Source organism: Arachis stenosperma, chromosome 3, assembly GCF_014773155.1.
Source record: "Arachis stenosperma cultivar V10309 chromosome 3, arast.V10309.gnm1.PFL2, whole genome shotgun sequence".
In the NCBI taxonomy this organism is placed as follows: Eukaryota; Viridiplantae; Streptophyta; class Magnoliopsida; order Fabales; family Fabaceae; genus Arachis; species Arachis stenosperma.
Genome location: NC_080379.1, coordinates 54,201,106 through 54,273,194, shown reverse-complemented (window position 1 = coordinate 54,273,194; position 72,089 = coordinate 54,201,106). Strand labels below are relative to the sequence as shown.

The 72,089-nt window shown below is 38.6% G+C and overlaps 2 non-coding genes across 2 annotated transcripts; both read left to right on the top strand.

The window, feature by feature from the left end:
- The first annotated feature begins 20,141 nt into the window (after positions 1–20,141).
- On the top strand, positions 20,142–20,249 carry LOC130972502 (small nucleolar RNA R71). The gene has a single exon (XR_009083665.1). It is a non-coding gene; the product is annotated as a small nucleolar RNA R71 (small nucleolar RNA).
- Positions 20,250–34,400: 14,151 nt separating this feature from the next.
- Positions 34,401–34,508, top strand: LOC130971901 (small nucleolar RNA R71). The gene has a single exon (XR_009083103.1). It is a non-coding gene; the product is annotated as a small nucleolar RNA R71 (small nucleolar RNA).
- Positions 34,509–72,089: the final 37,581 nt, after the last annotated feature.

The following is a 72,089-nucleotide window of genomic DNA, read 5'->3' as shown; positions in this document are numbered from 1 at the left end:
AAACAGTTGGTGTGCATGAAAATAAAATAATATTAAATTTCATAAAAAATAAATTCTAACTACCAAATGCAAGAAAATCATAACAACAACTAAAGAAAGCAATAAATGAACATAAAACATAAATTGCATTAAATGTAAATTAAAATAACAAGAGTGTGCATTAACATAAAAAGTCACCAAAATGAGAAAATAACAAGATAAACTAAGGAAATTAAGACAATAGAACAAGGAAAGGTAGAAGAAACTAGATGAAAATAAGAATTAAAAGTAGAAATTACAAAGAAATTAAACTAAAAATCCTAGGTTCTAGAGAAAAGGGGGAGCTTCTCTCTCTAGAAAATGAACTATATGATGCTAAACTAATCCTAATTGCTCCCACCTTTCACATGGAAAGAGGGCCTCTTTGATATAGCACTCAATCAGCTTCAGAAAGTCCAAAACTAGGCTCTAGAGGCCCAGAAATCGCCCCTAGCAATTTGCAATAAATGAGTTATGCGCTGGGACCTGTGCATACGTACACATGCTGATTTTCCTCTTGTGCGTACGCACACATAGCTTTGTGGTTCTTGTGCGTACGCATAGTAGGCTGTGCATATGCACACGCCAATGTGTGCTTCTCTTTTGATTTTTTTCATGTTTTCTCCCAATTCCATGCTTTTATTCCACTCTTACCAATCCATTCCAACCATTTACACATGAAATCACTCATCAAAACCATCAAGGCATCGAATAGGATAAAAGTGGGATAAAATTAATAAAATTAAGCACAAAATAGAATGTTTTCATAATTATGCATAATTTTGGGAGAGAATACAAAAGTATGCTATTTGGATGAATAAATGTGAGTTTATATGATGAAATTCACTCAAATCATACCAAAATATATCGTCAAATATGAATTCATCAAGGCTCCTCACTGGTGTTCAGCGCCAGAATTCCTGTCTGTTTGGGCGTTGAGCGCCCAGCCAGTGCTCCCTAGCTGGAGTTCAACGCCAGCTCTGCTGCTAGGATGAGCGTTGAACGCCCAATGAGAGCTTCCTCACTGTCATTAAATGCCCAGTGAGTGCTTCCTCGCTGGCGTTCAATGCCTTGCCAGTCTCTCCAGATTCGGCCTCTGCCTCAATAGAAGATATCAAATTTAAACTTAAGCCAAGATCATCACAGAGCTTTGTCAAAAATGATCTTTCCAGTAGTCCATAGGATCTGAAATCTCCCTGGGTCTGGCATCTTCCTTGGCAGCTTATTCTGAATTAGGATACTGTACTTCTCAGTAAGTACCTCTATTTCATCTCCCCTTAGGTCATTCTTTTCAAATACCCCTGTAAAAGAGATATTGACTTGCATCCTCTTGAATGCTGCTTAGAGATGAGCCAGTTGCTCATCTTCTGGTTCTATTTGCACGTCTAGGAAGGGTAGCTCTTGAGGCTCTTTCACCTCTGCAAGGGCGTGCTCTGTGGGAGTCACATGCTCGTCTTGCACACCCAAAGAAGATTCAACTCAAGGTTCCTTCTCCTTTGTAGGGGCGTGCTTAATGGCATTCTCAGGATCATTCTGGTCCGTGATTACCTTAAGTCCCTCAGTAGCATGCTCTTGAGGCTCGGCTTCCTTGGTACTAATAAGTGCTACACACTCTTCTCTTGGATTCACTTCTGTGTCTTTGAGAAGAGTGTTAGGGTGTCTCTGCAGTTTTTGAGGAAGGTTCCTCTGAATGAATGCATTGCGCTCCTTAGTAAGAACTACTGTCTCTACTAACCTCTAATCCCTCTTGTTGTTCAGTATTTCCTTCATGAACTTATCATATGAAGGCTTATGTTCAAGAGCCTCTACAAAGGGGATTTTGATCTCCAACTTCTTAAGAGCTTCTAAGAATTTGGCAAATTGCCTATCCTTTTCTACTTTCTGGAGTCTTTGAGGGTATGGTAACTTGGCCTTGTACTCATCAATCTTGGTTGATAAAGGCCGAGTACCTTGTGTCTTGGAAGGGGGGTTACTAGCTTGCTTAGGAGGGTTGTTTTCAGTACGTGACTGGCCTCCCTTGCTTGGGCATTCAATGCCCATATTGCTGCCCCCTTCCTGGCGTTCAACGCCAGGGCTACTATTAGCTTCTGGGCGTTCAACGCCAAGGGTGTTGCCTCCATGGGTATTTGAACGTCCAGTCTCTGTCCTTTCCTAGCGTTCAATGCCAAGAGTGATACCTTCCTGGGCGTTTGAACGCCCAGAGTTATCTTGTACAGAGACCTGGTTATCCTCTGTCAGTTGTTCTTTTCCTAACCTCCTGTTATTCTGAGGTCGGGTATTCAAGGTTTTCCCACTCCTTAGTTGAATGGCCCCGCATTCATCTATTATCTGCTTAGATAACTGCTGCCTTGTTTGACTCAGCTGTGCTTCTACGTTTCTGTTTGAAGCCTAAGTCTCTCGCAAAGCCTCTTGCAATTCCAGTAGTTGCTGGGCAAGGGCGTGATGGTTCTTTGTCAATGGGCCATCCTGTTTTGGAGGGTTAGGTTCAGTAGATACTGCCTTAACCTCTCCTTTTATGGAAGTCTCAATAGATAAGTACATATATTGATTAATGGTAACTGTCTCAATAAGCTATTGAGCTTCTTCAATGGTCTTTCTCATGTGTATGGAAGTTCTAGCCATGTCTGAAAGTCCATAATAGAAGATGTCTAACTGTACCCATTCTGAAAATATTTTAGTGGGACATTTTCTTAGCATCCTTCTATACCTCTCACAGGCATCATAAAGAGATTCATTATCTCTTTATTTGGAGCCTTGGATGTCCAGTCTCAGCTGGGTCATCTTTTTTTGAGGAAAGTATTGATTTAAAAACTTGTCTACTAATTGTTTCCAAGTTTTCAAGCTAGCTTTAGGTTGGTTATCCAACCACCTCTTTGCTTGTCCTTTACAGCAAAAGGAAAGAGCAATAGTCTGTAGACATCTTGGTCTACTCTCTCATTGTGTACTGTTAAGCAATCTTTAAGAAATCTGTCAGGAACTCAGTAGGTTTTTCCTATGAAAGTCCAGAGTACTGGCAGTTCTGCTGCACTAAAGTTATGAGTCGAGGGTTTAGTTCAAAGCTTCTTGCTCTGATGTGAGGTATGCTAATACTTCTTCCATAGAAGTCAGTTGTGGGATTTGTATAAGATCCCAGAGTTCTTCTAAACTCTTCATTCCCATTTGGGTTCATGATGAAGAAAGGTAGAAGAAGAGAAAGAAGAATGAAGATAGAAGGAATAGAAGAAGAAATAGAAGTAGAAAAGATAAACAAGAATTAAAATATTTTTGTTTTTATTTTATTTATTTATTAATTTCGAAAATAAGGTTAATAAATTAAAAAGAATTGAAAATTTAATTATAAAATTTGAATAGAAGAGAGAAGAAAAATAAGAGAGAGAAGAATTACTTAGGAAGTTTTGAAAAAGAAGAGAGAGAAGATAAGCAATTAATTAAGAAAGATTTGAAAATAAGATAAGATAGAAGATTAGAAAAGATTTGAATTTAAGATCTGAAATTTCAAAATTAAATTTTGAATTTGAAATTTTGAATTTTGAAATTTTAATTTGAAACAAGATAAGATAAAGATTTGAAAAAGATATGAATTTTTGAAAAGGTTTAATTTTTAAAATTTGAAATTTGAAATTTGAATTTTGAAAATTAAATTTTGAAATTGAATTTTTAAATTTTGAGTTTGAAAAGATTTGATTTTTGAAATTTATAACTAAGATAAGATAAGATAAATATTTAAAATGAAAATCTGAATTTTTAATGTTAATTTTCGAAATTTAAGTTAATTTTGAGATAGAAAAGATATTTTTTATTTTTGAATTTAATAAGGAGAGAGAAAAACAAGTAAAAGACACAAAATTTAAAATTTTTTAGATCTAGCACCCCAAGTTTTCAAAAATTTTAAGGAAAAAACACCAAGGGACACCAACCTTAAAAATTTTAAGATCAAAATAAAAAGAAAACACAAGAACACTTTGAAGACTAACAAGAACACAAAGATCAAGACTCAAGAAATTCAAAGAACACAAGAACATGTAAAGAATACCAAACGTAAATTTTTTGAAAACAAAACATTAAATTTTCGAAAAATATAAAGAGAAACAAAAGAAGACGCCAAACTTAACGAATAAAAACAAGATTCAAACAAAAAGACACTAATTTTAAAAGAATTTTAGAAAAAAGGACTCAGAATTTTCGAAAATTACCAAGAACAAAAACAAAAAGACTCAAACCAAGAACAAAGATTAAACAAAGAAAATAAAATTAAAAGACTCAAATAAAGTAAAAATTACCTGATCTAGGGAGCAAGACAATCTGTCAGTTGTCCAAACTCAACAATCCTGGCAACGCCGCCAAAAACATGGTGCACGAATCCCTACACTTTCGTACAGCTGTACCAGCAAGTGCACTGGGTCGTCCAAGTAATACCTAAGCGAGTCAGGGTCGATCCGACGAGGATTGTGGTTTCAAGCAAGCTATGGTTATCTTGCAGGTCTTAGTAAGGCGAAATCAGAAGGTTGTTGGATTAGAGAAAACTATTCATAATTTGTATTTGTGAATTGGAATGAAATCAGTTGGATTGATTTAAGGGCAATCAGTAATAGGAATATAGTTAAGGATTGGAGTTGCTTTGTCTTTCTGAATTAACTCTGGTAGTACTGTTTCCTTTGCTTGTGAATGATTTCTTCAATGGCAGGCTATATGTGATTGATGCTGGTTTGAGCAGCCGCCAATACTTCTCCAAATCTGAACCCTAGGGTTAGTGTGGATCCATCCTGATTCAGAGTGAAGCTCTTGCAGTTTATTCTCATTGATGATCCTACTCAAAACGCCACAGACAAGGTTGAATCTTTCGGATCGGAAGATGCTGTGCCTTTGGTTCTAGCCTCAACCACAGAGACCCTAATCTCCCTGTAAATTGGTTGAACTGATGTCTCGAGAAGTCCCCAATGAAGTCGTGGATTAGCCGTCTGAGAGATGTATAATCAAGCTGGTGGTTCATCATTGTCCGATGAAAGACGCACTCTAACCCCTTGTAAAATGTGATAAGCTTTGCCAATTTAACGCAGTCATATTGGTGAAGAACGAATATACGTATTCGAATTAATCAAACACGGATCGAAGAGAAACAGTAATACTTTTATTAATTCATAGGACTCAGCAGGGCTTCTTGATAAACCACTATTTTATGGTTTATCTTGTGCTCAATTGAGTGGATTTTATCAACTCTTTACCCACTTATTCATACTATTTGCATGTTTTACATTTCCCTTTCTAATTATGTGCTTTGATTGAAAACATGCTTCTTTGGACTTATATTTGCTTATTATTAATCCTCTCTTATCATCATTAGATGCCTTGATATGTGTGTTAAGTGTTTTCAGAGATTACAGGGCAGGAATGACTCAGAGGATGAAAAGGAAGCATGCAAAAGTGGAAGAAATACAAGAAGTTGGAGAAACTGCTAAGCTGTCCAGTCTGAACTCTTCGCACTCAAACGGCTATAACTTTAGCTACAGAGGTCCAAACGACGCGGTTCTAGTTGTGTTGCAAAGCTAACGTCCGGGGCTTCGATTTGATATATAATTTGCTATAGCTGCCCCGATGCCAGATGACGCGAACGCGTGAGTCACGCGGACGCGTGACCTGGCAGGAACGCAACCCGCGCGGCCGCGTGAGCCATGCGGCCGCGTCACTTTTCCGTGACCTGTACGGACCAAAAAGCGCTGGAAGTGACTTCTGGGCTGCTTTTGACCCAGTTTTCAGCCCAGAATACACAGATTAGAGGCTATAAAGTGGGGAATGCATGTATTCATAATTATTCACTCATAATTCACTTTTCATGTTTTAGATGTAGTTTTTAGAGAGAGAGGTTCTCTCCTCTCTCTTAGGATTAGGATTTAGGACTTCTCTTAGTTTTTAAGAGTGACTCTCGATCCAGGTTCAATGTTCCTATTTATGTTTCTCTTTTACTTTTATTTACTCTAATACTTTTATTTGTATTTGATTTATGTTGCCCAATTGGCTTATGAACTTTTCATGTTAAGATTTGAATGTTCTATTTATTATAATTTGAGGTATTTCAGTTTAATATTACTTTCTTTTATTTACATGATTATTGCTTCCCATCTGAAGGCATTTTTATTCCAGCAGTTTCAATTTTCTTTCCTTTTGGCTTTGATTAAATAATTGGTGACTCTAGAGTTATCAAACTCATTGTTGACTGAAAATTGGAATTCATCCACTTAACTTACCTTCATAGTTAGAGGTTAACAAAGTGGGAGAAAAATCCAATTTTCATCACAATTGATAAGGATAACTAGGAAAGGACCTCCAGTTCTTTTACCTTGCCAAAGGTTTATTTTACAGCTATTATTATTTTATTTTACTTGTCATATAATATATTCCCACCTTACTTCCAAAACCCCAATTTTACCTTTTTTATAGCCAATAATAAGAACATACCTCCCTGCAATTCCTTGAGAAGACGACCCGAGGTTTAAATACTCGGTTATCAATTTTAAAGGGGTTTGTTACTTGTGACAACCAAAACGTTTGTTCGAAGGGATTTTTGTCGGTTTAGAGACTATATCTACAACGCGACTGTTTTTATGAAATTCTTTACTGGCAAAAATCTCGACGTCAAAATGGCGCCGTTGCCGGGGAATTACAAACATGTGCCTTATTATTGGTTATTGTAAATATTTTATTTTTGCTTGTTTATTTGTTTTTATTTTTATTTTTGCTTTTTCTTAAGTTAAGAGGTTATTGGTTTTTATTTTAAAATTTTTATCTTATCTTATCTTATTTTATTTCAAAAATTCAAATTTCAAAAATTTCAAATTTCAAAAATTTAAAAATTCAAATTTTAAAAATTTAATTTTCAAATTCAAAATTTAAATAACCTTTTAATTTAAATTTATTTTTTAATTTTTTAATTTTTTATTTTTTATTTCTATTTACTACTATGAACTCTCACCCCTTTGGCTATGAATCTGGTTACAATAATGTTGCAGGAAGAAGAAATTACAATGAGAACAGGCATCAAGGTTGGAAGAATCAAAGATGGGAGGAGCCACAAGGATTTGATCAACCCTCATGGCAACAACCACCTCCAATGGACTATCAACAACCACCACCATATGCCTATGAACCCTTTCCTCAACATAACTTTGGACCACCACACTCACAAGCCCCTTTCCGCCATTCACCTCCATATGACCCAACCCTCAACCACCATACCAACCACCTTATGAGCCATATGAACCATATATAGAACCACCCCAATTCCAACCCAATTACTCACAAGAACCACCACTTCAATATTCACCATCTCCATATCCATCAATCCAAGAGCATTATGATCCTACTTATGAAAACCGAGTGCATCAAGAGGCAAAAGATCGTCTCAAGGAAACAATGGATCGATTTCAGGCAACCACTCAACAACTGGGGCAAGTATTAATTCAATGGGCTTCTAGACACTTAAATACACAAGGATCAGCCACAGCCCCATGTGGATAGTCTAGTGAAGAGCATAGCATAAAGGAGATACCAGAAACTCTAGTGGACAAGACAGAGCATGAATTCATACTAGAACAAGTAGAAGAAGCTATCATTGTTCAAGAAGAAGAGTTGGTTGAAGACTTAGAAGACGCATAACCTCCATGGGAAAGACAAGACATAGAGCCTCCTTCCAAGACGGTTGAAATTGATGCTGAAGAGGGTGTACAACCTCCAAAGCATATCATAGTTGAAGACTTGGAAGAGGTTGATCAAGAGATGGAGATTCAAGAAGAAGAAGCACAACCTCCCATGGCCTTGGAAAGCAATGAAAAGGAGATTGAATTGAAAGAGAGCTACCAAGAGGAAGAGGTTGAAATTGAAGAAGTTTGCAAAGAGGTGGTAATTATCAGAGAAGAGCACAAGGGAGTGGAGCTTGCAATTTCATTAAAGATACCTCCCCCTAAGTTGCCATCATCCTTCACAATATTCAAGTGGGTAAAATTCATATCCCATAGCTTTCTAATCCCACTTGAATATGGGCTACTGGAGATGGATGGTCAACTTAGAGCTCTTTGTGGCATTAAGAGTAAAAGGAAGATGGTCAGTGGTAAGAATTGTCCTGCAAGGTTCATCATGGTTGGAAGCTTTAAGCTTAAACGTAAAGGTTGGTATAGAGCTCAACTGAATGAGTCTAGGAAGTTGTTTGGCCGCTTTAGTGAGAATTCAGATTGCTTGCTACCCGGATGGAATCATGATAATCAACATGAAGACGGGTGTAAAAGCAAGATTTGGGATCCTGGAATCTGTTCTGACATCCAACACCCCGGGAGCCTAAGAATCTGTTTGAAGCTTCTTAAGGGCTTTACATGCTTAGTTTGGGACCCCGGAGGTTACTGGAAGTACAAACACTGGTGGGGATTCCTGGATGAATACAAGCATAAGCCACCATAACAGGGAGCTCATCAAATGTCCAACTTAAGGACTTTAACTAAAAGTGCTAGGTGGGAGACAACCCACCATGGTATGATAGTTCATTTTTCATTTTTATTTAGTTTTATTTGCTTTTGAGTTTTATTTTATTTTACTATATTGAACCTGGAGTTTTGCATCACATTCATATTAACACTGCATTCTGCATTCTATTTCAAAAAAAAAAAAAAATTTGCTACGCGACGCGACCGCATCAACGACGCGTCCGCGTCGCAAGGGGAGAAGAGAAAAATAAAAAACGAACAGAGAGTCACGCTGGAGCGTGGCTGGAGGCATGCCAATGGCACAAATCAACCCACGCGACCGCGTCGCATAGGAATAATGGCCTCCCACGCGACCGCGTGACCCACGCGGCCGCGTGACCAAGATTTCGACGTCAAAGTGGTGCACACCCGAAAGTTGTGCGAGAGTGGTGCTGGATTGGTGCTGAACGCACAAACCTACCCACGCGGCCGCGTGACCCACGCGACCGCGTCATATTCCTTTAAAGCCCACTCACGCGATCGCATGTCCCATGCGATCGCAACACCCAATATTTGGCACTAATAAGATTTTGAACAGAGAGTTGTGCGAGCGCGAGGCTGCATTCGTGCCACTAGCACAAATCGAGTCACGCGATCGCAAGACCCACGCGTCTGCGTCGCTTGACCTTATTGCGCACCACGCGGCCGCGTCACCCACGCGACCGCGTCGCCAGCGTCGCACACCTTAACCTTATATGCCAAAATATTTTATCTTTTCTTCCCCAATCCTAATTTTTCCTCCCTCCTTTCTTATTTACTTCCTCTTCCCTTCTTTCCCTTCTCATTCTTCTTATTTTTCTTTTTATTTTATTTTAATTTGTTTGCATACTTTCATTTATTGCATTATTTTCATTGGTGTTGGAATTTTATTTGGGTCATTGTGAATTGTTGCAAAACTGTTTGGCAATTATATTTTTAAAGGGTTGCTTGCATGTTCACTTTAATACTTTCTATACCGTATTCACCATGCATGCTATGTGTTTGTGAAAAAGCCATATAGCATTATGCACTTCTCTATTTTACTTTATACTATTCAATGCTTGCTTTTCATAAACTCCTTTACTATTTTATTAGTTAAATATAATTGTTAATACAAATGTTATTGTTAGTTTCTCACGACTAACAATACATTAAAAGCTTTTGATGCTTGATCTATGCTACTCATGCCCTTGCCGGCATGCTAATAAACATCTTGCATCCAATACTCCCCATGCCTTGCTATATTTCCATTGATGAACTGATCACATGGAATCGTGACGATGTCTTTCATTCACTATTTCTTTTGCTTGGCATGATTATCACTCGTACGGCCCTCCTCTTTGCTCCACCCCTTTGACTTCATGTGCCTTTTTCTTCTCTCTTTTTCAGGCTGGCCACCAAAACGGGTAAAGAGAAAGCCTCTACAAGAGAGCACCAGCTGAGGAACCACAACCCCCATCCACCTGCACATCTCAGCATGCACCGAGGACGGTGCAATCTTTAAGTGTGGGGAGGTCGATACCGATCTCCATGGGTTAGTTACTTCCTCTTTCAACACCAATGTTTTAGTTTATTTGTTTGTTCATTGTTGCATTTGCATGTTTAATTGTTTTTGTGCATATTTTACTACTTGGTTAAAGTAATATTCTTCTTTTTCAAGAAATTTTTATAGTATTTCACTAATTTGAATAAAACTTTTTGAAAAACTTGTTTGAAGAAATATTATTTTGGAACATAGTTTAGAGCTCGAACACAAAACCAGTGAGATTTTGAGCCTATTTGATTGGTTGCATTTTACCAACCAATAATTTTATTTTTGGTGTGTGTTCTCTCTAAAACTGTGATCTTTGTCTTGCTTAATTCTATATTTCCATTTATTTGATGTATGCATGCACTTACATGATTGAGGTCTTTGTTTCACTGAGCTTACATACCCATATGGCCTTACCTTTCATTATCCCTTGCAAACCAATGTTGAGCCTATTTTACCCCTTTATTCTTTACTTTAGCACATCATTAACTCTAAGCAAAAAACAATAATGTCCTTAATTTGAATCCTTGGTTAGCTTAGACTAGTGAGAATGCTTATGAATTAAGTATGGGGAAAAGTGGGTTTGGAAACATTTGGTTTGAAAATTGAGTATGTTAGAATTTTCTAAAAAAATGTGAAAGAAATGTTTGGGACATAATTCATGCATCTAATAATTTAATCATATGCATTGAGAAAAATAAAAGAAAAAAAAATATATATATATATATATATATATATATATATATATATAAAGAGCAAAATAAGTGAAAAGGGACAAAATGCCCCAAAGTAAGCGGTGAAAGCAATGCATATGAGTTATACTTGAAATTAGAATGCATGAATATGTGGAAAACATGGTTAATGGATGGTTAGATGTTGTATTATGATTACATGGATTGTTTAAGTTAGGTGGGAAAGTTTAAGTTAATTAAGGATTCAGATTTTAGTCCACTTGGCCAAATACAATCCTACCTTGACCCTAACCCCATTACAACCCTTAAAAGACCTCTTGATATGTGTATTTATGCATTAAATTTATGTTGATTGTTAGATGAAGAGCAAGCCTTAGAAAGCAAGGTTAGTAGAGAATTGAGAGAATCGAACCTAAAACACTTGAGTGATTAGTGTGATATACACTACTAAGTGAGGGTTCGATGCTCGATTCTTTGTTCCCGGCTTTCATGAGCTATTTTCTTCTACAAGTCTATTTGTACTTCATTTTTATGATTTGAATTAGTGAAATCTAGTTCATATTTATTCTTGGGGATTTATTTGCTTTTAACCAAGTAAGTAGAAACATTTTTCATTTAGTTGCATTCATAGGTTGCATCTCATGCATTCTACCATTCCTCTTCATTCCTTTATAGTTTCTCTTGAGCTTAGCATGAGGACATGCTTTTGTTTAAGTGTGGGGAGGTTGATAAACCACTATTTTATGGTTTATCTTGTGCTCAATTGAGTGGATTTTATCAACTCTTTACCCACTTATTCATACTATTTGCATGTTTTACATTTTCCTTCCTAATTATGTGCTTTGATTGAAAACATGCTTCTTTGGACTTATATTTGCTTATTATTAATCCTCTCTTATCACCATTAGATGCCTTGGTATATGTGTTAAGTGTTTTCAGAGATTACAGGGCAGGAATGGCTCAGAGGATGAAAAGGAAGCATGCAAAAGTGGAAGGAATACAAGAAGTTGGAGAAACTGCTAAGCTGTCCAACCTGAACTCTTCGCACTCAAACGGCTATAACTTTAGCTACAGAGGTCCAAACGATACGGTTCTAGTTGCGTTAGAAAGCTAACGTCCAGGGCTTCGATTTGATATATCATTTGCTATAGCTGCCCCGACGCCAGGCGACGCGAATGCGTGAGTCACGCGGACGCGTGACCTGGCAGGAACGCAACACGCGCGGCCGCGTGAGCCATGCGGCCGCGTCACATTTCCGCGACCTGTACGGACCAGAAAGCGCTGGAAGTGACTTCTGGGCTGCTTTTGACCCAGTTTTCAGCCCAGAATACACAGATTAGAGGCTATAAAGGGGGGGGGGGAATGCATGTATTCATAATTATTCACTCATAATTCACTTTTCATGTTTTAGATGTAGTTTTTAGAGAGAGAGGTTCTCTCCTCTCTCTTAGGATTAGGATTTAGGACTTCTCTTAGTTTTTAAGAGTGACTCTCGATCCAGGTTCAATGTTCCTATTTATGTTTCTCTTTTACTTTTATTCACTCTAATACTTTTATTTGTATTTGATTTATGTTGCCCAATTGGCTTATGAACTTTTCATGTTAAGATTTGAATGTTCTATTTATTATAATTTGAGGTATTTCAGTTTAATATTACTTTCTTTTATTTACATGATTATTGCTTCCCATCTGAAGGCATTTTTATTCCAGCAGTTTCAATTTTCTTTCCTTTTGGCTTTGATTAAATAATTGATGACTCTAGAGTTATCAAACTCATTGTTGACTGAAAATTGGAATTCATCCACTTAACTTACCTTCATAGTTAGAGGTTAACAAAGTGGGAGAAAAATCCAATTCTCATCACAATTGATAAGGATAACTAGGAAAGGACCTCCAGTTCTTTTACCTTGCCAAAGGTTTATTTTACAGCTATTATTATTTTATTTTACTTGTCATATAATATATTCCCACCTTACTTCCAAAACCCCAATTTTACCTTTTTCATAGCCAATAATAAGAACATACCTCCGTGCAATTCCTTGAGAAGACGACCCGAGGTTTAAATACTCGGTTATCAATTTTAAAGCGGTTTGTTACTTGTGACAACCAAAACGTTTGTACGAAGGAATTTTTGTCGGTTTAGAGACTATATCTACAACGCGACTGTTTTTATGAAATTCTTTACTGGCAAAAATCCCGACGTCACTCCTCCCCTCAACCTAGGAGGTTTAGAAACTCATACTGATAGAAAGTACAATATGGTAAATGAAAATATGGTGTAAAGTGGCTAAATAAAAGTCAAAAGATCTTTTATAACATAAATCTAATCCTTTAAATACTAAACTAATTACTAGTAAGGGTAAAACAATCTTTTTAGTGCTAAAATCCACTTCTGGGGCCCACTTGGTGAGTGTTTGGGCTGAGTTTTGATGAGATCCACGTGTTATGAGGTCTCTAGAGCGTGAATTGCTGGCTAGGGAGTCCTCTCTGAGTGTTTGGACACTGGTTTCTACCTTGTAGGTGCTGAACGCCTGGAAGGGGGCAAAAAGCTGGCGTTGAACGTCCATTGCTGGAAAGCTATGGAAGTCAGCTTTCCATATCAATTAAGAACTCTCCATTTGGACTTCTTTAGCTCTAAAAAAGCTCTTTTGAGTGCAAGGAGGTCAGATCCGGACAACATCTGCAGTGCTTTCTCTGTCTCTGAATCAGAGTTTTGCTCCAGCTCATCAATTTAAGCCAAAAAATACCTGAAATTGTACAAAAACACACAAACTCATAGTAGAATCCAAAAATGTGATTTTAACATAAAAACCTACAAAAACTGAATAAGAACTAAACAAAACATACTAAAAGCTACATGAAAATGATGCCAAAAAACGTAAAAAATATCCTCTTATCACCTTGTCAAGATGAAAATAGAGAGTCTTCCCCCGCACCATGGTGTGAAAAGTATGGAATCCTTGTCCATCTTTCTTTAGCTTATCTGTCATCCACAGTTTTGCATAGAAGTCATGGATAATTATTATTCCAACATTGATCTCAAGATCAGCCAGGATCTCCCAGCCTCTCTTTCGAATTTGCTCTTGGATCTCTGGGTTCTCGTCTTCTTTTAATTCGATTTTGGCTTCCGGGATCACTTTCCTCTTGCACATTGGTCGGCGAAATTGTGAACTATACTTTTTCACAACTCTCATAATCCCTGGTAATGGCTCCAAAAACTTGGTGCGCTCAATACCATGGCATTACACAACTTCGCACAACTAACCAGCAAGTGCACTGGGTCGTCCAAGTAATAAAACCTTACGTGAGTAAGGGTCGATCCCACGGAGATTGTTAGTATTGAAGCAAGCTATGGTCATCTTGTAAATCTTAGTCAGGCAAACTCAGATGTATATGGTGATGAACGAAAATAACATAAAAGATAAAGATAGTGATACTTATGTAATTCATTGGTGTAAGAGCTTCAGACAAGTGTATGAAGATGCCTTCCCTTCCGTCTCTCTGCTTTCCTACAGCCTTCATCCAATCCTTCTTACTCCTTTCCATGGCAAACTCGTGTAGGGTCTCACTGTTGTCAGCAGCTACCTCCCATCCTCGCAGTGAAAGCTAATGCACACACTCTGTCACAGTGCTGCCAATCACCGGTGTGGTTCCCTCCCCTACCGGAATAGAATCCAGTGATTCTTTTGCGTCTGTCACTAACGCCCAGCAAGTTACAGGTTTGAAGCACGTCACAGTCATTCAATCATTGAATCCTACTCAGAACACCACAGACAAGGTTAGACCTTCCGGATTCTCTTGAATGCTGCCATCAGTTCTTGCCTATACCACGAAGACTCTGATCTCACGGAATGGCTGGCTCGTTTGTCAGGCGAGCACTCGGTTGTCAGGCGATCAACCATGCATCGTGCAATCAGGAATCCAAGAGATATTCACTAAAGCCTCGAATGCTTGTAGAACAAGAATGGTTGTCAGTCACCTTGTTCATAGGTTGAAGAACGAGTGATATCTTAGATAAAGAACAAGCGGAGTTGAATAGAAGAACAATAGTAATTGCATTAATACTCGAGGTACAGCAGAGCTTCACACCCTTAATCTATGGTGTGTAGAAACTCCACCGTTGAAAATACATAAGCATAAGGTCCAGGCATGGCCGAATGGCCAGCCTCCCAAAGATCTAAGATAGCATAAAAGTGAAGATAGCTACCCAAGTCTTCTAATACAATAGTAAAAGGTCCTATTAATAGTAAACTAGTAACCTAAGGTGTACAGAAATGAGTAAATGACATAAAAATCCACTTCCGGGCCCACTTGGTGTGTGCTTGGGCTGAGCAATCAAGGAAATTCGTGTAGAGACCTTTTCTGGAGTTAAACGCCAGCTCCCATGCCAGTTTGGGCGTTTAACTCCAACTTTTATTCCTGTTCCGGCGTTTAACGCTGGAATTCCTGAGGCCGGATTGCTTCGCGGGTTTGGGCCATCAAATCTTGGACAAAGTATGGACTATTATATATTGCTGGAAAGCCCTGGATGTCTACTTTCCAACGCCGTTGAGAGCGCGCCAATTGGGCTTCTGTAGCTCCAGAAAATCCACTTCGAGTGCAGGGAGGTCAGAATCCAACAGCATCTGCAGTCCTTTTTGGTCTCTGAATCAGATTTTTGCTCAGGTCCCTCAATTTCAGCCAGAAAATACCTGAAATCACAGAAAAACACACAAACTCATAGTAAAGTCCAGAAAAGTGAATTTTAAATAAAAACTAATAAAAATGTACTAAAATCTAACTAAAAGATATCAAAAACATACTAAAAACAATGCCAAAAAGTATACAAATTATCCGCTCATCACAACACCAAACTTAAATTGTTGCTTGTCCTCAAGCAACTGAAAATCAAATAAGATCAAAAGAAGAGAATATGCAATGAATTCCAAAACATCTGTGAAGATCAGTATTAATTAGATGAGCGGGGCTTTTAACCTTCTGTCTCTGAACAGTTTTGGCATCTCAATCTATCCCTTGAAATTCAGAATGGTTGGCTTCTTAGGAACTCAGAGTCCAGATAGTGTTAATGATTCTCCTAGTAAAGTATGATGATTCTTGAACATAGCTATTTATTGAGTCTTGGCTGTGGCCCAAAGCACTCTGTCTTCCAGTATTACCACCGGATACATACATGCCACAGACACATAATTGGGTGAACCTTTTCAGATTGTGACTCAGCTTTGCTAAAGTCCCCAATTAGAGGTGTCCAGGGTTCTTAAGCACACTCTTATTTGCCTTGGATCACAACTTTATTTCTTTTCTTTTTCTTTCTTTTCTTTCTTTTTTTTTGATTTTTTTTTTTCGGTTTTTTTCTCTTTTTTTTTTTTTTTTTTTTTTGAATAGCTTTTTCTTGCTTCAAGAATCATTTTATTGATTTTTCAGATCCTCAGTAACATGTCTCCTTTTTCATCATTCTTTCAAGAGCCAACATTCATGAACCACAAATTCAAGATACATATGCACTGTTTACACATACATTCAGAGAACAAAAATATTGCCACCACATCAAAATAATTAAACTATTATAAATTCAAAATTCATGCAATTCTTCCTTTTTCAATTAAGCACATTTTTATTCAAGAAAGGTGATGGATTCATAGGACATTCATAACTTTAAGGCATAGACACTAAGACACTAATGATCATAAGACACAAACATGGATAACATAAAGCATAAAATTCGAAAAACAAAGGAATAAAGAACAAGGAAATCAAGGAATGGGTCCACCTTAGTGATGGCGGCTCTTCCTTGCTTTTGAAGGTCCTATGGAGTGCTTGAGCTCCTCAATGTCTCTTCCTTGTCTTTGTTGCTCCTCCCTCATGATTCTTTGATCTTCTCTAATTTCATGGAGGAGAATGGAGTGTTCTTGATGCTCCACCCTTAGTTGTCCCATGTTGGAACTTAATTCTCCTAGGGAGGTGTTTAGTTGCTCCCAATAGTTTTGTGGAGGAAAGTTCATCCCTTGAGGAATCTCAGGGATTTCTTGATGAGAGGGGTCTCTTGTGTATTCCATCCTTTTCTTGGTGATGGGCTTGTCCTCATCAATGGGGATATCTCCTTCTATGTCAACTCCAACTGAATAACAGAGGTGACAAATGAGGTGAGGAAAGGCTAATCTTGCCAAAGTGGAGGTCTTGTCCGCCACCTTATAGAGTTCTTGGGCTATAACCTCATGAACTTCTATTTCTTCTCCAATCATGATGCTATGGATCATGATGGCCCGGTCTATGGTAACTTCGGACCGGTTGCTAGTGGGAATGATTGAGCGTTGTATGAACTCTAACCATCCTCTAGCCACGGGTTTGAGGTCATGCCTTCTCAATTGAACCGGCTTTCCTCTTGAGTCTTGCCTCCATTGTGCGCCCTCTTCACATATGACTGTGAGGATTTGGTCCAACCTTTGATCAAAGTTGACCCTTCTAGTGTAAGGATGCTCATCTCCTTGCATCATAGGCAAGTTGAACGCCACCCTCACACTTTCTGGACTAAAATCCAAGTATTTCCCCCGAACCATAGTAAGATAATTCTTTGGATTCGGGTTCACACTTTGGTCATGGTTCTTTGTGATCCATGCATTGGCATAGAACTCTTGAACCATCAAGATTCCAACTTGTTGAATGGGGTTGGTGAGAACTTCCCAACCTCTTCTTTGGATCTCATGGCGGATCTCCGGATATTCACCCTTTTTGAGTAAAAAGGGGACTTCGGGGATCACCTTCTTCAAGGCCACAACTTCATAGAAGTGGTCTTGATGCACCCTTGAGAGGAATCTATCCATCTCCCATGACTCGGAGGTGGAAGCTTTTGCCTTCCCTTTCCTCTTTCTAGAGGTTTCTCCGGCCTTGGATGCCATAAATGGTTATGAAAAAGCAACGCTTTTACCACACCAAACTTAAAATGTTTGCTCGTCCTCGAGCAAAAGAAGAAAGAAGAGAGTAGAAGAAGAAGAAATGAGGAAGAGGGGGAAGATGGTGTTTAGGTTGTGTGAAAATGAAGGGGTAAAGAGGGGTATATATAGGAAAGAGGGGGATGAGGGTTCGGCCATTTGAGGGTGGGTTTGGGAGGGAAAGTGGTTTGAATTTGAAGGGTGAGGTTGGTGGGGTTTTATGAAGGATGGATGTGAGTGGTGAAGAGAAAGATGGGATTTGATAGGTGAGGGGTTTTTGGGGAAGAGGTATTGAGGTGATTGGTGAATGGGGGAAGAAGAGAGAGAGTGATGGTAGGGTCCTGTGGGGTCCACAGATCCTGTAGTGTCAAGGAAAAGTCATCCCTGCACCAAAAGTTGCTCAAAATCACGTTTTGAGGCATTTCTGGCGTTAAACGCCGGGCTGGTGCCCATTCCTGGCGTTTAACGCCAGGTTCTTGCCCTTTACTGGCGTTTAACGCCAGTCTGGTGCCCTTTTCTGGCGTTAAACGCCCAGAAAGGTGCCAGACTGGGCGTTAAACGCCCAACTGCTAGGCTGACTGGCGTTTGAACGCCAGCAGCATCTTCCTCCAGGGTGTGCTGTTTTTCTTCCTGTTTTTCATTTTGTTTTTGCTTTTTTCATTGTTTTTGTGACTTCTTATGATCATCAACCTACAAAAAAGATAAAATAACAAAAGAAAATAATTAATTATAAAACATTGGGTTGCCTCCCAACAAGCGCTTCTTTAGTGTCATTAGCTTGACAGAGGACTCCCATGGAGCCTCAGAAACACTCAGAACCTTGTTGAAACCTCCCAACACCAAACTTAGAGTTTGAATGTGGGGTTTCAACACCAAACTTAGATTTTGGTTGTGGCCTCCCAACACCAAACTTAGAGTTTGACTGTGGGGGCTCTGCTTGGCTCTGTTTTGAGAGAAGCTCTTCATGCTTCTTCTCCATGATGATAGAGGGATATCCTTGGGCCTTAAACACCATGGATTCTTCATTCACTTGAATGATCAACTCTCCTCTATCAACATCAATCACAGCCTTTGCTGTGGCTAGGAATGGTCTGCCAAGGATGATGGATTCATCCATGCACTTCCCAGTCTCTAGGACTATGAAATCAGTAGGAATGTAATGGTTTTCAACCTTAACCAGAACATCCTCTACAAGTCCATGGGCTTGTTTTCTTGAGTTGTCTGCCATTTCTAGTGAGATTTTTGCAGCTTGCACCTCAAAGATCCCTAATTTCTCCATTACAGAGAGGGGCATGAGGTTTACACTTGACCCTAAGTCACACAAGGCCTTCTTGAAGGTCATGGTGCCTATGGTACAAGGTATAGAAAACTTCCCAGGATCCTGCCTCTTTTGAGGCAGTTTCTGCCTAGACAGGTCATCCAGTTCTTTGGTGAGCAAGGGAGGTTCATCTTCCCAAGTCTCATTTCCAAATAACTTGTCATTTAGCTTCATGATTGCTCCAAGGTATTTAGCAACTTGCTCTTCAGTGACATACTCATCCTCTTCAGAGGAAGAATACTCATCAGAGCTCATGAAAGGCAGTAGCAAGTCCAAGGGAATCTCTATGGTCTCAGTCTGAGCCTCAGATTCCCAAGGTTCCTCATTGGGGAACTCATTAGAGGCCAGTGGACGTCCAGTGAGGCCTTCCTCAGTGGCGTTCACTGCCTCTTCTTCCTCCCAGAATTCGGCCATGTTTATGGCTTTGCACTCTCCTTTTGGATTTTCTTCAGTGTTACTTGGGAGAGTGCTTGGAGGAAGTTCAGTAATTTTCTTGCTCAGCTGACCCACTTGTCCTTCCAAATTCCTAATGGAAGATCTAGTTTCAGTCATGAAACTTTGAGTGGTTTTGATCAGATCAGAGACCATGGTTGCTAAGTCAGAATTATTCTGCTTAGAGCTCTCTGTCTGTTGCTGAGAAGATGATGGAAAAGGCTTGCCATTGTTAAACCTGTTTCTTCCACCATTGTTATTGAAACCTTGTTGAGGTCTCTCGTGATTCTTCCATGAAGGATTTGGGTGATTTCTCCATGAAGAATTATAGGTGTTACCATAGGGTTCTCCTAGGTAATTTACCTCTTCCATGGAAGGGTTCTCAGGATCATAAGCTTCTTCCTCAGATGAAGCTTCCTTAGTACTGTTTGGTGCATTTTGCATTCCAGACAGACTTTGAGAAATCAAATTGACTTGTTGAGTCAATATTTTATTCTGGGCCAAAATGGCATTCAGAGTGTCAATATCAAGAACTCCTTTCTTCTGACTAGTCCCATTGTTCACAGGATTTCTTTCAGAAGTGTACATGAATTGGTTATTTGCAACCATTTCAATCAGTTCTTGAGCTTCAGTAGGCGTCTTCTTCAGATGAAGAGATCCTCCTGCAGAGCTATCCAAGGACATCTTAGATAGTTCAGAGAGACCATCATAGAAAATACCTATGATGCTCCATTCAGAAAGCATGTCAGAAGGACATTTTCTGATTAATTGTTTGTATCTTTCCCAAGCTTCATAGAGGGATTCTCCATCCTTTTGTCTAAAGGTTTGGACTTCCACTCTAAGCTTACTCCATCTTTGTGGTGGAAAGAATTTTGCCAAGAAGGCATTGACTAGCTTTTCCCATGAGTCCAGGCTTTCTTTAGGTTGAGAGTCCAACCATATTCTAGCTCTGTCTCTTACAGCAAAAGGGAATAGCATCAGTCTATAGACTTCAGGGTCAACCCCATTAGTCTTGACTGTGTCACAGATTTGCAAGAATTCAGCTAAAAACTGATGAGGATCTTCCATTGGAAGTCCATGGAACTTGCAATTCTGTTGCATTAGAGAAACTAATTGAGGCTTAAGCTCAAAGTTGTTTGCTCCAATGGCAGGGATAGAGATGCTTCTCCCATAAAAATCAGGAGTAGGTGCAGTAAAGTCACCCAGCACCTTCCTTGCATTGTTTGCATTGTTGTTGTTTTCTGCTGCCATGTTTTCTTTCTTGAAGAATTCGGTCAGGTCCTCTAAAGAGAGTTGTGCTTTGGCTTCTCTTAGCTTTCTCTTCAAAGTCCTTTCAGGTTCAGGATCAGCTTCAACAAGAATGCCTTTGTCCTTGCTCCTGCTCATATGAAAGAGAAGGGAACAAGAAAATGTGGAATCCTCTATGTCACAGTATAGAGATTCCTTTAAGTGTCAGAGGAAAAGAGAAATAGAAAGAAGAAGGAGAAGATAAATTCGAACTTTAGTTAGATAAGGTTCGAATTGTGCATTGAGAAGGAGTGGCACTCCATAAATAGAAGGATGTGGGAAGGAGGGAAGTTTATTTTCGAAAATCAAGTGAAAAATTTTGAAATTATTTTGAAAAACATTAATTAATTTTCGAAAATAAAGTGGAAAAGAAATTAAGTGATTTTTGAAAAAGAATTTGAAATTAGAAATTAAGAAGATTTGATTGAAAGTTATTTTGAAAAAGATGTGGTTAAGAAGATATGAAAAAAAAATGTGATTGAGAAGATATGATTTGAAAACTATTTGAAAAGATATGATTTTAAAAACAATTTGAAAAGATATGATTTTAAAAATTGATGACTTGCCTAACAAGAAAAGATATGATTCAAACATTAAAAACCTTTCTCAACAGAAAAGGTAACAAATTTGAGATGTTCAATCAAATCATTAATTGTTAGTAAGTATCTTTTAAAAAGGAAAGAAATTGATTTTGAAAACATTTGATTGAAAAGATTTGATTTGAAAAAGATTTGATTTTGAAAAATTTGAAAAAAATTGATTTGAAAACAAAATCTTCTCCCTAGCACCATCCTGGCGTTAAACGCCCAGAATGGTATACATTCTGGCGTTTAACGCCCAAAATGCTACCTCTTTGGGCGTTAAACGCCCAACCAGGTACCCTGGCTGGCGTTTAAACGCCAGTCTGCCTTCTTCACTGGGCATTTTTGAATGCTCAGCTTTTTCTGTATAATTCCTCTGCAGTATGTTCTAAATCTTCAATTCTTTGTATCATTGACTTGAAAAGACACAAATTAAAAATATTTTTGGATTTTTAATAATCAAAATGCAACAAGAATCAAATAACAATGCATGCAAGACACCAAACTTAGCAGTTTGTGTACTACTGACACTAACAATATGAGAATGCATATGAGACACAAAAAAAATACTTCAAGTCAATAGAATTCAAAGATTAGAACACAAAATATATGCATGGATTCGAAAAATATAACAAAGACATGCATTTGACACCAAACTTAAGATGAGACTCTAGACTCAAACAAGAAATATTTTGGATTTTTATGGTTTTGTAATTTTTTTTGTGATTTTCGAAAATTAAGTGGAAAAAGATATCAAAATTCTTAATGAGAATTCCAGGAATCAGTGCAATGCTAGTCTAAGACTCCGGTCCAGGAATTAGACATGGCTTCACAGCCAGCCAAGCTTTCAAGGAAAGCTTCGGTCCAAAACACTAGACATGGCCAAAGGCCAGCCAAGCCTTAGCAGATCACTGCTCCAAAAGCAAGATTGATAAAAATCATCAAGCTCTTGTGATGATGAGTTGAAACCTCGGTCCAATGGAATTAGACATGGCTTCTCAGCCAGCCAGATTTCAACAAATCATCATGAAACTCTAGGATTCACCTTCAAGAATTTCGAAAAAAATAACACCTAATCTAAGCAACAAGATGAACTGTCAGTTGTCCAGCCTAAACAATCCCGGGCAATAACACCAAAAACTTGATGTTGTTGCCGGATCTTGGCACTGATGTTACCAAAGCTTGCTCAAAACTTGAACAATCCCCGGCAACGGCGCCAAAAACTTGGTCGGCGAAATTGTGAACTATACTTTTTCACAACTCTCATAATCCCTGGTAATGGCTCCAAAAACTTGGTGCGCTCAATACCATGGCATTACACAACTTCGCACAACTAACCAGCAAGTGCACTGGGTCGTCCAAGTAATAAAACCTTACGTGAGTAAGGGTCGATCCCACGGAGATTGTTAGTATTGAAGCAAGCTATGGTCATCTTGTAAATCTTAGTCAGGCAAACTCAGATGTATATGGTGATGAACGAAAATAACATAAAAGATAAAGATAGTGATACTTATGTAATTCATTGGTGTAAGAGCTTCAGACAAGTGTATGAAGATGCCTTCCCTTCCGTCTCTCTGCTTTCCTACAGCCTTCATCCAATCCTTCTTACTCCTTTCCATGGCAAACTCGTGTAGGGTCTCACTGTTGTCAGCAGCTACCTCCCATCCTCGCAGTGAAAGCTAATGCACACACTCTGTCACAGTGCTGCCAATCACCGGTGTGGTTCCCTCCCTACCGGAATAGAATCCAGTGATTCTTTTGCGTCTGTCACTAACGCCCAGCAAGTTACAGGTTTGAAGCACGTCACAGTCATTCAATCATTGAATCCTACTCAGAACACCACAGACAAGGTTAGACCTTCCGGATTCTCTTGAATGCTGCCATCAGTTCTTGCCTATACCACGAAGACTCTGATCTCACGGAATGGCTGGCTCGTTTGTCAGGCGAGCACTCGGTTGTCAGGCGATCAACCATGCATCGTGCAATCAGGAATCCAAGAGATATTCACTAAAGCCTCGAATGCTTGTAGAACAAGAATGGTTGTCAGTCACCTTGTTCATAGGTTGAAGAACGAGTGATATCTTAGATAAAGAACAAGCGGAGTTGAATAGAAGAACAATAGTAATTGCATTAATACTCGAGGTACAGCAGAGCTTCACACCCTTAATCTATGGTGTGTAGAAACTCCACCGTTGAAAATACATAAGCATAAGGTCCAGGCATGGCCGAATGGCCAGCCTCCCAAAGATCTAAGATAGCATAAAAGTGAAGATAGCTACCCAAGTCTTCTAATACAATAGTAAAAGGTCCTATTAATAGTAAACTAGTAACCTAAGGTGTACAGAAATGAGTAAATGACATAAAAATCCACTTCCGGGCCCACTTGGTGTGTGCTTGGGCTGAGCAATCAAGGAAATTCGTGTAGAGACCTTTTCTGGAGTTAAACGCCAGCTCCCATGCCAGTTTGGGCGTTTAACTCCAACTTTTATTCCTGTTCCGGCGTTTAACGCTGGAATTCCTGAGGCCGGATTGCTTCGCGGGTTTGGGCCATCAAATCTTGGACAAAGTATGGACTATTATATATTTCTGGAAAGCCCTGGATGTCTACTTTCCAACGCCGTTGAGAGCGCGCCAATTGGGCTTCTGTAGCTCCAGAAAATCCACTTCGAGTGCAGGGAGGTCAGAATCCAACAGCATCTGCAGTCCTTTTTGGTCTCTGAATCAGATTTTTGCTCAGGTCCCTCAATTTCAGCCAGAAAATACCTGAAATCACAGAAAAACACACAAACTCATAGTAAAGTCCAGAAAAGTGAATTTTAAATAAAAACTAATAAAAATGTACTAAAATCTAACTAAAAGATATCAAAAACATACTAAAAACAATGCCAAAAAGTATACAAATTATCCGCTCATCACACATTATTTTGTAATAATTTTCTTCATGCTGCTTTGTGTAGAATTTGAAAGGTTTGAAAATAACTGTTTAGTTGTCTTATTTCTTGCTTCTTGAAGTGGGATTTCCAATTTTTGGAGTCATGGAATTCAAATGGAGTGAGAAAGAAAGGCTCTTTTCCCACCAAACTTAAAAGGTTTGCTGGTCCTCGAGAAAAAGAGAGGAAAGAAGACGAAGAGGAGAAGAAGAATTCCAATGGAAGGAGGATGAGGGTGGTCGAATGGTATAAATAGGGATGAGGAGGGTGGGATTTTGAAATTCAATTAGATAAAAGATAAATAAGATATGATTCATACTTTAGTAAAAGATAGAAAAAGATAAGTTTTAAAATCAAAAGATATGAAAAAGATATGAAAAAGATAAAAAGATAAGATAGAAGGTATGAAAAGGATTTTAAAGTTAAATAAAAGATTTAGAAAAGTATTGCAAAAGATATGAAATTTTAAAAAAGATTTGAAAAAGATATGAGGTTTTGAAAACGATTTGAAAAGATTTTAGATTTGAAGGGAATTTCAAATTAAAAGATGAAGGTTAAAAGAATTTTGTTTAGAAGATATGATTTAAAAATATAAAAATTGGAAAAGATAAGCTTTGAAAAAGTCAACAATTTCCCTATCCTGGTTTGGATGTTTGAACGCCCAGAATACTTTGATTCTGGAATTCAATTCCATGATGATGCTCCTTTTGGGCATTGAACGCCTAGCCAGGGCCTCCTGGATGGCATTCAACGCCAGCTTATTACTCTTCTCTGGGCGTTTGATGCCCAGCCAGTGCCTCCTGGCTGGCGTTCAATGCCAGGATTGCATCCTCCCTTCAGGGCACTGAACACCCAGCCAGTGCCCCCTGGCTGGCATTCAATGCCAGGATTGCTGCACCTTGAGGGCGTTCAACGCCCAATGCCAGGATTGCTGCACCTTGAGGGCGTTCAACGCCCAACTAGTACCTCCTGGTTGGCGTTGAACGCTAGTCTTGCTGCCTCTTGGGGGCTTTCAATGCCCCACTTCCCCTCTTGTCTGGCATTCAACGCCAGCAAAGGACTTCTCCCAGAGTGCTTTGTTCTCTACTCTGACTGCTTCTACTTCTGTTTTGACTACTGCACATGATCACAAATCTAAGGAAACAATTATGAAAATTAAACTAATATGATTCAAATAAATTTTAACAAACAAGAAATAACTCTGATTATGATTGGGTTGCCTCCCAACAAGCACTTCTTTAACGTCACTAGCTTGTCGGTACTACGCTCATGTCAACAACAAGGTGGATTTTTCTTGCTCAATTTCAGCACCCAAGTAATGTTTCACTCTCTGGTGATTGACAGTAAATCGTTTATCAGAGTAATTGCACTGGAGTTCTATATGACCATAGGGTGATACATTAGTGATCAGGAAAGGCCTTGTCCAACGTGACTTAAACTTTCTAGGGAAGAGCTTTAATCTAGAATTGAAGAGCATAACTTTCTATCCAGGTTCAAAGACTTTGGAAAAAATCTTTTTGTCATGCCACTTCTTGGCCCTTTCTTTATAAATCATTGCATTCTCAAATGCGGCAAGTCGAAATTCATCCAACTCATTTAGTTGGAGTAACCATTTCTCTCCTACTTCCTTTGCATCAAGGTTCAGATGTCTGGTTGCCAGTAGGCCTTGTGTTCCAGCTCTAATGGCAGGTGGCATGCCTTCGCATACACCAATTGATATGGTGATGTTCCTATAGGGGTTTTGAAAGCTGTTCTGTATTCCCATAGAGCATCATCAAGCTTTGTTGCTCAATCCTTTCTAGAGGTATTCTACGTTCTTTCTAGGATTCTTTTTAGTTCTCTAGTTGAGACTTCAGCTTGTCTATTTGTCTGTGGATGATATGGGGTGGTCACTTTATGGCAAACTCCATATTGGCTCAGCACGGAGTTAAGTTGTTTATTACAGAAATGAGTTCCTCCATCATTAATCAGTGTCCGAGGGACACCAAACATGCTGAAGATGTTCTCTTGAAGGAACTTCATTCTAGTGTTATTTATGGGTGATGTGACTGCCTCAACCCATTTAGACGCATAATCTACGGCCACAAGGATATAGGTGTTTAAGTATGAAGGAGGGAAAGGACATGAAGTCTATTTTTCATACATCAAACAGCTCAATCTCTAGGATTCCTTGTTGAGGCATGTCATGACCTTGAGGGAGATTGCCAGCCCTTTGGCAACTGTCACAGCGACAGACAAACTCTCGGGAATCCTTGAAGTGTGTGGGCCAGTAGAAACCATTTTGGAGGACTTTAGTGGCTGTGCGCTCTTCTCCAAAGTGTCCTCCATAATTGGAGCCATGACAATGCCATAGAATTTTCTGTCCCTCTTCTTCAGATACACAGTGGCGGATTATCCCATTCGAGCATCTCTTAAAAAGATATGGTTCATCCCACAAGTAGTATCTTGCATCATGAATGAGCTTTCGGGTTTGCTGCCTACTATATTCCTTAGGGATGAATCTTATAGCCTTGTAATTCATAATGTCTGCAAACCAAGATGTTGTCTGGATGGCAAAGAGTTGCTCATCCGGGAAGGTTTCAGATACCTCAGTAGAGGGAGGAGATGTCCCTTCTACTGGTTCAATCTGAGATAGGTGGTCAGCCACTTGATTTTCTGACCCTTTTCTGTCTCTAATTACTATATCAAACTCTTGCAGGAGTAGTACCCATTTTATCAGCCTGGGCTTGAAATCCTGCTTGGCGAGTAGATATTTGAGAGCAAGCATGGTCTGTATAGATAATGACCTTAGATCCTATTAAATATGATCTGAACTTGTCAATGGCATAAACCACTGTAAGTCATTCCTTCTCTATGGTAGTGTAGTTCTTTTACGCATCATTCAAAACACGACTGGAATAATAAATGACATGCAGAAGCTTGTCATGCCTCTGCCCCAGGACTGCGCCACTGGCATGGTCACTGGCATTACTCATCAGTTTGAATGGTAAGTCCCATTTGGGTGCAGAGATGACAGGTGCAGTAGGTTGCAAATACTCTTGGTCAAAGACAAATGGAGTGTCGGTAGCTAGTAGGTTGCATAGGTGTTTTGCGATTTTAGAAAAATCCTTTATAAACCTCCTGTAGAATCCTGTATGTCCCAGGAAACTTTTGATTCCTTTGACATTGTTGGGTGGTGGTAATTGTTCAATTACCTCCACCGAAGCTTGATCCACCTCTATTCCTTTGTTCGAAATCCGATGCCTAGGAACAATTCCTTCAGTCACCATGAAGTGACATTTTTTCCAATTTAAAACCAGGTTTGTCTCTTGGCATCGTTTGAGAACTAGGGTCAGATGATCAAGGCAGGAATCAAATGAATTTCCAAAGACGGAGAAGTCATCCATGAATACTTCAAGAAACTTTTCCACCATATCAGAGAAGATGGAAGGCATACACCTCTAAGAGGTGGCAGGTGCATTGCACAGGCCAAATGGCATCCGCCTATAAGCAAACACACCATATGGGCATGTAAATGCTGTCTTTTCTTGATCATGTAGATCTACTGCAATTTGATTATAACCGGAATAACCATCTAGGAAACAAAAAAATGCATGACTTGCTAGTCTATCTAGCATTTTATCTATGAATGGTAAAGGAAAATGATCATTTCTGGTGGCATTATTGAGCCTTCTATAGTCAATGCACATACGCCACTCTGTAACTATCCTTGTAGGAATCAGTTCATTCTTTTCATTGTGAATCACTGTCATGCCTCCCTTTTTAGGAACAACTTGGACAGTGCTCACCAAGGGGCTGTCAGAGACGGGAAAAAAATCCCAGCCTCCCATAATTTTGTGACTTCCTTTTACACCACTTCCTTCATGGCTGGATTCAGTCACCTTTGTGGTTGTACCACTGGTTTGGTGTTGGTGCACGAAATTGTGATCAATACTTTTCACAACTCAAATAATCCCCGGTAATGAATCCAAAAACTTGGTGTTCAATACCATGGCATAAACACAACTTCGCACAACTAACCAGCAAGTGCACTGGGTCGTCCAAGTAATAAACCTTACGCGAGTAAGGGTCGATCCCACGGAGATTGTTGGTATGAAGCAAGCTATGGTCACCTTGTAAATCTTAGTCAGGCAGACTCAAATGGGTATAGATGATGAATAAAACATAAAGATAAAGATAGAGATACTTATGTATATCATTGGTGAGAACTTCAGATAAGTGTATGAAGATGCTGTCCCTTCTGTCTCTCTGCTTTCCTACTGTCTTCATCCAATCCTTCTTACTCCCTTCCATGGCAAGCTTATGCAAGGGTTTCACCGTTGTCAGTGGCTACCTCCCATCCTCTCATTGGAAATGTTCAACGCACCCTGTCACGGCACGGCTATCCATCTGTCGGTTCTCAATCAGGCCGGAATAGAATCCAGTGATTCTTTTGCGTCTGTCACTAACGCCCCGCCCTCAGGAGTTTGAAGCTCGTCACAGTCATTCAATCATTGAATCCTACTCAGAATACCACAGACAAGGTTAGACCTTCCGGATTCTCTTGAATGCCGCCATCAGTTCTTGCCTATACCACGAAGACTCTGATCTCACGGAATGGCTGGCTCGTTTGTCAGGCGAGCACTCGGTTGTCAGGCGATCAACCATGCATCGTGTATCAGGAATCCAAGAGATAAACATTAGAGCCTTGTTGCTTGTAGAACGACAATGGTTGTCAATCACGCGTTCATAAGTGAGAATGATGATGAGCGTCACATAATCATCACATTCATCAAGTTCTTGAGTGCGAATGAATATCTTGGAATAAGAACAAGCGAATTGAATAGAGGAACAATAGTAATTGCATTAATACTCGAGGTACAGCAGAGCTCCACACCTTAATCTATGGTGTGTAGAAACTCCACCGTTGAAAATACATAAGAACAAGGTCTAGGCATGGCCGTGAGGCCAGCCTCCCAATGATCAAAAGATTCAAAGATCTCAAGATGTCCAAATACAATAGTAAAAGGTCCTACTTATAGGGAACTAGTAGCCTAAGGATTACAAAGATGAGTAAATGACATAAAAATCCACTTCCGGGCCCACTTGGTGTGTGCTTGGGCTGAGCAATGAAGCATTTTTCGTGTAGAGACTCTTCTTGGAGTTAAACGCCAGCTTTTGTGCCAGTTTGGGCGTTTAACTCCCATTTTGGTGCCAGTTCCGGCGTTTAACGCTGGGAATTCTGAAGGTGACTTTGAACGCCGGTTTGGGCCATCAAATCTTGAGCAAAGTATGGACTATCATATATTGCTGGAAAGCCCAGGATGTCTACTTTCCAACGCCGTTGAGAGCGCGCAAATTAGGCTTCTGTAGCTCCAGAAAATTCACTTCGAGTGCAGGAAGGTCAGAATCCAACAGCATCTGCAGTCCTTTTCAGTCTCTGAATCAGATTTTTGCTCAGGTCCCTCAATTTCAGCCAGAAAATATCTGAAATCACAGAAAAACACACAAACTCATAGTAAAGTCCAGAAAAGTAAATTTTAACTAAAAACTAATAAAAATATACTAAAAACTCAACCAAATATACTAAAAAGATACTAAAAACAATGCCAAAAAGCGTACAAATTATCCGCTCATCACAACACCAAACTCAAATTGTTGCTTGTCCCCAAGCAACTGAAAATCAAATAAGATAAAAAGAAGAGAATATGCAGTAAATTCCAAAAATATCTATGAAGATCAGTATTAATTAGATGAGCGGGGCTTTAGCTTTTTGCCTCTGAACAGTTTTGGCATCTCACTCTATCCTTTGAAATTCAGAATGATTGGCTTCTTTAGGAACTCAGAATCCAGATAGTGTTATTGATTCTCCTAGTTAAGTATGATGATTCTTGAACACAGCTACTTTATGAGTCTTGGCCGTGGCCTAAAGCACTCTGTCTTCCAGTATTACCACCGGATACATACATGCCACAGACACATAATTGGGTGAACCTTTTCAGATTGTGACTCAGCTTTGCTAGAGTCCCCAATTAGAGGTGTCCAAGGTTCTTAAGCACACTCTTTTTGCCTTGGATCACAACTTTATTTCTTTCTTTTTCTCTTTTTTTTTTCGCTTCTTCTTCTCTCTTTTTTTTTCACTGCTTTTTCTTGCTTCAAGAATCATTTTTATGATTTTTCAGATCCTCAGTAACATGTCTCCTTTTTCATCATTCTTTCAAGAGCCAACATTCATGAACCACAAATTCAAAAGACATATGCATTGTTTAAGCATACATTCAGAAAACAAAAAGTATTGCCACCACATCAAAATAATTAAACTGTTATAAAATTCAAAATTCATGCAATTCTTTTCTTTTTCAATTAAGAACATTTTTTTTAAGAGAGGTGATGGATTCATAGGACATTCATAACTTTAAGGCATAGACACTAAGACACTAATGATCATAAGACACAAATATGGATAAACATAAGCATGAAAATTCGAAAAACAGAAAAATAAAGAACAAGGAAATTAAAGAACGGGTCCACCTTAGTGATGGCGGCTTGTTCTTCCCCTTGAAGGTCTTATGGAGTGCTTGAGCTCCTCAATGTCTCTTCCTTGTCTTTGTTGCTCCTCTCTCATGATTCTTTGATCTTCTCTAATTTCATGGAGGAGGATGGAATGTTCTTGGTGCTCCACCCTTAGTTGTCCCATGTTGGAACTCAATTCTCCTAGGGAGGTGTTAATTTGCTCCCAATAGTCTTGTGGAGGAAAGTGCATCCCTTGAGGCATCTCAGGGATCTCATGATGAGAGGGGTCTCTTGTTTGCTCCATCCTTTCCTTAGTGATGGGCTTGTCCTCATCAATGAGGATGTCTCCCTCTATGTCAACTCCAACTGAATAACAGAGGTGACAAATGAGATGAGGAAAGGCTAACCTTGCTAAGGTAGAGGACTTGTCTGCCACCTTATAGAGTTCTTGGGCTATAACCTCATGAACTTCTACTTCTTCTCCAATCATGATGCTATGGATCATGATGGCCCGGTCTAGAGTAACTTCAGACCGGGTGCTAGTGGGAATGATTGAGCGTTGGATAAACTCTAACCATCCTCTAGCCACGGGCTTGAGGTCATGCCTTCTTAATTGAACCGGCTTCCCTCTTGAATCTCTCTTCCATTGGGCGCCCTCTTCACAAATGTCAGTGAGGACTTGGTCCAACCTTTGATCAAAGTTGACCCTTCTAGTGTAAGGATGTTCATCTCCTTGCATCATAGGCAAGTTGAATGTCAACCTTACATTTTCCGGACTAAAATCCAAGTATTTCCCCCGAACCATAGTAAGCCAATTCTTTGGATCCGGGTTCACACTTTGATCATGGTTCTTGGTGATCCATGCATTGGCATAGAACTCTTGAACCATTAAGATTCCGACTTGTTGAATGGGGTTGGTAAGAACTTCCCAACCTCTTCTTCGGATCTCATGTCGGATCTCCGGATATTCACTCTTTTTGAGTGAAAAAGGGACCTCGGGGATCACCTTCTTCAAGGCCACAACTTCATAGTAGTGGTCTTGATGCACCCTTGAGATGAATCTCTCCATCTCCCATGACTCAGAGGTGGAAGCTTTTGCCTTCCCTTTCCTCTTTTTAGAGGTTTCTCCGGCCTTGGATGCCATAAATGGTTATGGAAAAACAAAAAGCAATGCTTTTACCACACCAAACTTAAAAGGTTTGCTCGTCCTCGAGCAAAAGAAGAAAGAAGAGAGTAGAAGAAAAAGAAATGAGGAAGAAGGGAAAGGCTTGTGTTCGGCCAAAGAGAGGGAGAAGTGGTGTTTAGGTTGTGTGAAAATGAAGGAGTGAAGAAGGGTTTATATAGGAGAGGGGGGCTCATGGTTCGGTCATGTATGGGTGGGTTTGGGGGGGAAAGTGGTTTGAATTTGAAGGGTGAGGTAGGTGGGGTTTTATGAAGGATGGATGTGAGTGGTGAAGAGAAGATGGGATTTGATAGGTGAAGGGTTTTTGGGGAAGAGGTATTGAGGTGATTGGTGAATGGGTGAAGAAGAAAGAGGGTGGTGGGGTTGGTGGGGATCCTGTGGGATCCACAGATCCTGAGGTGTCAAGGAAAAGTCATCCCTGCACAAAATGGCATGCACAATTGCGTTTTTAGCCAATTCTGGCGTTAAACGCCGGGCTGGTGCCCATTTCTGGCGTTTAACGCCAGGTTCTTGCCCTTTCCTGGCGTTTAACGCCAGTCTGGTGCCCCTTTCTGGCGTTAAACGCCCAGAATGGTGCCAGACTGGGCGTTAAACGCCCATCTGCTAGCCTTACTGGCGTTTAAACGCCAGTAGGTTCTTCCTCCAGGGTGTGCTATTTTTCTTCCTGTTTTTCATTCTGTTTTTGCTTTTTCAATGGATTTTGTGACTTCTCATGATCATTAACCTACAGAAAACATAAAATAACAAAAGAAAATAGATAAAATATAACATTGGGTTGCCTCCCAACAAGCGCTTCTTTAATGTCAGTAGCTTGACAGTGGGCTCTCATGGAGCCTCACAGATGCTCAGAGCAATGTTGGAACCTCCCAACACCAAACTTAGAGTTTGAATGTGGGGGTTCAACACCAAACTTAGAGTTTGGTTGTGGCCTCCCAACACCAAACTTAGAGTTTGACTGTGGGGGCTCTGTTTGGCTCTGTTTTGAGAGAAGCTCTTCATGCTTCCTCTCCATGGTGACAGAGGGATATCCTTGAGCCTTAAACACCAAGGATTCTTCATTCACTTGAATGATCAGTTCACCTCCATCAACATCAATCACAGCCTTTGCTGTGGCTAGGAAGGGTCTGCCAAGGATGATGGATTCATCCATGCACTTCCCAGTCTCTAGGACTATGAAATCAGCAGGGATGTAATGGTCTTCAATCTTCACCAAAACATCCTCTACAAGTCCATAAGCTTACTTTTTTGAATTGTCTGCCATCTCTAGTGAGATTCTTGCAGCTTGTACCTCAAAGATCCCTAGCTTCTCCATTACAGAGAGAGGCATGAGGTTTACACTTGACCCTAAGTCACACAGAGCCTTCTTGAAGGTCATGGTGCCTATGGTACAGGGTATGGAGAAAATCCCAGGGTCCTGCCTCTTTTGAGGTAATTTCTGCCTAGACAAGTCATCCAATTCTTTGGTGAGCAAAGGGGGTTCATCCTCCCAAGTCTCATTTCTAAATAGTTTGTCATTTAGCTTCATGATTGCTCCAAGGTATTTAGCAACTTGCTCTTCAGTGACATACTCATCCTCTTCAGAGGAGGAATACTCATCAGAGCTCATGAAAGGCAGAAGGAAGTCCAATGGAATCTCTATGGTCTCATTTTGAGCCTCAGATTCCCATGGTTCCTCATTGGGGAACTCAGTGGAGGCCAGTGGACGTCCATTGAGGCCTTCCTCAGTGGCGTTCACTGCCTTTCCTTCCTCTCCAAATTCGGCCATGTTGATGGCCTTGCACTCTCCTTTTGGGTTTTCTTCTGTATTGCTTGGGAGAGTACTTGGAGGGAGTTCAGTAATTTTCTTGCTCAGCTGTCCCACTTGTGCCTCCAAATTCCTAATGGAGGACCTTGTTTCAGTCATGAAACTTTGAGTGGTTTTGATTAGATCAGAGACCATGGTTGCTAAGTCAGATGAGTTCTGCTTAGAATTCTCTGTCTGTTGCTGAGAAGATGATGGAAAAGGCTTGCCATTGCTAAACCTGTTTCTTCCACCATTATTGTTGTTGAAACCTTGTTGAGGTCTCTGTTGATCCTTCCATGAGAAATTTGGGTGATTTCTCCATGAAGAATTATAGGTGTTTCCATAGGGTTCTCCCAGGTAATTCACCTCTTCCATTGAAGGGTTCTCAGGATCATAAGCTTCTTCTTCAGATGAAGCATCCTTAGTACTGCTTGGTGCATTTTGCATTCCAGACAGACTTTGAGAAATCAAATTAACTTGTTGAGTCAATATCTTGTTCTGAGCCAGAATGGCATTCAGAGTATCAATCTCAAGAACTCCTTTCTTCTGATTTGTCCCATTGTTCACAGGATTCCTTTTAGAAGTGTACATGAATTGGTTATTTTCAACCATTTCAATTAGTTCTTGAGCTTCTGTAGGCGTCTTCTTCAAATGAAGAGATCCTCCAGCAGAGCTATCCAAAGACATCTTGGATAGTTCAGAGAGACCATCATAGAAAATACCTATGATGCTCCATTCAGAAAGCATGTCAGAAGGACATTTTCTGATTAATTGTTTGTATCTTTCCCAAGCTTCATAAAGAGATTCTCCATCCTTCTGTCTGAAGGTTTGGACTTCCACTCTAAGCTTACTCAATTTTTGAGGTGGAAAGAACTTTGCCAAGAAAGCATTGACTAGCTTTTCCCATGAGTCCAGGCTTTCTTTACGTTGTGAGTCCAACCATGTTCTAGCTCTGTCTCTTACAGCAAAAGGGAATAGCATAAGTCTGTAGACCTCAGGGTCAACCCCATTAGTCTTGATAGTGTCACAGATTTGCAAGAATTCAGCTAAGAACTGATGAGGATCTTCCAATGGAAGTCCATGGAACTTGCAATTCTGTTGCATTAGAGAAACTAATTGAGGCTTAAGCTCAAAGTTGTTTGCTCCAATGGCAGGGATAGAGATGCTTCTCCCATAGAAGTCGGGAGTAGGTGCAGTAAAGTCACCCAGCACCTTCCTTGCATTGTTGGTATTGTTGTTGTTTTTGGCTGCCATGGGTTCTTCTTCTTTGAAGATTTCTGTCAGGTCCTCTATAGAGAATTGTGCTTTAGCTTCTCTTAGCTTTTGCTTCAAGGTCCTTTCAGGTTCAGGGTCAGATTCAACAAGAATGCCTTTGTCTTTGTTCCTGCTCATATGAAAGAGAAGAGAACAAGAAAATATGGAATCCTCTATGTCACAGTATAGAGATTCCTTGAGGTGTCAGAGGAAAAGAAAATTAGAAGGAAGAAGTAGAGAATTCGAACTTAGTGGGATATAGTTCGAATTGTGCATTGAGGAAGAGTGGTACTCCATAAATAGAAGGATGTGAGAAGTGGGAAGAGATTTTTCGAAAATTAAGTTAAAAAGATTTAAAAAAATTTTTGAAAAACTTTAATTGATTTTCGAAAACCAAGAGTGGGAAAGAAATCAAGTAATTTTTGAAAAAGATTTTGAAATTAGAAGTTAAAAAGATATAATTGAAAACTATTTTGAAAAAGATGTGATTAAAAAGATATGATTGAAAAGTTATGGTTTTAAAGAGATATGATTGAGAAGATATGATTTGAAAACAATTTTAAAAAGATTTGATTTAAAAAAATAATGACTTGCCTAACAAGAAAAGATATGATTCAAACATTAAACCTTTCTCAACAGAAAAGGCAACATACTTGAATTGTTCAATCAAATCATTAATTGTTAACAAGTATCTTTGAAAAAGGAAAGAAATTGATTTTGAAAACATTTGATTAAAAAGATATGATTTGAAAAAGATTTGATTTTGAAAAACTTTGAAAACTTGAAAAAAAAATTGATTCGAAAACAAAATCCTCCCCCTTGTGCCATCCTGGCGTTAAACGCCCAGAATGGTGCACATTCTGGCGTTTAACGCCCAATGCACTACCTTTTTGGGCGTTAAACGCCCAACCAGGCACCCTGGCTGGCGTTTAAACGCCAGTCTGTCCTTCTTCACTGGGCGTTTTGAACGCCCAGCTTTTTCTGTGTAATTCCTCTGCTGCATGTTCTAAATCTTCAGTTCCCTGTATTATTGACTTGAAAATAGAACCAAGATCAAATAAACAATGCATGAAAGACACCAAACTTAAATTTAGACACTAGACTCAGCAAGAAACGTAAAATCTTTTTTGGTTTTTATGATTTTGTAAATTTTTTTGTGCTTTTTTCAAAAATTAAATGAAAAGTAGAAAATAAAGGTTTCAGAATTCTTAATTTCAATTCCAGGAATCATTGCAATGCTAGTCTAAGACTCCGGTCCAGGAATTAGACATGGCTTCACAGCCAGCCAAGCTTTCAAAGAAAGCTTCGGTCCAAAACACTAGACATGGCCAATGGCCAGCCAAGCCTTAGCAGATCATTGCTCCAATAGCAAGATTGATAGAAATCAACAAGCTCTTGTGATGATAAGTTGAAACCTCGGTCCAATAAGATTAGACATGGCTTCTCAGCCAGCCAGATTTCAACAGATCATCATGAAACTCTAGAATTCAATTTTAAAGAAATTCTGAAAAAAAAATTACCTAATCTAAGCAACAAGATGAACCATCAGTTGTCCATACTCGAAACAATCCCCGGCAACGGCGCCAAAAACTTGGTGTTGTTGCCGGATCAAAACTTGGCACTGTTATTGCAGGGAACAAATGCGAAACTATAGTTAGGACATTTAATTCCCCGGCAACGGCGCCAAAAACTTGGTGCACGAAATTGTGATCAATACTTTTCACAACTCAAATAATCCCCGGTAATGAATCCAAAAACTTGGTGTTCAATACCATGGCATAAACACAACTTCGCACAACTAACCAGCAAGTGCACTGGGTCGTCCAAGTAATAAACCTTACGCGAGTAAGGGTCGATCCCACGGAGATTGTTGGTATGAAGCAAGCTATGGTCACCTTGTAAATCTTAGTCAGGCAGACTCAAATGGGTATAGATGATGAATAAAACATAAAGATAAAGATAGAGATACTTATGTATATCATTGGTGAGAACTTCAGATAAGTGTATGAAGATGCTGTCCCTTCCGTCTCTCTGCTTTCCTACTGTCTTCATCCAATCCTTCTTACTCCCTTCCATGGCAAGCTTATGCAAGGGTTTCACCGTTGTCAGTGGCTACCTCCCATCCTCTCATTGGAAATGTTCAACGCACCCTGTCACGGCACGGCTATCCATCTGTCGGTTCTCAATCAGGCTGGAATAGAATCCAGTGATTCTTTTGCGTCTGTCACTAACGCCCCGCCCTCAGGAGTTTGAGGCTCGTCACAGTCATTCAATCATTGAATCCTACTCAGAATACCACAGACAAGGTTAGACCTTCCGGATTCTCTTGAATGCCGCCATCAGTTCTTGCCTATACCACGAAGACTCTGATCTCACGGAATGGCTGGCTCGTTTGTCAGGCGAGCACTCGGTTGTCAGGCGATCAACCATGCATCGTGTATCAGGAATCCAAGAGATAAACATTAGAGCCTTGTTGCTTGTAGAACGACAATGGTTGTCAATCACGCGTTCATAAGTGAGAATGATGATGAGCGTCATATAATCATCACATTCATCAAGTTCTTGAGTGCGAATGAATATCTTGGAATAAGAACAAGCGAATTGAATAGAGGAACAATAGTAATTGCATTAATACTCGAGGTACAGCAGAGCTCCACACCTTAATCTATGGTGTGTAGAAACTCCACCGTTGAAAATACGTAAGAACAAGGTCTAGGCATGGCCGTGAGGCCAGCCTCCCAATGATCAAAAGATTCAAAGATCTCAAGATGTCCAAATACAATAGTAAAAGGTCCTACTTATAGGGAACTAGTAGCCTAAGGATTACAAAGATGAGTAAATGACATAAAAATCCACTTTCGGGCCCACTTGGTGTGTGCTTGGGCTGAGCAATGAAGCATTTTTCGTGTAGAGACTCTTCTTGGAGTTAAACGCCAGCTTTTGTGCCAGTTTGGGCGTTTAACTCCCATTTTGGTGCCAGTTCCGGCGTTTAACGCTGGGAATTCTGAAGGTGACTTTGAACGCCGGTTTGGGCCATCAAATCTTGGGCAAAGTATGGACTATCATATATTGCTGGAAAGCCCAGGATGTCTACTTTCCAACGCCGTTGAGAGCGCGCCAATTGAGCTTCTGTAGCTCCAGAAAATCCACTTCGAGTGCAGGGAGGTCAGAATCCAACAGCATCTGCAGTCCTTTTCAGTCTCTGAATCAGATTTTTGCTCAGGTCCCTCAATTTCAGCCAGAAAATACTTGAAATCACAGAAAAACACACAAACTCATAGTAAAGTCTAGAAAAGTGAATTTTAACTAAAAACTAATAAAAATATACTAAAAACTCAACCAAATATACTAAAAAGATACTAAAAACAATGCCAAAAAGCGTACAAATTATCCGCTCATCAGGTGTTATCTTCCAACAGGATCTTGTGCATGCATCGAGTTGGACTAATGCCCTTAAGGTCATTTATTGTCCACTCAAGAGCTGTCTTGTGTGTCTTCAGCACTTGGATTAGTGCTTTTTCTTCCTGTGGTTCTAAGACAAAGCTTATAATCACAGGATAAGTATCTCCATCTCCGAGAAATGCATATTTTAAGGAGGATGGTAATGGCTTTAGCTTGACTTTAGGAAGCTTGTCCTCCTCCTTAAGAGTTTTCAGAGGTTCCTTTATTTCCTCTGGCTCCTCTAAATCAGGCTGAGCATCATAAAAGATGTCATTCAACTCTTCTTCGAGTCCCTCATCCATATTCACTTCTTCCACCAGGGAAGCAATGATATCAACACCCATGCATTCCTCTGGAGTGTCTGGATGTTACATGGCTTTGACAGTATTTAGTACGAACTCATCCTCATTGATTCTTCGGGTCACTTCCGCTTTCAAAACATAAATGAGAGTCCGTCCTGTAGCTAGGAAGGGTCTTCCTAGAATGAGGGTTGCACTCTTGTGCTCGTCCATTTCCAGTATCACAAAATCTGTGAGGAAAGCAAAGGGTCCAACCTGAACAATCATGTCCTCAATCATGCCTGATGGAAGCTTAATAGAGCCATCAGCAAGTTAAAGACATATGCAGGTAGGTTTAACTTTGTGAGTTAAACAGAGTCTCTTTATTACTGACGCAAGTATTAAGTTAATACTTGCTCCGAGATCACATAGGGCTATCTTTGTGCAAGCATCCCCCTAAGGTGCATGATATCATAAAGCTCCCAGGGTCTTTGAGTTTCTCTAGTAAGCTCTTTTGGATTACTGCACTACATTCTTCAGTGAGGGAGACTATTTCTGCCTCTCTCTAATCCTACTTATGACTTAAGATGTCTCTCATGAACTTAGCATAAGAAGGTATCTGCTCAAGAGCCTCTGCAAAAGGAATCTTGATCTCAAGTATCTTGAGATAATCTGCAAAGCGGGCAAACTGTTTATCCTTTTTCGCTTGGTGGAGTTTTGGAGGATATGGCATCTTTGCCCTGTATTAATCAACTTTAGTTGATATAGGTTGAATGCCTACTGAAATGAAAGGAGGGTTTAGTAGCTTGCTTTGGAAGTGTCTTATTAGCACTTACATGTGTTTGACCATCCCTGGTTGGGCGTTCTTCATGGCGTTCAATGCCAGGAGCACTGCTCCATTCCTAGCGTTCAATGCCACGAACACTGTCCCCTCTTGGGCGTTCAACGCCAGAGGTGTTGCCTCCTTCTTGGAGTTGAACGCCAATGACATTCCTCCCTGGGCGTTCAACGCCCTTAGAGGTGTCTTGGACAGTAGTCAGGTTATCCTCTATTAGCTTTTCTTCTTTTGGTCTCCTATTTCTCTAAGGTTGGATGTTCAATGTTTTCTCACTCCTCAGTTGGATTTCCTAACATTCATATTTTATTTGCTTAGATAACTACTGTCTTGTTTGACTCAGCTGGACTTCTACATTCCTGTTGGAAGCCTGAGTTTCTCGCAAAGCCTCTTGCAATTCCAGCAACTACTGTGCAATGGCGTGTAGCTGCTGAGTCAATGGGCCATCTTGTTTTGGAGGGTTGGACTCAGTAAATATTTCCTTAACCTATCCTTTTATGGAAGTCTCATCAGCCGAGTACAGATGTTGATTCATGGCAACTGTCTCAATAAGTTCGTGAGCTTTTTCAATTGTTTTTCTTATATGTATAGAACCGCCAGCAGAGTGGTCTAGAGACATCCTAGTCATATCTGTGAGGCTATAGTAAAACATGTCTAATTGCACCCGTTCTGAAAACATTTCAGTGGAGCATTTTCGTAGCATTCTTCTATACCTCCCCTAGGCATCATGAAGAGATTCATTATTCTCTTGCTTGAAGCCTTGGATGTCAACCTTTAACTGGGTTAATTTTCTTAGGGGAAAGTATTGATTTAGAAACTTCTCTACTAGCTGTTTTTATGTTTTCAAGCTAGATTTGGTTGGTTATCTAACCACCTCTTTGCTTGGTCTCTTACTGAAAAGGGAAAGAGTAGCAGTCTATAGACATCCTGATCTACTCCTTCAGTGTGTACTATGTCAGCAATTTGTAAGAAGTTTCCCAGGAACTCAGTAGGTTCTTCCCGTGGAAGTCCAGAGTACTGGCAGTTTTGCTGCACCAGAATAATGAGCTGAGGATTTAGCTCAAAATTACTTGCTCCAATGGATGGTATACTGGTACTTCTCCCATAGAAGTCAGGAGTGGGGACCATGTAGGACCCCAAAGTTCTTCTGAACTGTTCATTCCTATTTGGGTTCATGGTGAAGAAAGGTAGGAGAGATTGGAAGTTAAGAAGTAAAAAGGGAAACTAGAATTAAAAAATTTTTGTTTTTATTTTATTTATTAATTAAAATTGAAAATAAGAAGGGGATTAAAAGCTAATTAATTAAAAAGATTTGAAAATTAAATAGATGATTTTCGAAAAAGAAGAGAGAGAAAGAGGTGAGAAGTTTTCGAAAATAGAAGAGAGAGAAATTAGCTAGGAAGTTTTGAAAAAGAAGAAAGAGAAAACAAGTAACTACTTAAGATAGATTTGAAAATAAGATAAGATTTGAAAAAGATTTAATTTTGAATTTTAAAATTTGAATTTTGAATATTGAATTTAAAACAAGATAAGATGAATATTTTGAAAATTGAATTTTAAATTTTGAATTTTGAATTTGAAACAAGATAAGATAAAGAATTTGAAAACAATTTGATTTTTTGAAAAGATTTGATTTTGATATTTAAAATTAAGATAAGATAAGATAATGATTTAAAATTCAATCAAAAGATAAGATAAAGATTTCAAAAAGTTTTGAATTTTAAATTTTAAAAGAAAGATAAGATAAGAAAGAATCAACTTAAAAGAAAAGATTTGAAAAGATTTAAAAATATAAGATTTGAAATTTAAAATTTGAAATTTGAAATTAAGATAAGATAATGAGTTTGAAATTAAAATTTGAAATTTTGTTTGAAATTTTTGAAAATATTTTGAATTGGAGACAGAAAAGATAATATTTTTTTATTTTTTTGAATTAATGAAGAAAGAGAAAAACAACCAAAAGACACTAAACATAAAATTTTTAGTTCAAAAGACACAAATTTTTGAAAATTAAGAAAACAAACACCAAAAGACACCAAACTTAAAACTTTTTAGATCAAAACAAGAAAAAAAAAACAACTTGAATACCATGAAAGAACACTAAGAACAATTTGAAAATTTTAAAGAAAAGGTAAACACACAAGGGACACCAAACTTAAGAATTGACACTAGACTCAAACAAATGACTAAATTTGAATTTTTTTTTTTTGGAAAGAAATCAAGAAAGATCGAAACTTTAACAAGAACAAGAGCAAAAGACTCAAACAAAAGATAAAGATCAATAAAGAAAAGAAAAGGTTTTGAAAAAGTTTTGAAAAGAAAACAAAAAACTCAAACAAAAGTAAAAAGTACCTAATCTAAGCAACAAGGTAATCCAGTTGTGTGTCAAATCTGAACAATCCCCGGCAACGGCATCAAAAACTTGGTGCACAAAATTGGCTCCGCAGAATTCGCAAAGATAGACAGGCAAATATACCGAGTCGACTAAGTAATACCTCAGGTGACTAAGGGTTGACCCCACAAAGGTTTATTGTTTAAGCAAGCAGTGGTTACCTTGCATATCTTAGTGAGGCGGATAGAAATTATAGTTTGTCACGAAAAACACATAAAACAAAATAAATAAATAAACATTATTAGATAGATGAGAAATCAACGGTATGAGAATGATTGAGACTTCAGAGATGCTTTGTCTTTCCGGATTAACTTTTCTTACTGTCTACTTCAATAACTTTCTGATTCCTTCAACGGCAGCCGTAAGTGATTAACTCATGTCCTCTCATCAAGTTAACCTCCTCCACTACATCAATCCACCACGTTGAGATGACTCATGTCCTCTCATCAAGCAACTTCTAGGTTTCTCACTGTAGCAGAAGATGAAGCTCTAAGCAATCCACTCCCCTTCACGTTCCTACTCAAGGTGCCTCAGACAAGGCAGATCTTCCAGATCAGAAAGTGCTGCTTCTCTGACTCTAGCCTTAACACCACAGAGACCTCACTTACCCATGGTCAATGGAATTTTATGTCACGTATCCAAATTTGGCCAGGTACTCTATTGGAATCCGCAATGCAATCTCTAGCTTTGGTTCAATGTTATCTGGGTCAGGACTAGCACGAAACCCATGTAGAACAAGAGTGATTGTCACGGGTCACCCTCAATTCATGAGATGAAGAACAAGAATGCATAAGAGAATAGAATCATACATATTGAACTAGAACGGTAATATTATTAATCCATGACACCCAGCAGAGCTCCTAACCTTAACCTTAGGAGGTCAGTGACTCATGCTTTTGGTGCGGTATTTATAACCCACACTTACTAACCGGCAAGTGCACCGGATCGTACCAAGTAATACCTTACGTGAGTAAGGGTCGATCCCACTAGGATTGATGGATTAAGCAATAGTTATTGAGTGATAAGCTTAGTTAGGCAAGCAGAAATTGGTTTTGAGATGTTCAAAAAGTTTAAGTGTAAATTCAGAATATCAAAGACAGGCAGATAAATAAGTTGGGAATAAAATACTTGAGAAAACAGTTAAGGTTTCAGAGTTATCTATTTTTCTGGATTTATTCTCTTACTAACTATTTTAATCATGCAAGATTTAATTTTATGGCAAACTATATATAACTAGACCCTAATTCCTTAGACATTCCTAGTCTCCTCTAAAATTCATTAATTGCCAATTCCTTGGTCAATTAATTCCAATTAGAGGGTGATGATCAATTTCTAGTTTATATGCCAAAAGAATCCTAATTATCCACAAATAAGGGGATTATATGTCACATATCCCGTTAAATACAAACAATTAAAAATTCAGTATAATATGTTTTCAAGCTATTGTTCAAGTAAAGAGCTTTTCCAAGTTTTACAAGAACTCAATTAGAACATGGGTCATACTTCCGTTCCACCCATATTCATAAAATAAAGAGCGAAAACAATTATTGAAATATAAATCTAAACATGGATTAAATTAGAAAGATCAAACGAATAAATCCATACAAACAGACATAGCTCCTAACCTTAACAATGGAGGATTAGTTGCTCATGGTTCAGAGTAGAAAACTAGGATTCTAGTAAAATAATCTATGTCCTTGTCTAAATGTACAGAGTTCCTATTTATTACTAATCCTAATATGTTTAAAATCTAAAATTAAAAATAATATCTTTTTCTAAAAGATAAGATTTGAATTTAAATTCTAATTAATTAACAGATCTTCAGTTGATGGGTGGGGACCACTTAATTTGTCCATTCTGCAGCTTCTAATCTGTGTTTTCTGGGCTGGAAATTGGGTCAAAAATAGCCTTGTACTCAGGAGCCTTTGGCAGTGTAGGATAAGTGTCAAGAGAGTCTGGAAATGGGTTGTCTGCACGCTTTGGAGGGGCGCGCTCTACTTCTTTCTTCTTCTCCTCTAGAGCATCCTTTTTAACTAGCTCTTCATTGACCTTGGTCTCAGAACCAGCTACTTTACCACTTCTTAATTGAATAGCCTTACAATCTTCTCCTGGGTTCACCACTGCATCACCTTGAAATGTACTTGCAGACCTCTCAAGTATTTGCTTGCTCAGTTGACCCACTAGCACTTCTAAATTTTTAATGGAGGCTCTGGTTTCCTGCATAACTTGTGCTTCTGCACTTGTCACTTGTCCACTTATCATAGTGATAGCCTTGCATTCCTCTCTTGGATTTGGAATTGTGTTACCAGGAAGGCTATTAGTGGTCCTCTGATTAATTTCAGTGACTTTTGTGGCTAATTGACCCATTTGAATCTCCAGGTTCTTGATGGATGCTCTGGTTTCCTGCCTAAAATCTGTCAATATTGCTTCCAATTCATTGTTCTGTTGGAAACCACCCTGAGAATTATTGTTGAAGTTCTAAGGTCTCTGAGGTTGATCCCTCCATCCAAAATTTGGGTGATTCTTCCATCCCTGGTTATATGTCTTAGAATAGGGATCATTGTTGGGATTTCTAGTAGCACTCCCCGTGTAATTGACCTGTTCAGAAGAAGCTTGAGCATAATCATAGTTATCATTCTGCACAAAATTACCTGTAATGTCATAAGAGGCTTCTTGAGGGGGATTTTGGGTGTTGATAGCTGAGACTTGCATGCCACCCATCTGTTGAGTAAGAAGATTTATTTGCTGAGACATAAGCTTGTTCTGAGTAAGAATAGCATTAAGAGTTTTCACTTCCATGACACCCTTCTTCTAAGGAGCCTCAGAGTTCACAGGATTCCTGTTAGAGGAGTATAAATATTGGTTGCTAGCAACCAATTCAATAAGCTCAATAGTCTCCTCCGGTGTCTTCTTCTTGTGCAATGAACCTCCTGCAGAATTATCTAAGCACATTTTGGACATTTCACCTAAGCCTTCATAAAATATGTCAATTTATGTCTATTTGGAGAACATGTCTGGAGGGCATTGCCTAGTCAGTAGCTTGTATCTCTCCCAAGCTTCATACAGAGTCTCACCATCCTTCTGTTTGAAGGTCTGAACCTCCATCCTAAGCTTAGTCAGCTTCTTTGGTGGGAAAAATTTTGTGAGAAACTCAATAACCACCTTGTTCCAAGTATCCAAACTGCCCTTGGGTTGATAATCTAGCCATAGTTTTGCTCCATCCCTCAGAGCAAATGGGAAGAGCATTAGTTTGTACACATCTGGGTTCACTCTGTTTGTCTTCACAGTATCACAAATCTGCAGAAAACTTGAAATGAATTGATTTGGGTCTTCGTTGGGAAGACCATGATACTGGCAGTTTTGTTGCACTAGGGTGACCAGTTGAGGCTTCAACTCAATGTTGTTTGCTGCAATAGGAGGCACCACAATGCTCTTTCCATACAGATCTGCAGTAGGAGCAAAGAAAGAGCTAAGTACTCTCCTTTGTTCATTCCCATTCGGGTTTGCCACATTGGTATTCTAAGTATTAGTCAGATCCATAGTGGATTCTATAGCCTTATAAAGTTTTGCTTGTTGTAAACGCCGCCTAAAATTCCTTTCAGGTTCATGATCAAAGCCTAAGAGATATTCTTTGTCTCTGTTCCTGCACATAAATAATAGAAAACAAGAAAGAATAGGAATCTCTACATCAGAGTGTAGAGAATTCCCAGTGAGGTAACTCTGTGTAAAGAGATAAAAATATTGAATAAAATAAATAGAAGAAAAATAATAAATAGTCAACACCAAACTTAATTTCAGAAATTAAGAAAAATATTGGTCCTATTTATTTATTAAATTTTTTTTAAATTTAATTAAAATATTTGTTTTTTTTCGGAAATCAAATAATAAAAAAAAATTTTTTAAATGAAACAGGGGGGAGAGGGGGTAAACGAAAAGGAAAAGAAAAAAAATTAACGTAAAAGAAAAAAAAGAAAAATACCGTAAATTTTTTTTAAAAAAATTCAAAGCAAAATTTTTAATTAAAATTAAAACTAAAACGCCCAATCTAAGCAATCAAACAACTAACAGTTGTTAATCATTATCAATCTCCGGCAACGGCGCCAAAAACTTGGTGCGGTATTTATAACCCACACTTACTAACCGGCAAGTGCACCGGGTCGTACCAAGTAATACCTTACGTGAGTAAGGGTCGATCCCACGAGGATTGATGGATTAAGCAACAGTTATTGAGTGATAAGCTTAGTTAGGCAAGCAGAAATTGGTTTTGAGATGTTCAAAAAGTTTAAGTGTAAATTCAGAATATCAAAGACAGGCAGATAAATAAGTTGGGAATAAAATATTTGAGAAAACAGTTAAGGTTTTAGAGTTATCTATTTTTTCAGATTTATTTTCTTACTAACTATTTTAATCATGCAAGATTTAATTTCATGGCAAACTATATATGACTAGATCCTAATTCCTTAGACCTTCCTAGTCTCCTCTAAAATTCATTAATTGCCAATTTCTTGGTCAATTAATTCTAATTAGAGGGTGATGATCAATTTCTAGTTTATATGCCAAAAGAATCCTAATTATCCACAAATAAGGGGATTATATGTCACATATCCCGTTAAATACAAACAATTAAAAATTCAGTATAATATGTTTTCAAGCTATTGTTCAAGTAAAGAGCTTTTCCAAGTTTTACAAGAACTCAATTAGAACATGGGTCATACTTCCGTTCCACCCATATTCATAAAATAAAGAGCGAAAACAATTATTGAAATATAAATCTAAACATGGATTAAATTAGAAAGATCAAACGAATAAATTCATACAAACAGACAGAGCTCCTAACCTTAACAATGGAGGATTAGTTGCTCATGATTCAGAGTAGAAAACTAGGATTCTAGTAAAATAATCTATGTCCTTGTCTAAATATACAGAGTTCCTATTTATTACTAATCCTAATAGGTTTAAAATCTAAAATTAAAAATAATATCTTTTCCTAAAAGATAAGATTTGAATTTAAATTCGAATTAATTAACAGATCTTCAGTTGATGGGTGGGGACCACTTGATTTGTTCATTCTGCAGCTTCTAACCTGTGTTTTCTGGGCTGAAAACTGGGTCAAAAACAGCCCAGAAATTGTAACTAGCATTTTCTGTATTATTGCAGATCGCGCATGTGATGCGTCCGCGTTGTCCGCGCGCTCGCGGCATTTGTGCAGATTCTAGTTCACACGTTCGCGTCAGGCACGCGATCGCGTCATTGCAATTCCTCCATTCTGCGCGGTCGCGTGAGCCATGCGTCCGCGTCGGTCTTCACTGGTCATCTCTTTGGTTTCTTCTTTTTCTCTGCAGAAACTTCAACAAATCCCTCCGAATGCTACCTAAAATAAATAAAATTGTACAAAACTCAAAATAGCATCCATAGTGGCTAAAATATAATTAATTCTTAATTAAACTCAATAATTTAGATGCAAATTCATTAGGAAAAGATAGACAAGATGCTCACGCATCAGCTGTTCGAAAATACAATGGAAAACATAAAAGTGGGAAAGAGTTTTTAACAAGGGTGAACTATATATATATATATATATATATATATATATATCCTAATCTGCTAACTTCGAATTACAGAAATAAGATATACTAGTCTTGTAGTGCGAAAATCCACTTCTGAAACCCACTTGGTAAGTGTTTGGGCTAAGCTTGAGTGTCTCCCACGAGCTAGTACCCCTTAGGGACATTGAACCCTGGCTAAGGACTCCCTTTTGGGTGTTGGATGCCAGTTGCTTCCCTGTGGGCGCTGGACACCTGGAATGGGGCTGGTGGCTAGCGTTAAATGCTAGTTTTGGGCCTTTATTTATAAAGTAAAGTTTGAACTATTATATATTTTTAGAAAGCCCTGGATGTTAGCTTTCTAGAGCCGCTGAGAGTGCACTATTTAGACTTCTGTAGCTCCAAAAAATCTCCTTCGAGTGCATAGAGGTCAGATCTTGACAGCATCTGCACAAGCTCCTCAATTTTAGCCAGAAAATACCTGAAATCACTATAAAACACACAAACTCAAAGTTGAATAAAAAATATGAATTTTGCACTAAAACCTATTAAAACTTAATAAAACTTAAACAAAACATAATGAAAACTATATGAAAAAAGCATATAAAATATCCGCTCATCAAATACAAACCCTAATCCTCCTTCAGTGACTTTTCTTCTCTTCAAACCCAACACCGATGGTCAGTATTTAAATTTTCTACTATATTTTTTTCCAATTTGTGATACGATGAAATTCCATTATTACAACGTAATTTTCATGTCGTGTTAGTTTAATTGCTGCTTGATTTCATTTCTGATTTGGGATTAAGCTAGCATTTGCCTTTGTTTTTGTGATTTATTTGGTTGCTGTGATGAATTTTTTATTTAATCAAAGCATTTGGAATGATTCACGTAAGTTTTTTGATGAAGAGTCTCAGAAACAAGATGGGTCATTCCCGTCCCTATTAGTATTTTAGTTGGAGGGTATATTTTCAACAAGTTCCAAGAACACTGAGTCTTTGTATGGAGTTGGCGTTACAAATTAGATGTTGTTGACCAAACAAATTATAATTGCAAGAGCAAATAAAGGGTGGTGGTTCATGAAGCATTCATTTAAATAATGTTCTGGTTATGATAATATTACATTATATCTATATAAAAAGAGAGTTCAGTTCATTAACCCTGCACAATTATTCTACCATCTATCAAGTGAAGTTGTCCATCAATAATGGGTTGGTATTTGAAGACATTTAAATGCTCATTTCTTATTTAGAGCCTTTTCTTTATTAGTTTATCTTATTCTGAAAAATTTCATTTTGAAAATGGTAAACATTACTTTTTATCATCATTATTAGATCTAATCATATATAAGTCACTTAATTTTCTTTGATCTGTTCCATTTATGCAGCTCCAAAGTTCAAGTTTGTGAAAGAAGCAACATTGGCACCACCAATCTTATATTATGATTATATAATAATTGGTGGAGGAACATGTGGTTCTCCACTAGCAGCAACACTTTCACAAAGTGCAAGAGTCTTAGTCTTTCAAAGGGGTGGTTCACCATACACAAACCCGGAGAAGATCAACATATACAACTTTGTTAGTGCACTATCTAACATAAGCCCTTATGCATTTGCAAACATGGCTGAAAACATGTTAAGGACTTGGTAAGATTAATAGAGATCAAAAGCAGCTAAATTTTGTACATTTACCATTTGTTTTGGCTTGTCAAATGGTAAGAATAAGATTAATAGAGATCCTTGCGTATTTTAGTCCATCATTAGTTGATTGAGTAACATATGGACTTCAATTCAATTTTGACACGTTATGATAAATTTATTACATATGAGAATATACATCATGATAAATTAAATACTATGGTATTATGAGCATGTTTATGACCAAGTGAAATGAAGTTTGATCTTGTGGGAGCTCTTGATCTGGTAATTTGCCTGTTTGGAAAACTTAATTCCTGCTTATAGAAACCATTTTAATCACAAAAATGATGCGGTGCATTCATGTTTAGTTTTTGCTTTATGATCTCCATAATTCTCTAAGATGAAACTGCATCTGTGATGCAATGATATTAGGGATTCAATTTTGTGATGGTAGATGGTTCACATCTTTCCTTCAATGAAAACACTGCATACACAAAATTTATATCACTGCTGGCTCACTCGAAAGGGATATTGGTTGAAGCTGAGCTAGGAAGGTTTCCTGGCACGGAAGATGATTTGACTGTGGAAGAATATGAAGTAAAGGTAACAGATGTTAAGATGGTTATTATCTTTCTCTATACTATCAACTCAAATTTTCTTCTGTGCTTGAAATTGCTAAATCTGTTAACGTTGTTCTCATCAATTTCAGGTAAAAAAATTCATCAATGAGACCGGTATAGATGCTTTGGTAGTGTGTATTGGAAATGTGCATGGAACATACTACAAGTGGTCCAAATCTCAAATTTGATATATTGAAGGTAGTAATAATTTTCTAATTATATTCTTTAATAAACTTTATTATATATTATCATTTTCTTAAAAGAAAAAAGGATATAAAACTTTGAAGACAATACCTGAACAGAAATTTATGTTTTTTCATCAATTCTGAAACTGACATTCTAAATTTGTTTAGGAACTACATGCATTGAGCTAGAAGAAAGGAGTGTTCCTGGTGCTTCATGGAGCATCCGGCTTATCCAAAGAACTTGTTAAGGTACCGTTATAATTCTGATTCATCATGATTCTCAGTGGTTCCCCATTTTATGATTCTACCCATCAAACTAACCTTTAGCACGCTTTGTGCATTGAGCATAAGTTACAAAATTGGCATACATTACAATATTTGGAAGTTACCCTAATCATGCAACACATTATCCTTATTTTATCAATTTATAGTGCCAATCCCCTCTTTAATTCTTGACAGGAATGCATAAACTTTAGTGAAAGAAAATTCAATGTTAATACTGAAGTAAGGAAGGCATACATGGATTCCCTCGTTACTCCACAGAAAGATCTAGTTCATGTTATGGCTTCTGCAAAGGAAACCATGAAAATTGTGGTTGCAGAAAAGATGCATCTCTTTGTTTCAATAAGAAAGGCATGATTTCGGATTTTTGCATGTCTGTAAGCTGAAATAGAGATCTTAGAATGAAGACTATGATTGAATTTTGTAGTTCCAGTGTTGTTCCACTACCACTGCCCCCGTTGCCACCCTTAATCTCTTCGGATGAGGACTGTGATGATGATGAGGATGAAGATGACACAGAAGACTATAGCTGATAGTTTTAGTATGGTTGAATAAAATACTGAGAATTATAGTTGATGTATCAATACACTTTGTTTATGTTTTTGAATTATATTGACTTGCTTGTTTATAGTACTTTTCTTTTAGTTTGATAATATGATGAATTTGTTTATTTTTTAAAATATTATAAATATTCGAATACAAATTAGATAAAAATTTGTATTTATGTATGAAAACAGGTTTATTTTGCAATGAAAATTTTTTAAAAAATTTCTATTTTACCCTGCTTACGGATTTACAGACGGATTTTCTGTCTGTATTCAGAGTTTGGAATGATTTTCCAAGATTCCAATTACCGACGAAAAATCTGTCAAGAAATCTGTTGCTAATTACCGACGAAAAATTTGTTGAAAAATCTGTCTTTAATTACAAACGGAAAATTCATCAAAAATTTTGTCTCTAATTACCGATGAAAAATCTGTCAAAAATTTTGACGTTCCAGGGAAATGGAGGGGAGAAATTACTGAGAGAAAATCTATCGGTAAATAATTTCGGATGAGACTTTTACAGAAGGCCAAAACCCGTCGATAATTTCGTCGGTAACAAAAAATTTGTCTGTAATACAGACCAAATCTATCTAAAAATATGTCTGTATTAAACAGTTTTCTAGTTGTGCGAGTTTCAACCTCCAACAACTACCAACCACAACAGCATAATACATGCTTTCCCAATAATTTTTGTGAGATACACCACTAGCAACCCAATATTAAAAATAAAAATTCAAGGTGTGTAGTAGTGTTTTGAGAATTTTGACTGTGAAAATAAAAGTGATATAATGAGAAAAGTATATATATATATATATTGTGATAATATTAAAGGCGTGTAAAGTTATTAGTGTTTGAAGTATAATTTTAATTAAAAAAAGGTATAAAATTTAACTCTACAGGAAAAACATATTGTTGGGTATTTAAATATCTTCAATATGTAAGTTTTTATTTTATCAAATTATTTATATGCATGTATTTCCTTTACTATTAGTGTTGTTTTTTGCTTTCTAAATGATTAATATTATTATCATATTAATATTAATATTAATATAATTTGGTTACTAAATTTTTTGTAATGATTTATTTTCATATAATGTGAATTTTTTATTAATTTTACCGATTAATGTTGATAAATTATACGAATAATTAAATATGAAAACATATATTATTAGAATAATGCTCCAAGTACATGTATCCTAAATATTACTATTAGCAAGTAATATATATAGTTCAAATATTTTTCCTTTTTTGTACTATGCTACTAGTGTTTTTTATTTTTTTTCTATTATTAATATTATTATATGTTTATACCTTGGCTATAACTCAAAAGTCAGGCCCAAAATAACTAAGACCCATTTTAAAGTCTAAAGTTGTAACACCCTAAGTAAAATTCCATCTTTAAAGGCCTTTAAATAGGGTGTCACACTTGATTAGAAAACTAATGAACTCAAATGCTATGTAAGGAAGGAGGAAAATACGCCTAAAGTTTAAATAGCATTGAAATAACTGAATTAAAAACACTTAAAGAGGTTCGAGCAAATAAAATAACAACCAAGTTTCCATGAGTACGGTTCTAAAATAAGGAAGTACCTAAAGGCCTTCTTCTGCGGCGGCTGCTGAGATGATTCTTGATTCAGTTGCCTTTTCTTGAAAGCCTCGCTTCTTTCCAACGCTAGCTTTTTGGTGCATTCTTCGATCACCTGGCATTTGCTAACGAGGGAGGAGAACTCCTGGATTTCCAATGGGGATATTACGGTTAGGACTTCTGCCCTGAGCCCTCCTTGATACTTCATACACTTCCACTTTTCATCTGGATTAGCCTTATACATGACGAAAAATTTGTAAAGTCTCTCGAACTTCTCTGTGTACTCTGTAATACTCATCCTATTATGCTTCACCAGAAGAAACTCCATCTCCTTGGACTCTTGAACAGAAAGGGGGAAGTACTTCTTGTAGAAAGCTTCTTTGAAGGTAGCCCAATTGATATCTGTTCTAGCATCCTCCAACAACCGTCTTGCTCCATCCCACCAGAACTCGGCATCAGCTTTGAGCATGAAGGTAGCGTAGCTCACTTGCTGCTCCTTAGTGCATGAAAAAATTGTGAATATCTTTTCCATTTCTGTCAGCCATTCTTCAGCTATATTAGGGTCGAGGGCTCCACGGAACTCAGGCGGACCGATCTTCTTGAAGTCAGCAAAAGTTGTACGAGTCTGTCACACCTCCAGCCTAGGAATATTGGGATCCCTGTCCCTAGTGGACAGTTGTTGGGCCATCAGAGTGGTGGCTTGGGCTTGCTCCTTCATTGCCTTAACCATCTTCTTTATGTGCTTTGCTAGGTTTGAGGAGCTCGAGCTCGAGCCACGTGGGCGTCTCCTGTTCAAGGATAACCATAGGGAGAAGTTTTTTTAGTTGTAACTCCTAAGATAGGATCCCTAGGATCGACTTCACTCTGATACCATTAATGTAACACCCTAAGTAAAATTCCTTCCTTAAAGGCCTTTAAATAGGGTGTCACACTTGATTAGAAAACTAATGAACTCAAGTGCTATGCAAGGAAGGAGGAAAATACGCCTGAAGTTTAAATAGCACTGAAATGACTGAATTGAAAACACTTAAAGAGATTCGAGCAAATAGAATAACAACCAAGTTTCCATGAGTACGGTTCTAAAATAAGAAAATGCCAAAAGGTAAAAAGAAAACCAATTCATCCTAAAATTTTTCATTGAAGAAAACTCCCAACTATACATCATGTCCTACCCTTAGTCCGGACTCTTCAGTGGTTCACGAAACGAGGTACTAGTAGTCTTCCTCCGATACTTTTCCGCGCAATGAAGATCTAATCCCGTTGTGTGGAGTAAACTAAGGTCCAACGAGGTGCTGAAGCGGGGGAATAGGGCACGTACTCCACCTTTGGACTTCCGCAAGAGGTTAACTCTTCCTCTGGATCTTCCTCCATTGGGTCCTCCTCCTAGTTGGGGCTGTCGAATTCTTCTTCCTCTGCCTCGGAGTCTGAGTCGAGACATATCACCTTGGGTGATCGTTTCTTGAGTGGTGAAGTGTTCGTATCTAGGAGGGTCACGACGGGCAGATGTGGGTCTCCTTTTACAAAATCACAACCTAAGTAGATAGTTTGAAGCACGGTAGTAGTGGTCGTAACTACCCACGCGTGCTTTGAGGGGTCATAATCAGAAGTTACCCTCGGGAGACGCTGCGTCATCTCCATCCGCTGTGCCATGTTCCTCTGGAGACAGTATGGAAAAAAGAAGGGATGAGAACTTAAAGTCTCAGTAGGAGTGCTATGTGACACCTCCATATCTATCCACAGCCCACGCACGGAATTTAAAAAAAAAAACGTCATACGGCATGGCATGTAATATGAACATTTCTTGTAAAGCATATAGGCAAGAGGGAAAGCATATAGGAAAAATAGAAAGATAATATCTTATGTAACATCAACATATCCATACATAAACCTTAGAAAAACATAATTAAAAATCAAACTTTTCCTTATATTTTCTCCTTTCTTAACTTATAACTTTTATGGAAGGCATTGAGCTCAAACTGGTATAAAAAGTAGGAGTCCCCTTCCCTTACCGAAGGTTCTTATCCCAAACGTTTTGGCGATCACCTTCCCTTACCGAAGGATTATCTCAATCAATCACCTTCCCTTACCGAAGGATCATATCGATATCTTGTCTTTGGGGGTCACCTTCCCTTACCGAAGGATCATTCCCTCAGTTTAATTTACAATCAAGGTTATTTAGACATACACAAGAAGGGAGTCATATCAACAAACATATATTATTATATAAAATTGATGAGATAGTCTTCTTCCCTTACCGAAGCTTCTTATCCCAAAGGTTTTCCAATCACCTTCCCTTACCGAAGGATCATTTCGATTATCTTGTCTTTGGGGGTCACCTTCCCTTGCCGAAGGATCATCCCCTCAGTTTAATTTACAATTAGGTTTGTTTAAACATACACGATAGGAAAATCATATAAGAAGAGATCATGCAAGAAAAGGGACAATTATGATAATAAAGGGATATATGAAAATTATGAGACTCTAGCATATGTATGGATTTTCTAATTAAAAGATCTTGGTAATATAACAGCATGGATTGAAAGAGGTCATATCAAAGTACAGAAAATAGGGCATTTTAAATAATTGCACAAAATATTAAAGAAGTTATGTATTCTCGATCCTAAAGGAATAATTTAATGGTGCAAACGATCATATAAGTGTACATAATAAGAATAGAGTATATTAAATATTTGAATAAAATATCATAAGAAAGCATGTACTCTTGACCTTAAAAGAATAATGATATAAGAGATCACATAGATGCACATAATAGAATAGGATATATTAAATATTTGAATAAAATAATGAGAAAGCATGTACTCTTGACTTTAAAGGAGTAATAATAACATAATGATATAAGAGGTCACATAAATGCACATAATAGAATAGGGTATATTAAATATTTGATTAAAATATTATAAGAAAGCATGTACTATTAACCTTAAAGGAGTAATAATAATATAATGATATAAGAGATCACATATATGCATATAATAGAATATGGTATGTTGAACAAGACATTATAAAAAGGTATGTACTCTCGACCCTAAGGGAATATTAATAATATAATAATATAGGAGAGCACATAATAAAATGGCATATATTAAATAGTTGAATAAGTATTATAAGAAGGCATGTACTCTCAATCCTAAGGGAATATTAACAATATAATCATATGAAAGAGCACAAAAATAGGTATAGTAAATAATTGAATGAACATCATAAGGAGACATGTACTAATGATTCAAGAAGACATGAATGACATGATAGACAGACATGATCAACATGGATAAAGGATGAGTGAAAGATAATTAATGCCATGACAACATTCGTGAATGGAAGAAAATAAAAATGAAACATAACACATGTCAAGCATTAAAAAAAATAATTTCTTACTCTTTTTCTAACGCTTCTTTATTGCCTATGAGCTTGCCTCTTGTGTTTGCACACAGGATATATTTTTTGTAGAGAGAGAAGAGAGAGGATTGGTATTTTTTTGAGAAGTGATTTTCTACCTATAGGTGCACCCCTATTTATATACATTTGATGATAGGGTAGTTCGGATAATTTTAAATTCAAAAGAAGTGCGGTTATTAAATTCCTATCCATAATTCAAAATTCTAAACTCATCTCCTAACTGATTTTCAAAATTCGAATTTAATTTTGTTTCTAGAAGGAGTAAAGGGAGGTTGTTACAAAAGTTATCTTTCTTACATGTCCGACCTCCTTTATATGACTTGGCTGACAGAAGCTTAACTGTTCTTATAAATATGCTCATACATTTAAATATGATACCTTAATAATTCCTAGATAAAAGGGGAGAATAACCACCCACTATGATAGATGGATAAGTTATAGAAAGATAACTTATCTTTTCTACTATAAATACTATATCAAATTTATGTATCTGTCACTTTAATCTACATAAAACCTGTCTAAAATTCTTACTAACTTAAGTATCAAAGTTCTTTGCAGATACCACCCATCAATCTCTTTAAAAAATTTGGTCGGCATCATGTTGCCAAAGGAGACATCAGAACATCTCACCACAAAATGAACTTGAACGTTATCAGGTCTAAATCATACCAATTTCAGATAACCTTTTAAACATTATGTATATTAATATTATTATGTGTAATAATATGAATATTATATATTATTGTTATCATTAAAAATATGATATTAGTGTTACATATAACGAATTTTGAATATTAATGTATATATTAAAGTAATATTAAATTATTATCGAATATAAAAGTTATTATATTTATTAATATTAAAGTATTTTTATATATTAATGTTAATATATTTATGCTAACAATGTTTACATATATAAATATGAATATAACTTTATATTATTAAAAAATATAGTATTATAATAATATCAATATTAATAACATATATACAATTAATATTAACATTAATGGAATATATATTACTTACGGTACATATATTATTAAATAATATATATATATGTTATTTAAAATATATATACTATTTTAATTATTAATATAGTTCTGTAATATTTATTGTATATTAATCTATTTTTTTATATTCATAAAAAGGCAATGAGAATTTTAAAACTAAGAAAATTGATTCTAGCAAAATAATATAACTACTTGGTAATTAATGCATTACAAAAAATTAGTTTTTATTGCAAATTGCAAATTAAAAGAGTAATGTAGACAACAGCTGCCAATGCAGTAGTGGGTATGAGAGGACATATTTTCTTCAAACTAATGTAGTAATTTCGGATAAACTCAGCCCTTTATTTTTTTAAAAAATACTTAAAAAGATAAAAAAGTTCATAACTGGCAACCAAATTGATTAGGAAAAAGGAAGAAAAAATGAACTTCATATAATTTTTTAGTGTAATATACTCTTAGATAACAATTATGATGTGTATGTTGTGATATAAATCTTGTGTTTTAAACTTTTTGATAAACTCTTTGATATCAACTATCATGTGCATTTTGTGACGTAATTTTTCATAATTAACTATTTGATTTGTACTCTCAAATGCAACTTTCTTAATTTAAAGATGGCACAATTAATTTTATTTTGTTATGTTTATTTATATTATGTTGCATCTTACTAAAACACAAGATATGTTGCAAAAAGTAAAAAAAAAAATCCAATAATTTAATGTCAACATGTTACAACAATAATTATCTAATAATAGAGGTACAACATAACACTAACCACAACAATAACAATACATCATATACAAAGACAACATTTGACTTAATCAAATAAAGCCTACGAACATATTTATTTTTAGAAAACCACAACATAACTAACTATACAACAGGACAGTCCCATCTAAACTTGACCTAGCATGATGAAGGCATCGATTGCGGTTATGTCCCTCTCCCCTGCAAAGATTGTATCGTTGCAGACCACACATTTAAAGAGCATCCATTTTATTCAAATATCAGGTTGATTTGGGTCGACCTTTATCGCCTCACCTGAGTGCAGGATTAGGGGTCAATCGTGGTCCAGTGTCATCTAACCATGTTCTTGGATCCCCAGCTGGTACAAACTTAGTTTGATAAACTCTACGAATTTTATATATCTTGTAGATATCATGAACATAAACTCGCCAATTGAGGCTCTAGTTGGCACAACATGCAAAAACGTGGCAACATGAAAGTCAAGTAAGTTGGAAATTACCATAGTCGTAGACTCTGTGCCTGAGGTCAACCATGTATTCAGTTTCATTAGGCATCTCATGAATCTCAAAAATTTTACCGTGTCTATCAAATCGATGCACCTGTATTCATCTCTATTAGGCGTCTCATGAAGCTCGAAATTTCACATAGTCTATCAAATTGATGAACCTATATGTTCCCTGATGCTTATACATTTTCCTGCAACTTCACAGTGGCAAATTCTGAGAAGGCATGCCCAGCATTGATGTGCTCTTAAGCCTTCGTGCTCTTTTGGATAAATAGCTCATTCAAGTGATAAAAATTTTCTTGATTAATGATGTGACAAGGAAGTTTTGTGTACTTTTCAACAGAAAGTTTATGCACTCAATAAGATTAGTTGACTTTATGCATTATACAAATAAATAAAAATGTATACCATATGTTATATTCAAATCTTTGAATTCAAACAAGGCATCCATTATTGACTTTGTTTGAGAATAATGCAAAAATAAAAACCATGGTCATCCATATATTCTTAATGATGCTATAAAATAAATAATTAAAAAATGATATACAATATACATATATGTTTAGACACTACAAAAAGGCTATATTGTTGGATTTTGTTAACGGAAGTTTCAAAAAAGCCCTGCAAATTTGATTTTGAAAACAAAAGATTCTCTTTTATTTTGTTAAGAGGTTTATTGGTAGCAGTTTTTATTTTAAATACTAGGATTTTGAAAAACCCCCTTAAATTAAAATCAATTCCCCAAAACAATTTGGTAGCACACAATCCTCTCCTTCCTGTGAAACCCATTTCCCCTCCTCCCACCCTTTTTTGCTCCCATTCTCCTGAGATTCTAACAGCTTCCTTCTTCATGGATGGCATTTCTTCATTGATTGTTGCTGTTGTTTTTGGTTGTGCCACTGCAACTTGCGTTTATGTGCTGCTGTTGTTCAAGTTTGGGTTACTGTTGTTGTTCGTGTTTTTGTTGTTGCTGTGTAGTTGCATTCTATTGCTGCTGTTATTCGTGTTCATAGTTGCATCTGTCCTTTCATGCAAAGGTATTGTTCATATTCTGGGTCGAGTTGTCCGACCTGAGATGTTCTACAGACAAAGCAACCGACCTCTTCATGTCAGGACGATCCGACCTCTTCTCAAAGAGCTCGGCCAAAGTCACGAGAAAGCCCAAACAAAGGGCCCAAATAGAGGAACACGCCCCAGATCCAAAGGCAGCCCAAGCCTACAAGAGAAGGGCAGTTCCCTTGAAGATAAGATGACCTCACTTGAAGATAAGATAAAGATAAGATAAGATAACTAACTTATCTTATCCATAGGAGGCCACATCTCACCATTATAAATACACTGGAGCACCCAGGTATAACTCATATTCTGATCCTATTCAATACCTGCTTAATACCCTTGCTAACTTAAGCATCGGAGTCCCTTGCAGATACTCCTCACCCTCCGGGGATGAAGGATTAGCAGCACTTTCAGTTCCACAAGTCGGACACACCAGCTCCGGCCGCTATACACCTGCCAGACACGTCGACTACGACCAACACAGAAGATCTCGACTGAGATCGACCTACAGTTTCAGGTAACCCTCGGAATATTGGTGCCGTTGCTGGGGAACCTGGAAGTCATCCCAACACCATGGCGGACGACCATGACAACGACCACGACTCAGGTTTGGAAGATAGAACGCCACACAAGAACATGGATACTATACTTAAAGATACTCTGGAATCCAATGGAGACAAAAATTCATCAAATCCGGGGGTGATAGAAGCACTTCAAGATCGATTAAAGCAACTTGAGAAAGAAGCCCAACATCAACGCGAAAAAGAAGAGGATCTACATCGGGAGATAAGGCGGCGCCAAGAATTAGAAGATAAGCTTATAAAACTCGAAGCTGATCTCAAAACTAAAGCTACTCGATCCACCCCAGAGGATAGCTCTCACAAAGATCAAGATCCATTCACCAGGGAAATTATGAAGACCAAAATCCCAAAAGATTTCAAACTTCCGGATATGACTCTGTATGACGGCACCTCGGACCCCAACCACCATCTCAGCAACTTCAGAAGTAGGATGTACCTCACTGACGCCTCGGATGCAGTTCGCTGCAAAGCCTTTCCAACAACTCTTACCAAGATAGCCATTAGATGGTTCGACAACCTACCTCCAAAATCCATCTCAAGTTTCGACAACCTGGCCAAAAAGTTCCTGGCCAGATTTTCCATACAAAAGGATAAAGCCAAACACGCACCCAGCCTACTAGGAATCAAGCAAGGAGATCGGGAGAGTCTTCGTAACTACATGGAAAGATTCAACAAAACATGCATGGACATACAAAGTCTGCCAACAAAAGCTGCCATCATGGGCCTCATAAATGGCCTACGAGAAGGACCATTTAGCCAATCTATATCAAAGAAGTACCCAACATCCCTAGACGAAGTACAAGAACGGGCGCAGAAGTACATCAACATGGAGGAGAATTCTCCACTTGGGGAAGCCTCGAGGTTCGGTTCTGCCTACCGAGATAAAGAATCCAAGAAAAAGGAAGATCGCTCCTGAGAGAAAATAAAAAATATCATAACTACACCCCTCTTAGGGTATCCTTGGTAGATGTTTTCAAAGAAGTCTGCCATACGAAAAAAATACCCCCAGCTCGGCCACTCAAAGGCAAAAGGGGAGGAGAAAATCGGAACGAATACTGTGAGTATCATCGAGTCCGAGGACACTCCACCAACGAATGCTTTGACTTGAAAAACTTCATAGAGAAATTAGTAAGGGAAGAAAAATTAGATCGGTTCTTGGACAATCGGAACGAAGAACCAAGAAAAAGAAGAAGGGATGAAGATGTCGGACGGTCTGAACGATCACCCCGCACACCGGAGAGACACGTCCACGTGATACACGACGGATTTGTTGGAGGAGGAATCTCCAAATCATCCCGCAAGCGACACCTCAAAGAAGTATACCATGTTGAAGGAAAGAAGGAGGTGCTAGAAATCCCAACAATCACCTTTACCAAAGAATATGCATCCGGAATCATCTCAGGACACGACGACCCTATGGTCATCACAATCATATTGGCAAACGCCAACCTCCACCGTACATTAATTGACCAAGGAAGCTCTGCCGACATCTTATTCAAAACTGCCTTCGATAAGTTCGGCTTAGAAGAAAAAGAGCTAAGAGCATACCCGAACAGCCTGTTCAGACTTGGGGATACCCCAGTACAGCCACTGAGATACGTATCATTACATACAACTTTGGAAAGGGGAACCAATCCAGAACACTCAAGATAGACTATATCGTGGTCGATGTAAGCTCAGCCTACAATGCCTTAATAGGTCGGACAACGTTAAATCAACTCGGCGCAATAGTTTCAACTCCACATCTATGTATGAAATTCCCAACTGCAGAAGGGATAGCTACAATAAAAGCAGATCAAAAGATGGCACGTCGCTGTTATAACAAAAGTCTAAACCTCCGAGGCGAAGGAGGAGAGTTCCACACAATCGAACTCAGCGGAGTTCAGAGACGAGAAGAACTTCGCCCACGACCTGAAGGAGAAATAGAAAGAGTCCAAATCGGAGATACCTTGGATAAAACAACTAATATTGGCACGATCCTGAAAGGAGACGCAAAGGAATCACTAAGACGGATCTTACGAGATAATGTTGATCTCTTCGCATGGAAAGCTGCCGATATGCCAGGCATAGACCCCGAACTAATGAGCCACAAGTTGGCAGTCTACCCGGGATCCCAACCGGTACAACAAAGACGAAGAAAACTCGGGCCAAAGCGGTATCAGGTTATAGAAAAACAAGTACAAGCACTACTAGAGGCAGGGTTTATAAGAGAAGTTAAATACCCACTATGGCTAGCAAACGTCGTCTTGGTGAGAAAGTCAAATGGGAAGTGGCGAATGTTCACCAACTACACCAACCTCAACAAAGCCTGCCCAAAAGACCCTTATCCACTCCCAAGCATCGACGCCCTAGTAGATGCCTCATTGGGATATAAGTATCTCTCGTTCATGGACGCATACTCAGGGTACAACTAGATCCCAATGTATCCACCGGATCAAGAAAAAACCTCGTTTCTCATACCGAAAGCAAATTATTGCTACATCGTAATGCCTTTTGGCCTTAAGAATGCGAGAGCCAATTATCAAAGGCTAATGAATAAAGTCTTCTCAGACCACATCGGAAAAATTATGGAGGTCTATGTGGATGACATGTTGATAAAGACACAAAGTGAAGAGACATTACTAACCGACTTGGTTCAAGTGTTCGACACCATACAAAAGCACGACATGCGACTCAACCCGGCTAAATGCACATTCGCAGTGGAAGCAGGTAAATTCTTAGGCTTTATGCTCACACAAAGAGGAATCGAGGCAAATCCAGATAAATGCCAGGCCATACTCAACATGAAAAGCCCAACCTGCGTCAAAGAGGTACAACAACTCAATGGGAGATTGGTGGCCTTGTCCAGATTCCTAGCAGGGTCAGCAATAAGATCCCTCCCCTTCTACGCTACCTTAAGGGAGGGAAAGAACTTCGAGTGGATAACGGAATGTGAACAAGCCTTCTGAGACTTCAAAGAATTCTTGGGACAGCCACCTATCCTATCTCGACCACAAGAGGGAGAACCACTCATACTGTACCTCGCAGTAGGAAGTCAGGCAATAGCCTCAGCACTAATTAGAGAAGATGAAGGGGGACAACAACCCGTCTACTTCATTAGTAAAGCACTACAGGGGTCAGAGCTGAACTACCAGAAAATAGAGAAGTTTGCCTACGCTCTGATACTCACATCTCGACGACTTCGCCCATACTTCGAAGGGCATACCATTAAAGTTCGGACCAACCAGCCCATAAAAGGGATATTGCAGAAAACAGATCTAGCAGGAAAAATTCTACAGTGGGCAATCGAGTTGTCCGAGTTTGACCTCCAATACGAGGCGCGGACAGCCATTAAATCACAATACCTAGCCGACTTCATCGCCGAATTCACAGACACCACGAAAATCCCCATAGAGTGGAACATATACGTGGACGGTTCCTCGAATAAAACCGGAAGCGGTGCAGGTGTGATAATCGAAAGCAACCAAGGAACCCAACTTGAGCTTTCCCTGAAATTCAGATTCCCGGCCTCAAACAACCAGGCAGAATACGAAGCGTTATTAGCTGGTTTGAAATTGGCTAGGGAGGATAGAGCTCAGAAACTCAACATCTACAGTGACTCACAAGTCGTTACCTCACAAATAACGGGAAGCTACCAAGCCAAAGATCCTACCATGAAAAAATATTTGGATAAAACCAAAGAACAGCTCGGACAACTTGGGGAATATAGGATCTGCCATATACCCCGCGAGCAAAATACCCGAGCTAACGCACTCTCAAAACTAGCCAGCACCAAACCACGGGGCAACAATAGAAGCCTCATCCAGGAAATACAGTAGAACCCATCAATATCGGAAGAAGAAAAAATCCTAAACATAACAGGTCGGGATCAAGAATGGATAACCCCCATAATTAACTACCTCAAAACAGAAGCGCTCCCTACAGATGAAAAGGAGGCAAAGAGGTTGAAAAGGGAGGTACAGTACTACACTATCATAAACAACACCCTGTACAAAAGAGGGATATCAATACCATTGTTAAAATGCGTACCGACCTTCAGCACAAAGGAAGTCCTGGAGCAAGTGCATAGCGGCATTTGTGGTAATCATCTTGGAGCACAAGCTCTCATCCAAAAGGTACTTCGGGCAGGATTCTATTGGCCAACTCTACAAAAAGAAGTTACAGAATTTGTAAGCACATGCCCACCATGTCAGAAGCATGCCAACTTTCACATTGCCCCACCAGAAAAGCTCATCAGCATGACCTCACCCTGGCCATTTGCAAAATGGGGACTCGACCTTCTCGGACCCTTCCCACAGGGATCGGGACAAGTAAAATTCCTTATAGTAGGAGTAGACTATTTCACAAAATGGATCGAGGCAGAACCCCTAGCCAACGCCACTGCCCAAAGAAGCCAGAAATTCCTATATAGGAACATCATTACTAGGTTCGGGGTACCATACTCCATCACCACAGACAACGGCACCCAATTCACAGATGCAGGCTTCAGAAAACTAGTGGCCAACTTGAATATAAAACACCAGTTCACCTCCGTCGAACATCCCCAAGCCAATGGACAAGCCGAAGCGGCCAACAAAGTCATATTAGCCGGATTGAAACGGAGACTGCAAGAAGCAAAGGGGGCTTGGGCCGAGGAACTTCCACAAGTCCTATGGGCGTATCGAACAACCCCCCATTCTACCACAAACGAATCACCATTTCGATTAATATATGGAGTGGAGAAAATGATTCCAATAGAGGTCGAAGAAGGATCTCCCCGAGTAGTCCACTACAATGAACAAACCAATTCTCAACTCCAAAGAGAAGAGCTCGACTTACTTCCAGAAATCCAAGAAAGAGCTCGGATCAGAAAAGAAGCACTAAAACGGCGAATGGCTTCCAGGTATAATCAAAAGGTAGTGCCAAGAGATTTCACGGAGAATGATCTCATCTTAATCCGAAATGATATTGGAACAACTCGACCCGGAGAAGAAAAGCTGGTAGCTAACTGGAAAGGACCCTACCAAGTCACAGAAGTACTTGGGAAGGGCTACTACAGACTGTCCGAACTCGAGGGACGGGAACTCCCCATATCATGGCACGCCTGTAACCTAAGAAGGTACTATAGCTAGGAAAGGTAAAAGATCTCAAGATGCACTCTTTTTCCTGAAAAGGTTTTTTAATGAGGCGTCAAGATTGACACTTAAGGGTACGAAAAACTCCCGCCTATATATATATATATATATATATATATATATATATATATATATATATATATATATATGTACTTCCTTTAAATAAAATACATTTCAGATATTCTACAAATTCCCAAGACGCATTAATCTGAAGCCTTCATCGTCCGATTATAAAGCAACAGGTCGACAGAAAGTGAAGAATAGATTCACTGTACGATCTCGATAGGAATCATCGACCGACAAAGGTGAAAATGTGATTCACCTAAAAGATCGATCAAACCGGGACAAAAAATCACCATCTACAAATCGGCAAAGATGAACACAGAGTAATGCAAGAAGTTATCGAAAGTGATCCCAAAAAGAACCTGACGAGGTCTTATGGATTGCTATATAATAACTTAAAAAAGACTGGCCGATACTAAAAAGTCGGACCAAGTCAACCCAAGTTATCAGCAAATCCCTGGAAAGAGGTCTGGCCAACCCTATTAAAGAGGAATTCCTATAACTTAGAAGAGATCGACCTAACGAAGTCGGTCTCCTACAAGACAAGTTGTAAAATTAATCCCTGAAAGAGACCTAACAAAGGTCCAAGAAAGAGGATTACAAAAATAACTTAGAAGAGATCGACCTAACGAAGTCGATCTCCTACAAGACAAGTTGTAAAAGTAATCCCTGAAAGAGACCTAACAAAGGTCCAAGAAAGAGGATTACAAAAACAACTTAGAAGAGATCGACCTAACGAAGTCGGTCTCCTACAAGACAAGTTGTAAAAGTAATCCCTGAAAGAGACCTAACAAAGGTCCAAGAAAGAGGATTACAAAAACAACTTAGAAGAGATCGACCTAACCAAGTCGGTCTCCTACAAGACAAGTTGTAAAAGTAATCCCTGAAAGAGACCTAACAATGGTCCAAGAAAGAGGATTACAAAAACATCTAGGAAGAGATCGACCTAGCGAAGTCGGTCTCCTACAAGACAAGTTGTAAAAGTAATCCCTGAAAGAGACCTAACAATGGTCCAAGAAAGAGGATTACAAAAACAACTAGGAAAAGATCGACCTAGCGAAGTCGGTCTCCTACAAAGATAAGTTATAAAAGTAATTCCTTAAAGAGACCAGACAAAGGTCCGGAAAAGAGGATTACAAAAGTAACTTAGAAGGGGACCAACATAAAGAAATCGGTTATGAGGCGCTAAAAATACAAACAAAAGCAAGAAAACTGAGAAACCAGTCGGACCCCCCACAGTCACGGCCTCAAAAGGATCCAAGCTACAAATAATAAGTACGAAAGCAATCTAAAGAGGCCAAGCAGCAAGATTCCAACAGATACCATGTTAAAGCACAATAAAAGCATAAGTATGATAAAGCTTCAAGAGGCCACCGAAATCAGCCTCAGAAAGCTACTTTTGTTTTTCAAAATAAAAAGTTGCCAGGCAGGCAACTAAAAAGTGTCAGCAGTTAAACAAAACAAATAAACAGTTCAAAAGCCCACAAACCAGGCTATTTACACAAATACTTAGAAAGAAGATCAGCTAAGATCGGGAGCCTTCCCGGCAGCATCAGTGCGGGGAGAAGGAGGGCGAGTCTGAATAGGCACAGCATCTACAGTTCCATCATCCCGGTTCAGAATCTGGCAATCCGGATTAGACATAACGGGAGGAACCGAGGAGGTCGACACTTTGACAGAAGGCACAGGGGGAGGATCAGCATCATCATCATCCTGGTCATCAGGGACAATCTTACCATCCCTCACAACGTTGTCCAGGCTGAAGAGAGTAAGGTCAGCCTCAGGAGCAATAATCCGAACCTGCTCCTTCAAGTTCTCATAGGCAGCAGTTACACTACCAAGAAGATGACCCTGGAGCTCAGCGTAATCAGCTCGGGCGTTTTCCAACTCCTCCTTCAGACGCATCCCCTCCCGATAAGATGTGACATAACTATCCTTATGTCTCAGGGTCGTATCCTCAGCCAGCCTTACAGAGGCAACCAAAGAAAGGGAACTCGCCTTCTCATTCTTCAGATCTTTTTCCAACTTGGCCACCTTCACCTCGAGCTCCTCCTTCAAGCCCTTTATCCGATCAAACTCCCGTTTGGCCTCCTCCATAAAGGCTTTGGTGGCATGGAGAGGAAGACTTTGAGCAGTTCGATACAGGGCCACTCCCAAGTGTGCCAACTTAATACCACTTCGAGCTACATAATCAAAATGCTGAAGAAGGGAGACGTCATCCATAGAAAGGGCGCCATAAGGACCGATTTGTTGATCTACAAACTCGATCGGATCAAAGTCAGGAGCGTCAAGGTTGAAAGGCTCAGTTACTTTCTGCTTTTTACTAGGAGGAGCACCAGAAGCAACGGCTGAGGTCTGTAGTGGATCGACCTGACGAAACCGAGGAGTAGGAATTGCTTTCCTCGGCCTAGGAGAAATCGGCACAGGAGGCTTTAATGGGACCTGAGAAGATCCCTCCCCGGCCACCTTGGCCGAGATGTTCAGAGCAGCAGTGGCCTTCTTCGCCTTTTTAAAGGCCTTCATGGGGTCATTGTTCTTTGACATCTCTGCAAATACAAAATCAGCCACAACAAAGAGTTACAAATCCAAAAAAAAGGGAAACAAGTATAGAAACAAGTTAGACAAGTACCCAAAATAGTCCGAACCAAGGACGGGTCATTCAAAAACCTTTTTGTATCAAGATAGGGTGGTTTCCCCCAGAGATCCTCAAGAACAACAACAAAGGCGCGCTCAACATCATCAAGCATCTCCCAGGTATAGCGAGACACTCTTACATTCTTCTGCCACTCTAGAGGGAAAGAAGGCTCATCATTTTCATCAAGAAAAAAGGGGCGGGTGATGACAAGTCATCTTAGCCTAGTTTCACTAGTCTTTTTCTTTTGTTTTCACTTGAATTATGCACTTTCTTGAGCCATAAGCAAGCCAATTGGGTAGATTTTCATGCTTCCTTTGATTGAATCAACCATATGTGAATTAATGCAAATTCATGAGGTTTGATGACATAATTGGTGCATATTAGAATAGAATGAACATCCCATGATTTTGAGCATAGCTTTGATGTGTTTGGTTGATTTATGATAGGTGAAGAAAGCTTGAAAAAGGGTTGAAGCAAGAAGGAATGGCTAGAAGCAAAGAGGGAGCAATGAAACAAGTGAAATTGAACCAAGAAACATAAAGTTGGAGTTGAAGTTAGCCCTCAAACTTTGGCACAAACTTTTGGTGCAAAGTTAGCCTCAAAGTTAGCCCCCTAACTTGAAGGCTAACTTGAGAAAGTTGAAATTTCTTCCCAGGGTGGCCAAAGTTTGCGCCAACGTTAGCCCCCAAACTTGGAGGCTAACGTTGGCATGACAATTCTCACCCAGGGTAGCCAAAGTTTGTGCCAACGTTAGCCCCCAAACTTGGAGGCTAACGTTGGCATGTTAATTCCTCCCAGGGGCTGGCCAAAGTTTGCGCCAACGTTAGCCCCCAAACTTGGAGGCTAACGTTGGCGACATTTATGCATAAGGAAGGGCCAAAGTTGGCGCTGAAGTTAGCCCCCTAACTTTGGCACCAACTTTGGCATCAGATAAATAGGTTTACTGATATAAAAAGTTGGCCTCAAAGTTAGCCCCCTAACTTCAACTCAAACTTTGAATCCAACTTTGCAAAAACTCAAATCCGGTTCAAATGGTTCACTTGGGTTTCTCTCCAAACTTCAAGAGCAATTAACCAAGGCCTCTTTCAACCCAATTCCACCAAGAGCAAAGGCCCAACTCAAGGCTTGAAGATCAATTGAAGAAAGTGTATAAATAGGCTAGAATTCAAGTTAATTCGGGGGTTCCCTTTTTATTATTTTTCATAGAAGCTTTCCTTTAGTTTTTAGTTACAGAGTGATCTTTAGTTTCTTAGTTTGGGGAAGGAGAATTCCATTCTCTTCCTCTTAGCTTTATTGCTTTTAATTTCAATTACAATTGTCTTGGATCTTGGGTTGGAGAATTGGAGAAATTCTGTTTCAATCTCACCTTGGATCTCTCTTTGTTTTTACTACTTAATTGAATTTAGCTTCCTGTTAATTTTTCTTCTTCTATTTTCTTTGAAATTTACAATTCTCTTGCTAGTGTTCTTGTTGGATCTAGGAAGGCATTGAGATCTAGACTTGGTTTTCTAGTCTCTGGGTCCTGAGATCTAATTTTCCCATTTCAATTCTCTGTTTCTTGTTTTAATTGTTCATTTACTTTTCTGTTAGAATCCGATTCAATCCCAATTCCCAATTACTCTTATATTTGATGCAATTTAACTTCTCTTTGTTTAATTCCTGCAAATCAAAGTCCCAATCCCCCTTACATTTCACGCCATTTACATTTCTTGTCATTTAAGATTCTTGCAATTTACATTTCTTGCTCTTTAAGTTTCTGCCATTTAATTTCTTGTTTCTTAAGATTCAGCACTTTAATTTCTGTTCTCTTTAGATTCATGCCAATTTCCCATTCCCTTTACTTTCAATGCAATTTAAATTCTGCAAATCACCAATCAATCAACCAAATCTTGATTCGCTTGACTAAATCAACTACTAAACTAAAATTGTTCAATCCTTCAATCCCTGTGGAATCGACCTCACACCCGTGAGTTTTATTACTTGATGCGACCCGGTGCACTTGCCGGTTAGATTGATGTTGTTTTGGGAGAGATTCTTGTCTCCACCAAAATATACTCATCAAGTTTTTGGCGCCGTTGCTGGGGATTGATTAGATTGACAATGATTAAGTGAGGTGGTAATTTAGATCAAGCACTTTTTCTTAATTTTTGATTAACCCACTAACTGTTTGATTTATTGTTTAAACTAACCAAAACCTCAATTTGACAGTGAATTGAAACATTGGTTTGTGAATTTATTTTGTTATGCTTGTATGTCAGGTACAAGAAGAACCACACCCACTTTTCATGAAACTGACGAAAGAACTCTCAGGAGGTTAAGAAGAGCTGAAAGAGGGAAGAATATTGTTGGAGAAGAGGAATCCGAAGAAGAATTTCAAGATATGGAGGAACATTCAACCAATCCACCAGGTGGAGCAGACAACAACAATGGCAACCCACCTCAGAGGAGAGTTTTGGCTTCCTATACCTTTGCCAATCCTAGACATTGTGGAAGCAGCATCTTGGCTCCAAATGTTAATGCAAACAATTTTGAACTTAAGCCACAACTCATCACTTTGGTTCAGAATAATTGCTCATTTGGTGGAGGATCACTTGAAGACCCACATCAACACTTATCTACCTTCTTGAGGATATGTAACACTGTCAAAACTAATGGAGTGCCTCCTGACAGTTACAAACTGATGCTATTCCCATTTTCTCTCAGGGATAAGGCCACTCAATGGTTGGAATCGTTTCCAAGGGACAGCATTAACAACTGGGATGATTTGGCAACCAAGTTCCTCGCCAAGTTTTATCCACCACAGAGGGTTATAAGGTTGAAGGCCGAGGTACAAATATTCACACAAATGGAGACTGAGCCCATCTATGAGGCATGGGAGAGGTACAAAGCTCTAGTCAGAAAATGTCCCCCTACCATGTTTAATGAATGGGAGAAGCTGCAAAACTTCTATGAAGGCTTAACACTGAAGTCCCAGGAATCTTTAGATCACTCAGCTGGAGGTTCCTTGCAACTCATGAAAACTGCAGAGGAGGCCCAAGAACTCATTGATATGGTGGCCAACAACCAATATTTCTTTGCTCATCAAAGAAACCGCCAACCATCACAAAGAAGAGGAGTAATGGAGCTAGAAGGAGTGGATTCAATCCTGGCTCAAAACAAATTAATGCAGCAGCAAATTCAACAACAATTTGAGCAAATGACCAAGAGGATTGATAGCCTCCAAGTTGCAGCAGTTAACACTAGCCAACCATCAACCACATGGGGGCAAAATGAAGAAGTTCAAGAAGAGCAACCGCAGGAACAAGTCCAGTACATGCACTCTAATCCAAATGAGTTCTATGGTGACACTTACAACCCTTCATGGAAGAATCACCCCAATCTCAGATGGGGAGATACTCAAAACCACCAACAACCATGGCAGAGAAACTCAAACCAAAACAACCCAAGAAACAACCAAAATTACAACCAGCATCAAACCAACCAAAACACCTACAGAAAACCTCAAAACAACTACCCCAACCTCAACCAGTACCAATCCAATAACCAGCCCATTAACCAAAATGCCCACCATCCACCACCTACAACTCACAACCCACCACAAGCACCACCTGAATCCCAAAGACTCACAAACTTGGAGACCTTGATGGACAAAATGATGAAATATCAGGAAATGGCAACCAAAAACCAAGAAGCATCAATAAAGAGCCTAGAGAGGCAGATCGGGCAAATCTCCAAGCAAATCTCTATTGAGAGACCTTCAAGCTCACTGCCCAGTGACACAATCCCAAATCCCAAGGAGGAATGCAAGGCAATACAATTAAGGAGTGGAAGAACATTGATGAGCAATAATGACACTACAAAGAAGCAAGCAGAGAGCATCAAAGAACCAACAGAGGATGAGAAGCAAACAAAAGCAGATCAAGCTAAGGAGCAAGTTGTGGTGCCAAACAAAAGCACTGAGAAACTCAAAGAGCAGGACAACCAATCACATAGCTCAAGGGAAATGACTCAGGAACAGCAGCAAATAGGAAAAAGCATCACACCTCCAATGCCATATCCTCAGAGATTCAACAAAGAGGTTAAGGACCAACATTTCCACAAGTTCCTTGAAACCTTCAAGAAGCTGGAAATCAATATCCCCTTGGCAGAAGCACTTGAACAAATACCTCTGTATGCCAAATTTTTAAAGGAGCTTATCAACAAGAAAAGAAGATGGGATGAGCAAGAAACCATAGCGATCACTGAGGAATGCAGGGCCTTGATTCAAAAGGGGCTTCCTCCCAAGCTTGAGGACCCAGGGAGCTTCCTGTTGCCATGTACCATTGGGGAATTGACCATCACTAAAGCAATGTGTGATCTCGGAGCAAGTATTAACTTAATACCATCCTCCCTGGTGAAAAAGCTGCACATAAAGGAAGTCAAACCAGTGCAAATGTCTCTGGAGCTGGTAGATAAGTCAATAGTGCACCCTAGGGGTGTAGTTGAAAATCTGTTGGTTAAGGTGGATAGTTTCATATATCCTGCTGACTTTGTGGTCCTAGAGTCAGACGAGGATGATGGTGACTCTGTTATACTAGGAAGGCCATTCTTGGCCACTGCTAGAGCCATCATAGACATAGAGAAAGGGGAGTTGACTCTCAGGATGCATGATCAGAGTGTCACTCTAAAAGTCTTACCAGAGGCACAGTTTAGTGAAAAGAAGAAA